This window comes from Papaver somniferum, chromosome 1 (assembly GCF_003573695.1).
Source record: "Papaver somniferum cultivar HN1 chromosome 1, ASM357369v1, whole genome shotgun sequence".
Taxonomy (NCBI): domain Eukaryota; kingdom Viridiplantae; phylum Streptophyta; class Magnoliopsida; order Ranunculales; family Papaveraceae; genus Papaver; species Papaver somniferum.
This window is the reverse complement of record NC_039358.1, coordinates 199,278,169-199,348,061: the sequence shown is the minus strand read 5'-3', so window position 1 is coordinate 199,348,061 and position 69,893 is coordinate 199,278,169. Positions and strand designations below refer to the sequence as shown.

Genomic DNA, 69,893 nt, shown 5'->3' with positions numbered 1-69,893 from the left:
AGAGTGTTTACGTACTAAAAGTAGAAGCCAATTTCAAAAGTCACAAGTAAAAGCAATTTGATTCATAAGTCAAAAAAATATTTTTTGTGAAGCAAAAAAGATTTCAACTTTTGAGAATTACTTTTGCTTCTGTTTTCACTTTCTAGCTGCCGAACAGGCTCTTAAGTATGGACCGTGTAGTCCAGTCCATTTAGATAAGATCTTAGAAAAAGGACCTGCCAAACAAATATTGTGGATCTGAAGGTTTTAGCATTGTCAAAACAGTGGAACCCTTTTCCTCTTCCTCTTCTCAAATCACAATCCCACTATTCCAATTTAAACCTCACCATTCAAAATCTTATCTCCAAACAACAAGATCAGGAAAAATCCTTTCACTTTCATTCCTTTTCAACCTTTTTTGATCCAAAAATGCACAACCTTTACCTGACTAAACTGTTGTTATCTTTTTCAGTAGTTTGTACATTTCATTTGGATTCTCTAGTAACTAATTAACAAACAAACAAAAGGTTAATTTCATGCTTGTTTACCAAGTACAGTCTTAAAAGATAATTCGGTTTATAAGGAACCAAAGAAAAGTAAAGGTATGAAATTTATCAAGTGGGGGTGTCTATTCCTCTATTACACCACTTCTTGTTTCTGTTTAAGTCCATTATTTCTCATGGAATTTGTTTTCTGCAGATGGGTTTTACTTGCATTTCTTCTCTTTTCCAGAGCACACTCAGGTAATCTTCAGAACCCATTACTTATTTTTTTATGTAATTTCTTTCTTTTGATGAGATTCTGAAGAAATGGGTAGCTCTATAAGCATCAATTTGAGTTGGGTTTGTTGTTATTTTGGTTTCAGCTTTGGGTGTGGATGGATTGAATGGTGACACTAAAGTAAGAGGTGTGAACTTAGGTGGATGGTTAGTTCTTGAAGGATGGATTAAACCTTCACTATTTGATGGCATTCCCAATGGAGATATGCTTGTAGGTGTTTGTCAATTTGTGTCCTCTCAATTCTGAATTTTGTGGGTGTTTTATGGGGGGATTTGGAGTGGGGTTCTTGTAGTTTTGGTGGTTAATCCATTCGTGGAATTTGAAATGCAGGATGGAACACAGGTTCAGTTCAAATCGGTGAGCTTAAATAAGTATGTGACTGCACAGGATGGGGGAGGTCAAAGTGTCAGTGTAGATAGAGACGTTCCATCATCTTGGGAAACATTCAGAGTAAGTCTAAGAAATTTTAACTGGATTTACATTTTGTATGGACTGCTGAGCTGTGTAGCATATAATTCCACTTATCTGGGTTACTGAAAATGTAGGGTGCTAGAAGCATAGAGTAAGATTGTGTTGTTTTCTTCTGCATGTTAAAATGCACCCTGCTGAATTTACAATGTAGAGAATTGCGGATTATTTCTCATGAATTTTGCCCCCCGGCTGGTGTTCGATGAAATTTTTAGGAGCTTTGAAGTGTATTGCGATGGAAGACAAAAAATATCTTTTCCCCCAAAATTACCGGGTGTATATGACCACTATGTTTTGCAATCAAGTTAGGGTTGGTTAACATTGTGAGGAAGTGGCTGTCATTACAATCTAATTAAATTATTTTCTTCGTCTATTTGTTCCCGACATTACACAGATGAGCAATAAGAAAAGTATGGCAACACAATGTTCTTCGTCAATTTGTTTATTCATTAGAATATGCATCATTATACTTAGTTATGGATGCAGAAATGTGTATGTTTGATGATTGTGATGAAGATCATTCATGCAGCAGTGTCTGTTGTAGCAGTTATGGAGAGTATCTGAATCGGATTTTCAGTTTCGCACTCTAAAGGGACAGTTTCTATCTTGTGATGGAGTAGGGGCATCTGTCACTGCAACATCAGAGTTACCATCTTCAACAGAAACATTTCACATTGAAAGGAATAACAATAACAGAGTTCATATTAAACTTTCCAGCGGGACATATCTGCAGGTGTGATATTCTCATCCTTTTGATTTATTCTTTTTCCTCTTTGCTTCATTGAAAATATGAGGAACTTCTGTGCTGGCAGTAACTTCATACCAATTCTTCTCTGATATTTTGATTTTGTTAGGTGTCTTCTAAAAATGAGCTCACAGCAGACTATCCAGGGGTCCCAGGATGGGATGATAATGCAGCCACATTTGAAATGACAATTGTGGCTAATATCTTGCACGGGGATTATCAGCTTGCCAATGGATATGGACATGATAAGGCGAAAGAAGTGCTTAGTGTAATTTCCAGTATCTCTTAACTTTTAATGTCTCATATCCATAGTAATCCACATTAAGATCAACTGCATGCGTTAAAATTGCTTTTATATTCCTTAGAAAATTGTGACTTTACTGAGATTAATGACCCTGGTTAGGAAGGAACCTGTTCGATTTTCGACTCACGTGTCACATGTCCTTGGCTTAACACCTGTGTAAAAAGCGACATGGTAGTATATGAACGGTCTCTAACTTTGTCCCTTTCACATGAACTGCAGAAACATAGAAGTAGCTATATCAGACCAGAAGACTTTCAGTTTCTTTACGAACACGGAATAAACACAGTGAGAATTCCTGTTGGCTGGTGGATTGCAGAGGATCCGAATCCACCTGCTCCTTACATTGGGGGAAGTTTGGCATCTCTAGATGATGCATTCTCCTGGGCACAGTGGGTCTCTCTTTCTTGATTTTCTTTCCATTGTTCCAAGTGTTGTCTAACATACAGTTACTATTGTTATCTGAAAAGTGATTGACATGTACTTCCGCAACTTTTCGTGCAGGACGTATAACATGAAATGCATTATTGACCTCCATGCAGCTCCTGGTTCCCAAAATGGGATGGAGCACAGTTCCAGTCGAGATGGTTCTACTGACTGGCCGACATCTCCAGCATACATCTCTCAAAGCCTTGATGTTATTGATTTCCTAGCTTCCAGGTAAAATACATATATCTCTAGATAAAACTACTCTTTTGCCAGTCTATGGGGATTCCGCCCTCAAATACACTCTCATTCAGCCCATTCAAACAAACTACTAAACATCCCCTGAACATTTGAGAATCAGGTTGACTCGTATTTCATTTGCAGGTACGGAAACCATCCTGCTCTATTGGGGATTGAACTTTTGAATGAACCATCTGCTTCTGGCGTTTCTCTTGATATTTTGGTCTCGTACTACTCAAAGGGATACCAAATAGTGAGAAACCATTCATCTACAGCTTATGTAATAGTGTGCCAGAGGATTGGCAATGCAGACCCGCTAGAGCTTTATCATGCCAACATTGGTTTATCAAACGTTGTGGTGGATTTGCACTACTATAATCTTTTTGATAATTTCTTCTCTAATATGAGCACGTCGGAGAATATTCAGTTCGTACATAAAAGCAGGGAAACTCAAGTGGAATCCTTAAATGCTGCTAATGGGCCACTAGTTTTTGTTGGTAAGATTTTGTTCTCATTAAGCTTATTTGTGAAAAATATGATTTATGTTTCTTTGAAATTCTCATTTACACAGGTTTTGCCTGTTTGTTACAAAACAAAAGAAGTAGTATTTGGTTTAGCAATTTGAAATTGGGATAAGTTTTAACGGAAATGGATACAGGGGAGTGGGTGAATGAATGGAGCGTCGCCAATGGGTCTCAGATGGATTATCAAGAATTCGGTAGAGCACAATTGGATGTGTATGATACAGCTTCTTTTGGATGGGCATATTGGACACTCAAGAATGATAGGAATCACTGGGATTTGGAGTGGAACATCAGGAACAATTACTTACAGTTAGGTAAATGCAAATCCTACATCATTTGTTCAGTACTAGTTAGAACCTGTAACTTGTAAGATGTTTTGATTTCTCACCATGCATGTTGGATTGGGTTCTGTGTATTCCTGACAGACTTTTATGGTTCCTCATAGGCCAAAAATCTTTACCGGCATGGGGTTATGGATATCTTGATGCAGGTGGTTTGCCGAATAAGCAGATGCAAAGCTATTTCTTGCTACTTGTATCGGCCTGCAGTTATCTCTACTTGCGGCAGATATTGTAATACACCCTGGCTGGTTTCTGCTTTTTTTCTTTTCTCTTTTCTTTTGTACTTGTTTTATGTTTCTGTTAAAAAAAAGCCTCCCTCGTAGAGGAATACATCTCGTGAGCGTATAATATGCAAGTGGTCAAAATGTTTATGAGCAAGTCATACGGTGGAATCCAACCTATTCCAAGTGTGGAAAATCCATGAAATGTCAAGTCTAATGGCTTCCAAGTTGGAGTCTTCCACAGAAAATCCAAGCAGGGTTCCATGATTTGGTGGAATGGTCCGTGGAATCCATGGAAAACGCTAATAAGAATAGCGTAAAACACTATTAACAATAGCGTACTAAAAGACAAAAAACGCTAATAAGAATGGAGCTTAGCTCCATTAAGAATGACGTTTTTTTTATCCGTATATTTAAACTGAGTTGTTGAGAATCTAACGGCTGAGAAAAAAACGCTATTAAGAATATATTTCTACTATTCCACCATTACACTTGCGCTTCCATCCATAGTTCCAAGTGCTGAGGTGGCGTGAAAGATGGAAGATGGATGGATTCCACCATAAGACTTGCTCTAAGAACGATTTTGTAAGGACCATGGTTTTTTTGGGGGACCATGGTCTTATTAGGCCAACCTCCATATACTTATAAGGGGTGTCCCAAAGTTAGGTAAATACCCATTTACCCTTTACTTTAATTTAAATTAAAACTAACTTAATAACTATATAAATCTAATCATATACATCTAATCTAAATGAATTTATTAACCAAAATCAAAATCAAAATCAAAAGAGCAATCAAAAATTTTTAGTTTTGAAAAAAAGTTTATTTTCTTCTTCTTCTTCTCTCTTTCCTTGACGTTCCTTGTTCGATTGAAAAACCCATCAATCTTTTTAATTCGTTTTTGGATAGGAAAATTGAGTAGAAATCATCAAAACATGGTTTAAATGGATGTTAAAGTGGCATGTTCGGTTAGGAATAGTTTTAAAAAAACTAGTTTTGTAACCGAACATTCTGAAACCAAGAACACGAAGAACACTTCGGTTATCACGAATTTAATTTTTCATAACCGAACTCCGAGTTCGGTTGGTTCGCAAAAAATTCTAAAACTGGTTAGTAACCGAACTCTACCAATAATACCAAAAAAAAAAACAAAAATAATGTAACCGAACTGTGTTATTTTTCCTACTATGTTGAGTTATGATATAACCGAACTTTACCTACCTTGTTCGGTTGGTTCGCAAAAATTTCTAAAACTACCTAGTAACCGAACTCTACTTATATTCCAAAAAGAATTTTTTTTTCCAATGTAACCGAATTGTGTTATTTTGCCTACTATGTTGAGTTTCAATTTAATCGAACTTGTTCCACTATGTTCGGTTTGTTCGCAAAAAATCTTGACAAACCGAACTCTTCACTAAATTGCATACATGTGGAGTTCGGTTAGATATGTTGTTGGGTTAAAGTTTGCGAACCAACCGAACATTACTCTGTAAGTCCTACAAACAAAGTTCGGTAACCTGCGTGTATGGAAAAGGTAACCAAACAACTAAAAACCTCCATTAAAGAACGAGTTCGGTAACCTGCGTATATGGAAAAGGTAACAGAACTACACTTTCATATGAGTTCGGTAACATGTTCTTCACATAAGGTAACCGAACAAGCCCAAATCTACCCTAAAAATTTACAGTTTTTTGAAAATTTTGAGCAATTCAACCAACATTATCTAAGTTTGAAACATACCAGGATACCCAAATACTCTTCCTTCGGTTGTGGTTGGTAAAATCCTTTGTTTTTCATGTTTCCTTCTTCATCTTCTCCAACTTTACTCTCTCAATAATTCTGCTTCTTTTAAAAAAAAAAACCATCTGATTTTTTAATCTCATTAATTATCTTTAACTTAATCATTTTACTAATCACTACACTAACTATTATTAACACAAACTAATCATTACCAAAATATTAATATAAATATCTAGATAAGAGGCGATCTAGATTTACTTCTAATGTCTTTACCCAAAATAAAACTATGGTCCTCAAAATAACCATGGTCCCCAAAAAACCGTTCATGTTTAAACAGTATCGAACAAGTCATCATTAATCAAGAACAGTTGAGGCCCAATGGGTATATATGTTTTCTTTGATATTACCTACACCCATTCTTTACAGTCTCCATTATAGATTTACATATCCTCATTTGGGGAACTAATTTTATTGCAATACCTTTAAATCTGCCTAAATGTTGTTATATTAGTGGAGAGTCAGAGATACAGCCTGTTTTCTGTTCTCTGGTGGAAAGTCGGAGATATGGCGTGTTTTCTGCCTTTCTTTCCCGTGTTAGCCTGCATTCGTCCCTCCGCCTTTAAGTGACTAGGGTATCCACACAGGGGCATGTACTCTACCATGACTATTGGTAATGCTACTTGTTTATGTAGCACTAGTTACGCTTATGAAACTATCTGGTTAAGTGGATTCTCAAAATTCTTACTTGGGTAGTAAACACAACAACGGCTCCGTTTAAGAGCAATTACAAAATGATAAACAACGATTCTACGAGTCCAAATGACTGATGATAATGATACCTGAAAAATCATAGGAGGGATCTCAACCATTAACTTAAAAATCCAGAGCCCCGTAATTCATAACATTCACATACTGGACCAAATTACAAATGATTCGTTTATCAAAAAAACATCACAAAAAGAAAATCTGAGTCATGGTGCTTACAGAACTACTCCATGTCTCAAGGCTTAAACACACTCATTTTTGCGTTAAATATACTTTATGTGCTTTTTAACACGCTTTAGAGGCGTTAAGCATACTTCATGTGTTCCTTTGGTGGTCCTCTTGATTGAGGACTTGCCGTGGAGAAAGAGGACATGCCATAACTAAAAAACAACTGCCCCTGTCTTGGGTTTCACCAGTCAAACCTTTTCTCCAGCGGGTCAAGCAGGGAAGGTATCTATACTTTTATCCTATAGAAAATATAAAATCACTTGGTGAACAGCCACTTGATTGACAGTTTATACCTATCGCCGTGAAGCACACTCCACAAGCCTTAAACCATACTCCATTTGATGGTCCTTTTGATACAAAATTGCCAATTTACCATAGAGAAAAATGACCTACCATAACTAAAAAACAACTGCGTCTGTCTTGACTCACCGGTCAAGTCTTTTCTCTTGCGGGTAAAGCAGGATAGGTATCTAACAGTTGCACAATTAACTACTTTCATCCGATAAAAAACAAATCAGTTGGCAGACAGCCTCTTGATTGCAGATGGTGACGGAGTTTATTTTTATTTTTCTAGTTAACACGTATCCAGTTAGACGGATTTTCTACTCAAAGATGGTGTGCACCAAGGGGCATGCATCCTATCACGACTCTTATAAATAGTCTACTTCAGCTTCTTCTTTCTGCATGTGTCTTGTGTTTACTCAATTATTTATCATGGAATCTGTTTCTTGCAAATGGCTTTTACTTTGGTTCCTTTACCTTTCTTGGGCACACTCCGGTAATCTTCATTCTTTTATTTAATAATTTTTCTTCTTTTGGTTAGATTTTGTTGTTTGAAGAAATGGGTATCTGAGCGAGTTTCATTTATTTGATTTTAGCTTTGGCTCTGGACGAATTAAATGGTGCTGTAGTAAAAGGTGTGAACTTGGGTGGATGGTTGGTTCTTGAAGGATTCATTACGCGTTCACTATTTGAGGGCATTCCCAACAGAGAGATGCTTGTAAGTGTTCTTTATGGGGGTGATTTTGTGGGATTTTTATTTGGGTTCTTGTAAGTTTGGTGGTGGTTAACCTATTTGTTGACGTTCATAATGCAGGACGGGACAAAAGTCCAGTTCAGATCTTTGAGCTTAAATAAGTATGTAAGTGCACAGAAGGGAGGAGATTCCGGCATCGTCACGGTTGACATTGACAAAGCTGATACCTGGGAAACCTTCAGAGTAAGACAAGTCACAGGGAAAGTTAACCAAGATATTCATACTTTTAGTTTTTAGCCTGTTTGTGTGGTCGTCAGTTCCTCTCTTTTTTGGGTCACATTTGTTGGACGCTTACGTGGGAAACCCCTACAGGGATCCCATGTACCCTTTTTCTTCTTTGAAGTTCATAAATTAATGTTGTAATAGAGTAAGCAGGCATGTTCCCTTTCTATGTAACAGATACCAGAATGTATAAATCGAGACGTGTGAGGACCATTAACATGTACTGTGTTTTTGAATCAGTTATGGAGACTATCTGAAAGGGACTTCCAGTTACGCACCCTCCATGGACAATTTCTATCTTGTGATGGAGAAGGAGCCACTGTCCTGGCAAAATCAGTTTCACCGGATTCAAAAGAAACATTTTCCATTGAAAAGAATGACGATGGTAATGTTTATATTAAACATTCGAGCGGTAAATATCTTCAGGTATGATACTCCCAGCCACTGAGAAACACCTAACCTCTGTCAAATATTATATATCTTCATATTTTCTTTATTCTTTTAGGTGTCTGGCAATGAGCTCAGAGCAGACCATGAAGGTATCCCTACAAGGGATGAATATGGAGCCACATTTCATATGATAATAAATGGAAGCATGAAGGGAGATTACCAGCTCGGCAATGGATATGGACTTGAAACTGCAACAGAAGTGCTTAGAGTAATTCACGTCATCTCTTAAATTCCCCATTCATGTGCTTAATTTATAATATTTTTCACTTGAACTACAGAATCACAGAAGCAATTTCGTTACACAAGCAGACTTTCAGTTTCTTAGCAGAAACGGTATAAACACCGTGAGGATTCCTGTTGGGTGGTGGATTGCTCAAGATCCCCCACCAGCTCCTTATGTCGGGGGAAGTTTGGAGTATCTAGACAAAGCATTCGAATGGGCACAGTTGGTGTTTCTTTCTTTTCTCATTTTATTTCGGTTATTATTTGAGTCTTTGAGAGGTGATTAATATTTGTACTTTCATAACATGTGAGTGCAGGCTGTATGAGATGAAATGCATAATCGACCTTCATGCAGCTCCGGGTTCCCAAAATGGTATGGAGCATAGTTCTAGCCGAGATGGTACCATTGACTGGCCCACATCTGAAGAAAACATCAAGGAAAGCCTTCGTGCCATAGATTTCCTAGCTTCCAAGTAAGTTATGTTTATCTCTAAATATAACTACTCTTATAGGTGTCTTGAGGATTTCTTCTAGTTGATTTCTCCCAAAATTTGCCCATAGGGTAATGATAATTACATATAAAGCTCCTAATGAGCATGTCATCCTTCATTTGCAGGTATGGAAACCATGATGCTCTATTGGGGATTGAACTTTTGAATGAACCACATGCTCCTAATGTTTCTCCCGGTATCTTAAAGAAGTACTACAAAGACGGATATGACATTGTGAGGAGACATTCGGACAAAGCTTATGTAATCATGTGTCAGAGGATTGGCGAGGGTTCAAATCTGACGAGACTTTATAATGCCATTGCCGACATGGGTTTATCGAAAGTTGTGTTTGATCTGCACTACTACAATCTCTACATTGATTTGTTCTTTAATAAGAGCCCACAACAGAACATCGATTACATAAAAAACGAAAGAAAATCTGAAATCAAATCCCTAAACGCTGGACCGCTGGTATTTATTGGTAAGGCTTGTCGTTCCCGTTGGATTTTATTGTTAGAAACATAATTTGTGTGTGTTCTACTAGTTTCCCATGTCACCTCAAAACAAGAGAAATAGTTTGTTTACAGCAACATTAAAAACCGAAAGTCAGTTATGAGTTTTGATGGAAATGGTACAGGGGAGTGGACGAACCAATTTGGAAATGGCGGGTACTCTTCAATAGAATATCAAAAGTATGGTAAAGCACAGTTGGCTGTTTATGGTTCAGCTTCTTTTGGATGGGCATATTGGACACTCAAGATTGAAAAAAACCGTCACTGGGATCTCATGTGGAACATCAAGAACAAAACCCTGCAGTTATAGGTAGGAACAACTCCAACATCATTTGCTACTTTATATCACATTTTGTGTAACTCTGCTCAGCTTCTATTCTTTGTGGATAGGTCGAACAACATCGCCCGGGTAATGATTCATTTGATGCTCGCAAGTCACCAAGTAAGCAAATACTAAGCAATTTACAGCTATTCGTATTGGCATGTGACATCTCTACTTCCACCGGATAATAATGTAATACAATAAACCCACTCTAAGAATAAATTTCATGAATCATGAAGTGTATGGTCTAGACTTAGACCGTTTATTAAATAAGAATAAGCTCTATGTTGTAATAAGTTATGTCTCAATGTTTATGACTCAATATATTTTACTTAATGGAGAATATGAATAGTTTTTATCATCACTTTCATATGCTTATCTACTTAATAAACAAACAAATAAAACGCATGGTAAAAATCATAAATAGTCAATACATAGCCAGGATATTCATAGGACACATTCAAAATAACAAATGAATGGAAGATAAACTTTTAAGACTTATGGATAGTGAAAGAAAGAATAGCAAACAAAGTTGATGTGAGTGTAAGAAAAACAAGTATAAGAGCACCCACAAACGAAACGATTGCCCAAGGACTATGGAAGTAATCGCGCTTCAATGTTGCTCTCCACACATGCCAACGAGTCTTATAATACGTGTTTACTTGATCACATAACTCGGAGTAATAGAAGTTTGCAAGAGTTACCTCACAACAAAGCTTATTAAAAAGCGCAGCAACATCTTCATCGTCACCTAGATAGTTTGTCATGATCCCTTCCTTACGAAGAACTCCAACATCTTCACCTGTGTTAATCAAACTATCCATGAAAAATGCATAAGAAGTCATGTAAGTCACATGCCCATCACAACATTGTTCAGAAGCAATCAAATTCCTCAACAATGTGTCAGTCTGATCTTGAACAATTATGGAAGGAATTTCCATAACTCCGTCCCTAAATTTGATATCCAAGAAACTACCAGTTGTAGAACTCTTTGCGAACTTTACTCCTGCGCGTTTCAATTCTGTCACACTGGGTATAAACTTCCATGAACTTTTCTTCGGTTTATTTTTAGGTGCCTGAGGCAAGTCATGGAATGTCTTTCCTAATAAATCAAGCAAATGTTTTCCTTCACTACCCGAGAAACTTGTTTGGATAACTTCTTTACCTCGAGGCATCAATGGATCGAAGAATTTTAAAGAAAGAATGCTTATGGAAACACCATGTAGCTCTTCTTTCAGTGCAGGCACATTGAACAAACAATTAAGAACCACCATAGGCAGCTGGTTTTCAAGTAACACCAAATCACGAACCAAACTCGACAAACCCCAAATGTTGCCAAATATGGGATCATCTCGTTCAATCTTGACCTCCCCCGCACTTTTTCTAAACAATTCAATCATGAACAGACCATCAATAACCATCATTTCTACGAATTCTTCGCTAGTTAGCTCAATAGGCTCAGAGTAACACTTTCGAGCTTCATCTTCAATTCTTCCCATATATGCAACACACTCTTCCAACTTAGTCACTCCTATGGGTGTTGTTCGAGAAAGTAAAGCATGAGCGTAGCGCAACTTATGATCTTCCATTGCTGCTAAACTACCTGCTCCCCGATGAAACGGTCCGATGGAGATCATTTCCGGCGTGTATGCAAATTTGTTTAATTTACGGAACTTTTCATGTACCCGATAAATTGAACATTGGGTTGTAGCAGATGATGATGGAATTGACTTATCTAGCTTTAGTTTAATTGAATTTGCTAACACTTTGTTTTCATTTGTTATTTCTATGGCAACATATTTTTCTGCTTCTCCATTCATAATTAAAAAATTAACTACTTAAGGATTACAAAACCAAAAGAAAGAAACAAATGAAATGAAATGATACGACAAGATATGTAAGACCAAACCTGATAGAGCGGAATTGAGATGGACTTGATGAGCTGCAGCTCTGAAGTGAATTTCTAGAGAGAGAAATGGATGTTTTAGTAATGAAACTCCATGGAAATTGATTGGGGAGTTGAAAGGAAAGAGGAAATGATTGTAAAATGAAAGTCAATAGAAGAAACGAGACTTGGAAACGCGTTTCAATATGTGGACAGCATCGTAACTAAAAATGAAATATGGGCTTTAAACTTAAGGCTTATGATAACTGGATAGATGGGTTGGGTTTACTGCGACTAAGAGCAAGAATGGGTTTTTGGGCACCACTCCTTTGTGGTGGAGGAGTAGGGGGAGCATGGGCCGCTATGGACCAGTTTTCATCTTATCCGCATTCAATCCAATTCATTTTAAATTTGTCATCCGCATCCAATCCAACGTCCAACGGATTTGTATCCAATGAATTCACGGATGGACGGATTGAATGCGGATAATCCAATGAATTTGTTTTACAACTAAAATTTATAATCGAGAAATAGAGGCAACAAGTTTATATATGGATCGTTTTAGAAATAAGACTATATTATTTAAGGGTATAAAATTGGATATAAATATTATGGTTTGAAGTTACTCAAAATTTGAAGAGGAAAAAAACTCGGCCCCTTTAAAATAAATGTTATTGTTGTACTTGGGGATCAAATATGCCCACCTATTCATATATTGGTCTTGTATCTTGTAAGCTCATCAAAGTAAGACATGAAAGGAATACCGAATTTGGCAAAAAAAAAAATGTACTAACTTCATATGTATACCAAGAAGTTTGATAAAAAAAAAGTACTATCGGGTATGGATGTCCAATGGATTTTCAAAATTGCATCAGGGCGCAATCTGTAATCCGTTGGATTTCAAAAATCCCATAACATTCAATCCGTTAGCGAACGATTCAGACCCACCCGCAAAATTACGGATGATCCCGACTAAATCCGCGGATTGCGGGCCAAATGCTTAGCCCCTATGAGGGACCATGATTTTACTCTGGGTAAGATTTTAGAAGTAAATTGAAGCCACCTCTTATCCAAATACTTATGCTAATACCCAAATTTCCCTTTTTAATTAAGTAAATGTAATGATTAGTTAAATTATTAAGTTAAGTAATTAATTATTTGTGAGGAACATACAATTGGGGTATACTAAAACTAATTTGGGGATATAGGAAAAAGACAAAAACAAGATTTAAATAGTAAATCAGAGTCACCCCCTATCCATGTATTTTAACTAATTCCTAGTATACCCCTCACTAATCAGGTTTATTGATTAATAATAATTAAAAAATTTATAAGATTATTTGTTAAATGATTAGTGTAGTATGACTTGGGTGAGGTGAGAGTAGAAGGAGATAAAATTTTGAGAGAAAGGTTTTGAGTGAAAATAATGGATGATAGTGAAGAGAGAAATGCTGCTGAATCTTTAGCTCAATTAAAACAAGAAGTCTATCTTGAATCTTCAAAAAATGATAATGATTCACAATTGCAATTATTAGTGCAACCAACACCATTGAATTATAATTTTTATGAGCATGGAGGCTTTCGTGAAGAACCAACCCATGAAAGTAAACAAGCTTAACATACAAGCATCTCGAATACTCAGGTGCATGGGTTAATAAGTTGAAAATGTGGTTTTTTTATTGAATTCATCATTTTTGCATCTGAAAAAGCTCGATGTCGGCATGTCCGTAGTTTAAATACAATGCCGGCAACAACCTTAGCGGCATAGTATTCATGCTATAGACATGCCGGCCAATAATATCCCTCATTTTGAATTGCATGCCGGAATTGTCTCCCATCAAAAAAACTATGCTGGTACAAAGTTACTTTTTACCTATCACATAATATTTCGTGGAATATTTTACAGGCATGGTATAATATTAAAGCTACCATGCTGGGACCTAAAGAAAACCATACAGGAAGTAGTCACTTCCAAAGTGAAATGTCGACGTGGTTGGTTATTTATCGACCACGCCGGCATGGAGTACCGGTGTTGAACTTTATTTAAAGAGCATGTCGGCACCCAAGGTTCCGGCGTTGATTTCCAATGAAATTATTATGTCTGAAGCGTTTCAAATTTGGTCATGCTTGTTGGTTCATTTCGACATATGTCGACAATGCCGGTAAAAATGTCGAGTAGCATAGTTGTTGTATTATTTCTTTTTGAACTAATTTAATTTTCTTCTCATTCGTTTCTTAGATTGTGATATATATTGGTCCAAAAAATACAAGACCAGTTGGTTGGAATACTATAACATTCCTCCGGTATGTTACCAAAAAATACTTTTCACATAGTATTTTGAACTTACAAGAAGCAATTTATTGGGCTAAAGAGACGGCTCGTAACAATATGTGTGTGCTGGTTAGGAATACCGAAGGTTCAAAGATTTGTTTTGAGATAGCTTGCGAGAGAAGTGGGCCGTATAAAGAGAAGAATATCCACAAGAGAAAGGGTAATATATCTACAAAGAAAACTAATAGCGTATATAAGACTCATACGAGGAAGAAGGATAATTGCCACTTTAAGCTTGTATTCAATTTAAGAGACGGTGAATGAAAATGTTCGCTATGGTTCGGCCGCCATAACCACGTGGACCCGGAAAATTTTATTGGTCAGTCCTTAGTTGCGAAGCTAAAACCTCATTTTTAGAGCATTGGTCTATCGAACTCGCAAGCGATGTTGTCCAAGCTTATTTGTCAAGTTTAGTTAATCAAAACTATAAGTCTTGATTTCTAGTCTACTTATAGCTATGTCTCGGATTAGGATAAAAGGTGTAGTTGAGATTTAGACTTGACGTCGTTCATCGATTGAAGACGAAGATCTACTGAGGAGACCTTGGAGGAACTTCATCAACAAAAGGTATGTGGAGACTAAAACTTATCTATCACTCAGAAGTCTATTCTATTTTATCTCCTAATGAGACTAAGTCGATAGCTATATAGACTTTTATTTTATACACATTTGATATTAGTTTAACTTGGTTATCCATTTCTCGAAATACGTGTTGGAAGCTTTTTTCTTTAGCTACGTTCATCATATTCTTGACGAGTTTAGTTGGAAACAATTTATTTGTTGGAAACTAAATAATAAGTGAAAAGATGATCATGTGAAATTCTCCTTGAAACATCTTACATGATTTGTGGAGACAATCATTTGATGTCGACTCGGAAAGTTTCGTATTGATCATTTAATCAATTGAAATTTACTTATAAGCTAATAGTTTGTGTGAGACAACTACTGTCGTCTTCTAAGGATGTTTCAATGACTGAAATGGGAGTTAATAGCAAATTAACCTTTGTCTGGATACAACATAGTATGCATACCAGTACGCAAATTGTTGTGGTGTGATTCAGGTCCGGAAACCTTCTTTGCATACCAGTATGCGAACGGTTTTAACAGTTAAAATCCGGAACCAAGTTTGCACACCAGTATGCGAACGGTTCTACCTGATTTAAGGTCTGGGAAAGCAGTATGCATACCGGTTTGCAAACTGTTGGACAATACCAAAGTCCGGAAGCTATAGTTTGCGTACCTGTTTGCAAACTTAGTGGTTAAAGTTCTAAAATTAGTTAAGTATGTTTTCATACTCATGAACAAATACATTTATGAATTAAGGAATGCAATCTTTGCAAACCGTGGCTTAATGTTCATGAATTGATTCTCATGAATCAATCCGATTTTGATTCAATTGGTTCATATATATTTCTGTGAAATAGTGAACAATTGAACAACTCTATTCGAAACACAATTAGATTCATTTTATTATCTTTCATGTTTGATTGATCATCATAGTTTATCTAGAAGTGTTAGATGAATGTGGTTAATACAAAAGTATTCGTATGACTAACTTCGATTTACTATTATTGAGCCAACTCAATATACACGTTTAGGTACGGTTACCCATATCTAAATGAAAGTATATTTCATTTGTGTCTAACAAGTTAAGACCATTTGACGGTGGAAAGATATTGCTTTGGTTTTAAGCAGACTGAACTTGAATCTTAAATCAGGTTTTCATCTAACGGTGAATATTGAATGCTTTGTTACTAAGCTATATTAACTTTGATTGAAGGCAAATCCTGATTTGAAAAACTATATAAGGGAGAACTCTAGCAATTGGAAAATCTAATCCCGACACTTTCTTGTGTCCTAGTTGCGACTAGAGTTGATTCTCCTTTAACTTAGGTTTTTCCAAAACCATTATAGGTTAACGACTTGAAGACTTCATTTGGGATTCGTGAAGCCAAACCAAACTATTTTCTCGATAGTTGCGTGATCTGATCTTACTTGTTCTATCATATTGAGTACTATCTTCTCTAAGATTAAATCGATATTTATCTCTGATAGGTATGATATAAAAAGTAATCACAAAGCTCTTCGTCTCATTCTTTGTGATTCCACAATAACTTCTTCTACTACCATAAAGTTAATTTATTTTGAGGTGATTGATATTTCTAGGTTGTTCTTCGGGATTATGAGACCGGATTATCAATTGGTTCATGTTCACCTTGATTTATCAAAAGATGGAACAAAAATCTATCAGAATAGACTTATCTGAGGGAGACAAATTTGTTTATAAGTCTTCAAATTTGGGCCGTAGAAACTCTTAGTTGTGGGTGAGATCAGCTAAGGGAATCAAGTGAGTAAATTCCTGCTGGGTTTCAGAAACGTAAGGAATGCGAATGTACCTTAATCGGTGTGAGACTTGGTTAGGGCTCCACTATATTCCAGTCTGAAGTTAACTTATAGTAGGATACTGTCTGTAACGGCTTAATACAGTGTGGTGTTCAAATCTGGACTAGGTCCCAAGGTTTTTCTGCATTTGCGGTTTCCTTGTTAAAAAAACTTCTAGTGTGTTATTTATTTTTCGCATTATATTTGTTTATATAATTGAAATATCACAGGTTGTGCGTAGTTCAATAAGTTGGTAAATCCGACCTTTGGTTGTTTATATAAATTGATTGACACTTGGGCATTGGCCTTTGGTACCATCCAAGTTTTTTCTCATATCAATTTGGCTCACAAATTTCTATCTGTTCAATTATAGATTGTATTTCGAAATTGAGATATAACTCTTTGGTATATTTCTTGATTGAGCTCGCTTTATAAGCTGGTGCTCTCAGAATTATATGGGAGTTAGTCCATACAGATTGCGGAACGAATTATTGGGTGTGGTTGTTATACCCCCGCTTTTTCACTCATGAGATGGTTGATGTAAAGAGATTGACCAAATCATGTCTTAAACCAAGACAAATTCTCAACGACTTCAAGGAAAAGGATTCGACGAACGTTTCTTCTCTGTGTACAATTTATAATGCACAAACTATTAAAAGGGTGGAATGAGAAGGTATGACAGTTACTAGAATTTGATCAAAACTACAAGCGCATCATTAAAAGAGGGTCGGACAAAAACCCCCTTCAAATACTCCTTGCATATCCCTTTATTGCAAAATTGGCTCATACATGCTTTGGTGTTCTTATGATAGATGAGGAGGGTGCGAACCTTTTTGTTGACTACTTTCTTGTTCTTTTGTTCTTATTCACCTTCACCTTGTCCCAATCCTTCACCTTGTATCGATTGTTGACTTGGCCAACCGTCTTCCTCTAAAACTTCGTTTTGGCTTTCTTGTTAACTTGGCTCAACCTCATCATCTTCCACTTCATCGGTCCCATGATATCATCTGATTCTCCAATACGTTCACGGATTGCTATCTTTGATATGGTACCTACTGTGCCAATCTTTCCCTCTTGCAGAGCCTGCCCCCAAACGCTTATTGCGACCAAATTCTCCCTCGAGGAGGCAGAGACTCAGGAGTGCCAATAGCGTTCTTCTTTCTTTTCTTAACGCCAACATCTTTACTTTTTCCTTTCTTAAGTTCCTTGGTTGTAACCCTTGTTAGAGCACTGCTCGGTCGAACTCGCAAGCGTTGCTATCTCAAGCTTGTTTGTCAGGTTTAGTTAATCAAAACTACATACTTGATTTCTAGTCTACTTATATCTATGTCTCAGATTAGGATAGAATATGTAGTTAAGCTTTAGACTTCACGGCGATCATCGACCGAAGACAAAGATCTACTGAGGAGAGATTGGAGGAACTTCATCGATCAAAAAAAGTTATGTGGAGACTAAAACTTATCTATCACTCAGAAGTCTATTATATTCTATCTTCTAATGAGACTAAGTCGTATAACTATATAGACTTTTACATTATACATATTCGATATTTCAAGCTGAGTTTATCTCGCTTATCTATTTTTCGAAATATGTGTTGGAAACTTTTTGCTTTAACTATGTTCATCATTATTCTTGAAGAGTTTAGTTGGAGACAAATTTATTTGTTGGAAACTAAATATTAAGTCAAAAGATGATCATGTGAAATTTGCCTTGAAACATCTTACATGATTTGTATGAGACAATCATTTGATGTCGACTTGGAAATTTTCGTATTGATCATTCGATCACTTGATAATTACTTGAAGCTAATGGTTTGTATGAGATAGTCATTGTCGTCTTCTAAGGATGTTTCAATGATTGAAATGAGAGTTTAGAACAAGCAACCATGTCTGGATAAAACACAGTATGCATACCTAGCATGCAAACTGTGTTTTTGTAAATCAGGTCCGGGAACCTTGTTTGCGTACCTGGTATGCGAACGGTTTCACCTGAGTTAGGTCCGGGACAACTGTTTGCATACCTGTTTTGCGAACGGCTGGACAAGGCCAAGGTCCGGAGCTGTTGCTTGCATACCTGGTTTGCGAACACAGTGGTTAAGTTCTAAAATCGGTTAAGTATGATTATCATACTCATGAACTAAACATTTATGAATTAAGGAATGCAATCTATGCAAACTGTGGCTTAATGTTCATGAATTGATTCTTGTATAAGTACTTTGTACAATTACGAATCAATTCGATTTTGTTTCAATTTGTTCATATATATTTCTGTGAGATATTGAACAATTGAACAACTCTATTTGAAACATAATTAGATTCATTTGATTATCTTTCATGATTGATTGATCATCATATTTTATCTATAAGTGTTAGATGAATGTGGATAAGAAAAAAGTGTTCATATGGCTAACTTCAGTTAACTGTTATTGAGCCAACTTAGTATACACGTTTAGGTACGGTTACCTATATCTAAGTGAAGGTATATTTCATTTGTGTGCAATAAGATAAGACCATCTAACAGTGGAGATTGATTGCTTTATTTTAAAGCATACTTAGCTTGAATCTTAAATCAGGAGTTCATCTATCAGTGAATATTGAATGCTTTGTTACTAAGCTATCTTAGCTTTTATTTTAAGCAAACTCTGATTTGAAAGACTATATAAGGGAGAACTCTAGCAACTGGAAAACCTAATCCCGACACTCTCATGTGTCCTAGTTGCAAACTAGAGTCGATTTTCCTTTAACATAGGTTTTTCCAACACTATATTAGGTTAACGACTTGAAGACTTCATTTGGGATTCGTGAAGCCAGATCCTACTATTTTCTCCGTAGTTGTGTATTCTGATCTTACTTGTGCTATCGTGTTGAGTACTATCTTCTCTAAGATTTTCTCGAGATTTATCTCCGATAGGTAAGATATAAAAAGTAATCCCAACAGTTCTTCATCTCAGACTCTTGTGATTTCGCAATAACGTTTTATGTTAATCAGTTGGGTTCTTGTGAGGTGATTGTTATTTCTAGGCAGCTCTTCGGGAGTATAAGACCGGATTATCAATTGGTTTCTGTTCACCTTGATTTATCAAAATACGAAACAAAAAACAAATAAAGAATAGACATATATGTGAGAGACAAATTTGTTTATAAGTCTTTGACTTTGTGTCGTAGAACCTCTTTTCTGTGGGTGACATCAGCTAAGGGAATCAAGTCCGCTGAGCGTGGTTCTAGAGGCCTAAGGATCACGACTGTACCTTAATTGGTGTGAGACTTGGTTAGGGATCAACTACATTCCAGTCTGAAGTTAACTTGTAGTAGGATAGTGTCTGCAACGACTTAATATAGTGTGATGTTCATTCTGGACTAGGTCCCGGGGTTTATCTTCATTTGCGGTTTCCTCGTTAACAAATTTTCTGGTTTCTGTGTTATTTCTTTTCCACATTATATTTGTTTTTATAATTGAAATATCACGGGTTGTGCTTATTTCAATCAGTTGATAAATCCGACCTTGTTTGTTGGATATAACTTGATTAACACTTAGGCATTGGTCTTTGGTACCGTCCAAGTTATTTCTCTTATCAATCAGGCTCACAAATTTCTATCTGTTTGGTTTGCTGATTGGATTGAGAAATAAAGATAAAGCTCTTTAATATATCTCTTGATTGAGATTACTTTTAAGTTGGTGCTTTCGGAATTATATTGGAGTTTAGTCCATACAGATTTCCGAACGAATTATTGGTTGTTAGGAATTAAAAGAGAGAGGGAAGAAGATTTTTTTCTTTTTTGAACTTTTGATTATTTCGATGAGTTTTGTTTGTTTCTGTTAATTATTTTGATTAGGGTTAAATTAATGTATTTGATTAGGTTTAGGGAAAGGACTATGGGGATTGAGATTATCTTTCGAAATGCAATACTTGATTAAATATAGTCAAATTTGGTCCTACTACGGGTAGAGTGAAATCCGCTTTCATCTCAAACTCAATCAGCTTCTCTTTCAGTTGAAGGAGTGAGTGAAAGTTGTCACTGCACTAAAAACAGTTTGCTTTATGAAACTAAAATGTAAAAAATGGCAAATAGTTTGCATTGTGAAACTAAAATGACAAACAATTTGCCTTATATAACTAAAATGAAAAAAAAAACGGCAAACAATTTTCCTTATAAAACTATTTTCTTTAAAAAAAAAAAGACAGTTTGTCGTATAGTTCATTATCCCTCTATCACATGGTGGATTTTACATTCCTTCTGGTAGACCGTCTTTCATTTTGAAAGGGATGGACTATTTTAGGGTCTATCTCATAAACCTTGCTTTAAGCATTTTTTAAACCAACCTTCCAACCCGATAAGGCACGATTTCATTTTGGTGGTGGGCACCCAACCCGTTTGTTAATGAATTGGACATATCGACTTGGTTACGGCGTCCACTCTTACATCGAGCCACTCCTACATCGTATGCCACTCAAATAGAGATTGGAAAATGGAATTAAATCCGAAATAAGATACGCAACTTGTGAAATCGTTCATTCTCACCTTCCACGAACGTCCCAATGAACTATATCTAATGTTTTGTAAGAGAGTGAAAGATTTATATTATAACCACACCATGAATTTAAAAAACCGTTGATAGAAAGACTTAGCGTTTCAATTCGCATACATAAAAATTATAATGTGAGAGTATGTTAAAGTTAGAAAAATGATGTACAACCATCATCCACAAGCTCCTCTTGGTGGGAAAATGAGTAATCAGGTATTTTTATACATATGTCATCGTTCAATGTTTGCATACTAACGTGTAATTCATTTAATTGTAGCTAGAACAATTCAACGGCCTATAGAGAATTCGTAACGGAGAAAAGATGTCCATTCACCAAAAGGAATATGTGGTCTTGTTTATGAAAACTATCACATAATCGATTTATGTGTGCATTTATAACATCCGTTTGTAATAATCGGTTTATGTGTACATTAATAAGAACCGGTTTTAGATTTTCTTCGTCAATTGAAAAAAACTCAACCTAGAATCGGTCTACAAGTGCACGAACATCAACCGATTCTGAATTGATTTTTTTTAATAAAATATTTTTTTTTATTGGGTTTTCGCAATGACTTATTAAGCTTAGTTGATTTCTATGTTAATATCATTAAACATCAATTGGTCACTCAAATTAATTAATAATAATTAATCAGAAATAACCTCAAATTTAAAATCAAGTCTAGGGGTTGTATAGCGTTTTTCTCTTTCTTACGGTCTTGTTTGGCCATCGCTCCTCTGACTTCGGTCAAGGTTCTTTCTTCATATTCTTAGATGGTCCACAGAATCTGAATTTTACATTAACAGATTGTAAAAATCATTTTCAGAAAAGGCGTCGAGAAATATACAAAGAAGGTGATGCTCAAGTTGCTCTGAACTACTTTGAAGCTATGAAAAAAGAGAACCCAGCATTTTCTTATGAAGTACAAGTCGGCGCTGATAATAGAGCTTGTAATCTATTTTGGGCAGATGCTAGATCAAAGATAGATTATGGGTTTTTCGGTGATGTTGTTTGTTTCGACACCACATTTCGTACTAACAAGTATGGTATGCCTTGTGCTCCATTTGTAGGTGTGAATCACCACGGGATGTCTGTCTTATTTGGGATGGCCTTACTTGTCGATGAATCCGCTGAATCATTTGTGTGGGCTTTTCAATCATTTTTAAGTGCAATGTCTGGAAAGCATCCAAAGACCATATTTACCGACCAGGCACAAGCGATTGGCAATGCTATAAAAGAGGTAATGCCAGACACACACCATCGTTTATGCATATTTCATATTTATCAGAATGCGGCAAAGCATTTGTCTCATGTTTATGCAGCCAATGAAAACTTTACAAAGGATTTTTCGGAGTGTCTTTATAGTGCTGAAACTGAAGAAGAATTTGAATCCTTGTGGACTTCGATGCTCACAGAATATTCTCTTACTGACAATGATTGGTTGATAAAACTGTATGCCTTACGAGAAAAGTGGGCTCATGTGTACGGAAGAGAACATTTTTGCGCTGGCATGACAACAACTCAAAGGAGTGAAAGTGTGAACAGTTTTGTCAAGGGTTATGTAAATCGCACCCTATGCATTAATTACCTTATATTGCAATATAAGAAAGCGGTGATGGACTGGAGGGAGAAAGAGTTACAAGCTGATTACCAAAGTAAGCACTCTAAACTTGTATATATTTCTCTCTTGCGTTTTGAAAGAGAGGCAGCGAAGATGTATACTCGGAAGGTTTTCAGTATATTTCAAAAACAGTTAAAATTTTTGGTTGTTATCTTGACAAAATTGAAGATGAGAATGATGAGATTGCAGTTCATAAGGTTGAGATTATGAGTCCGTTAAAAAATGACAAAGATCGGAAAGTATGGTTCAATAAAAAAGAGAATACAGTAGAATGCAGTTGCAATGGTTTCAAGTTTACAGGTATTTTATGTGTGCATGCTCTGAGAGTTCTTCTTTCAAGAAGAATTTTGGAAATTCCGTCGCAGTATTTTCTAAAAAGGTGGTCTACGCATGCCAAAGATGGTTTCATAACAGACAGTTCAGGGGCTCCAATACTTTCCGACTGCAATGAATCTTCAAGCGTCCGATATAGTGATTTAGCTCATATTGCTCTTACCGTGGCAATGAATGGTTCTGTAGATGAAGGGTCTAGCTCCATCGTCAAGCATCATCTTGCTTCTTGTGCAGAAGAACTAAATGCCTACAGAATAAGCCTTGAAACAGCAGCACAAGTTGATGACTCTGAAAATCATGAACAACAAGGAAAGGTTAAAAATAATGGAAGGAGAAATATCGAAGGGGAACTGATCACCGTCCAAGATCCACCTATAAAGAAAAAAGTACGAGGGGAACAAAATACAGGGTACAAGAGCGCACTTGATCGAAGCTTCGCTAAAAAGAATGGTAAAAAATCAGCATCATCCTCTAAGAAAAAAACCCAGGTATTTGCTATCTCCTTTCTATTAACATTCGTCTGATAAAAAATTCCGCTTTTGCGGCCAAGAATACAATCATATGTATGTATTAAAATAAGCCTTCTTTTGACCTTTGTTCAGGTGCAACAAGGAACTGTGTAGGCACATTTATGTTTTGGTTGGACCGAAGCCAGAAGCTGGTGGAAGTAGTTTCAGCATTTTGAGTTAGCCAGGAGCGGCAGTGTTCAATGTTTTTTTTTTCCTTCTAAATTTAGATGTTAATTCAGTAAGTTGTTTATTTTTTTAGCTTAGCAGACTTCGATATGTACCAGTTCTTAGCATTTGGACAGCCTTTGCAGACTTCAATATGTGTTCATATCGATTAAGTCTTAGTATAACTTCGCTTCACGGAGTTTATATACACATCTTCCTATTTGTCATACTGCTTTTATTACTGTAGCTTCTGTAACTCTCACAAACCTACCATTGGTTTGGTTTTCTTTTCCTTTAAAACAACATTTCTGTTTATGTTTCAAGTTCCTTTTGCTTTGCTCACCAAAATCAGGAAGGACTAAAACATCACAAGTTTCTTATTTCATTCTCTAGGTATGAGGTTCTGTAGAACAAAATAAATTTGGTAAACAATTTTTAAGCGGATGACAGGAAATTTTTTTAGTTACCCAACTGGAATTCAGTTTCTCATAATCATAATCAAACGAAAACTTTAGTTCCTTAATGCTTAATGCAAGTTTAATACAAACTTAAAACATCTCCTTTGATAATTTCATAAGCCTCCATGAATTTGAATTCGCGCCCTACAGATGCAGCATATGCAAGAATTGCAGCTTCTTGATCCATATTCAAGCCCCTCAATATTTTTTTATATCGTAAACAACAATCACGTATGCCCCCGAACCTTTCTGCTAGACATTCTGGCGCTCTTCCTTGATAATTACCATTTGAGTTGACAAAATAGTGAAGAACACGATCCCAGAATGCTGTTGCGCTCTCTTCCATTGTAGTGTCTTCTAATCCTACAAGATAAGCCCTGCAAAGATCAATATCTTCTGCAATTGTGAAATTCATCTCGCGTTGGTTAGTTAAGCAAACAGTATGACAAATAGGAAGATGTGTATAGAAACCATATATAAAAAGAACATATTTAAGTTTAAAAGTAAACATGCTGGTTTTGGGGATCTATCCTACTTTGGGGGATCTATGCTTAGTTTGAAGATAAAAAACGTTTCTTAGTTTGAATCCCATAAATTGCTACTTTCTCAAATGCTTTATTCACTAAAAACACACAGATTACCACAAATTGTTCCATCAAATTTCACTCAAATCACTTAAAAATCAATACTTTTTTTTTCTTTAATCAACAGAAACTCAAAATTAATAATAAAGATGCAACTTCTACCTATAATGGAAGGAAGGGTTTTTAGGCCACCCCTTACCTGAATTCTCTTCTACGGGGTTTTCATTCCATTTCTCCTCCTCTGCTTCTCTGTAGCTCATCTTTCTTTGAGTTTTCACTCAGGGTGTTGGGAATTTGAGGTTGAAATTCATTCATGCAATATCACAAATTTCTTATAAACATAAAAATCAAAGATTCCAATTTCTGAAAGAAACAAAAATTCTAATTATTAGGTAACAACAAACCCTCTTCTTAGCTATGATAAGAGATGATCCTCCAATTAACTTCAATGTTAGTCACCCTTTTTCGATTCTTTCAACATCACTTGATTAGAAATCAGAAAACAAAATCAATCATAAGTATAGAATTACTTACTTCGAGGGTTGAGCTTTATTTTGTTTCCTGTTGGGAGATTCATCAAGAGTAATCTTCTTCAACTTCTTCAACAATCGATTAGGTTTTAGCCGGATTTATTAAGATCGCAGGGTTCTATAACTTTGCTTCACGGAGTTTTTAGGAGAGAAGAAAAAAAACATGACGACAGAAACTAGTTATTAGTTTTTTGACAAGTGGTTAATATTTTCTTTACCAAAACTGTTTGAAAAAGCGAATCTCGTTGAAACCAGGACGTGTCAAGAAGAGACGAGGGGCCGCATACTCTCACTATGCGGCCCATCCACATCGTAGTCGGGGCGCTCAAAATACCAGGGAGGGTTAGGTATCAGACCTCTCCAGAATTTAAACAAGGCAATGATTGCCAAACTGGTTTGGAAATTTCTCGCAGAATCCGAGTGCCCATGGACAAAACTTATGCAAGCTACATATATGAAGACGGGTACCTTTTGGGAAGCAAAAAAAAACAGCTGTCTGTTCCACTACATGGAGTGCTATGTTGAAATGCAGAGATGAAATGTGAAATGAATGTTGCTGGAAGGTTGGTAATGGAGCAAATATCAACATTTGGGATGATCCCTGGGTCCCTAATCTTCCAATGAAAGCTCATACGCGCAACAATAATGTCCCAACTGATATAAGCAAAGCAGAAGATATGATAATCGTAGATGAACACAGATGGAATGAAGAAAAGTTGCAGCAGCACTACACAGTCTGAAGTCATGAAGATTATGGAGATTCATCTTTCATCAACGGAAACCAACTCAAGGGACAAACTGTTATGGACACCTCATCCCTCAGGTGAGTTTTCGGCCAAATCCTACCTCTGAATGTTAGCTGACAGACAACCATCCACATCTACTAGCTCTGATTTCCCATGGAAGAAGTTATGGAAGCTAAATAAAATTTCCCCTAAAATCCAGATGTTTATTTGGAGAATTCTGAAGAATGGCTTAACTGTTGGAAGTAATATGCAGAAAAACATAAAAGGCATAAACAGTGAGTGCAGACTGTTTAACAATGAAATTGAAACAATCGATCATCTTTTCATTCACTGTCAGGCGACACAAGCGGCTCTATTTGCTTCCCCCATGAATCTCTAAACTGGGATGAGACCAACTGATAGTGTTCAAGAATGCATTTCAAGCTGGCTTAAGGAAGGTGGTGATTACTCTAAAATGAGAATGGGAGCTTGTATGTTCTGGGCAATATGGAAGACCAGAAACAACATCATTTTCAATAAGGGCAAGTTTGATATACATGCCATCATCAAAGAAACAATGTACTGGTATAATTTGGAAGTAACTCGGCTGAGTCCAACTCTATGCTCTCTGAAGCTGTGTTTTTAGAATCGCAAAAGGACGTGTGGGAATCTCCTAAAGCCAACACGATCAAGATCAATTTCGATGGGGCTGCTGGAATTAAAGGCTTTGCGTGTGGAGCTATTGCAAGAGACTACAAGGCAGGGTTCCAAGGCTGTCAGAATCGTGAGCTTATCTTCACTACTGCAATGGAGGCAGAAGCATATGGGGATTTATTAGGTACAAAATTGGCAGTCAGACAGGGATGGCGAGACGTTGTGATCGAAGGCGATGCGTTAAACATAATTAATACGCTAAGTACCCACACCTCCCATACCCATGGCGTATCCAGTACCCAGTTAGCAGAATCAGGGACTGCCTTCACGGGTTTAATTCCATCGAGTTCAGGTTCGTCAAAAAGGAGGCGAACAATGTGGCTCACTCCTTAGCTGCTCACGCAGTTTCAACCCACACCTCATATGTGTGGCTATCTTCCCCTCCTCCTTGTATTGCTTCTCCCATTCAGAGTGAAGCTTCTCCTTCGCCGTAGGTGTTTGGTTTGTTTTTTTCTTTTTTTTTTCTTTTTTGTCTCTCCCTTCAAAAAAAAATAATAATAAAAAAATAATTAATCAGAAATAATTTAGCTATTAAGTAGATAACCGGATAAGGGATTTTTCATTTTACTTTAAAATATCTTTTTTATCTTGTAGTAGTGATCCTAAAAAAAATATCTTTTTTTGTCTTTTCTTTTTTTCTTTGTCAAACTAAGGAGATAATTTTAATACTGTATTTATAGTTTTTATCATAATTTAATGGCTCTCTTTTGAGGATTTTTTTATGAACACAAAATGCCCCCACGGAACTTTTGTTCTAAATTCCCCGCTCCATCTTGACGTAAAGTTCTAAATTCCCCACTGCATCTTGACATACAACTTGCCATAGATGATTCAATCGAGAAAGAGGACCTTCAGTAACTAAAAACCAGCTAATACAGCAGTACTACAGTACTGCTTTTACTACTTCGCGAGAATTCCTAAAATACCCTTAAGCATTTTTATCCAACGAGTTAATTAACCAACTGATGCACACTAGTCAAAAAGTCTTTTTTATCCAACGGGTCAAGCAGGGTAGACAGTTGCACCACTTTTAACATGGACGTATCTTGGCTTTTACTCAATTTTTCTTTTGTTTTGAGTATAACCATTGTACCAGACAGTTGAACGATGATGGTCTATGGTCCTTAAAATATGAATTAATCGGTGTCAAATGCATTACATTGGCCTTAACCAAACTTAGCAGGCGTTAAACACACTCCATTTCCCGTAATCATGCTCCAGTTGATGGTCCCATCTTCACAGAAAAATTGCCATGGTTTCTTGAGGAAGAGGACCTACCATAACTAAATAACAACTGCTACAGCTAATAGTGTTAGTCTTTGATCTACCGGGTCAAGCAGGGCACCTGTTCTCACACTACTTTACACTCGTGACTCCACTTGCACTACTTTTAACTGCTATATAAGTTTTCTTAAGCTTCTTCTTTTAGCATATATCCTGTGTTTCCTCCAATATTTCTCATGGAATCTATTTCTTGCAAATGGCTTTTACTTTCATTTCTTTTAATTTCATTGGCAAACTCTGGTGAGTAATCATCGAAATTTAAATTAGATTTGTTGTTTTCTTTCTTCTTTTTTTTTAAAAGATTTTTTGGCGTGTCTTTTCATTTTCAAGAATGAGTATGTTAGTTTGTTTTTTTGGGTTCAGCTTTGGGCGCTGTGGATGGAGTGAAAGGTGGGAAAGTAAGAGGTGTGAACTTGGGTAATTGGTTGGTTGTTGAAGGGTGGATGAAACCTACACTATTTGATGGCATTCCTGAAGGAGATATGCTTGTAAGTACTGTATTTTACAGGGTGATTTTGCTTGAGTTCTTTTGGTTTTGGTTGTTGTGTTACTCGTGTATTTATCGAAGTTTATATTGCAGGACGGAGCAAAGGTTCAGTTCAAATCACTGAGCTCAAATAAGTTTGTAAGTGCAAAGGATGGAGGAGGTTCAGGTGTCTTTGTTGACCAAGACAATGGCGATACTTGGGAAACCTTTAGAGTAAGACGGACACAGAAATTTTAATACTTTTTTTATTTATTTTTCCTGTTTCTGTATTCCTTAGTTATGGGATACCGACGTAATTTATATGTTCGAGATGGATTGAGATCATGCAACTACTCTCTGTTGCAGTTGTGGAGGGTAACCCAATCGGAATATCAGTTTCGTGCTCTAAAAGGACAGTTTCTATCCTGTACTGGACAAGGAGCCTCTGTCACGGCAACATCTGGATCACCGTCTTTGGCAGAAACATTTACTATTGAAAGAGCGAGCAATGATCGAGTTCGTATTAAACATTCTAGCGGTACATATCTACGGGTGAGATACTCTCATGAATGTAATCTTCTCAGTTGACATGATTCAGGTTGTTGTAATTAATATCTGATATTTGTGACTTTTTTAGGCATCTTCTGGAAATGAGCTCAAGGCAGACTATGTTGGGACCCCAGGATTTGATGATGGTAATGCAGCCATATTTGTAATGACTTTTCATGGTGGCCGTTTACAAGGGGAGTACCAGCTTTCCAATGGGCATGGACCTCAGAAGGCGCAAGAAGTTCTTACTGTAATTTTCTATTTCTTTCTTTTTCTTTTGGCAAGAGAAAGGGTGAATTTGAATTGTCAGATTATCCCATATATCTTGTAATTGGTGTAAATATCAGTCTGCTTGCAATATTTGTAGTTCAAACGTCTGGATGAAAAGGGGACACGGTAACATATATATGAATGATCTTTTATAAAGATAAATTTATTTGAATTGCAGGCACATAGGAACAATTACGTTACACGAGAAGACTTTCAGTTTCTTAGCCAACACGGTATAAACACCGTGAGGATTCCTGTTGGGTGGTGGATTACCAAGGATCCCAATCCACCAGCTCCTTATGTTGGGGGAGGTTTGGCAGCTCTAGATAATGCATTCAGATGGGGAAGGTGAGTCGCTTATTCCTAATTTCCTTGGCATCCTAATCCCTTATTTTTGCAACAATTACTTGCTTAGATTTCTTTGGGATGTATTTTCACAATTTGTTGTGCAGGGAGACTGGCATAAAATGCATAATCGACCTTCATGCAGTTCCTGGTTCCCAAAACGGAATGGATCACAGTTCTAGTCGAGATGGTTCTATTGACTGGATGGAGTCAGACAATATCCCGCGAACCCTTGAAGCTATAGAATTCCTAGCTTCCAAGTAAAATATGTTTATTTATCTCAATATATAAAAGTCTTTTGTATTGAGCTTAAACTGTTTCCTGGACTCTTTGATCGTGTCTCTATATAGTCTGCTCCTCATAAGCATGATCATCTTTCATTTGCAGGTACGGAAAGGATCCTGCTCTATTGGGAATTGAACTTTTGAATGAACCAAATGCTCCTAAAATATCTCCCGATGTCTTAAAGAAGTACTACAAAGACGGATATGACATTGTGAGGAAACATTCGGACACAGCTTATGTAATAATGTGTCAGAGGATTGGCGAGGGTTCAAAACCGAAGGGACTTTATAATGCCATCGCCAACATGGGTTTATCAAACGTTGTGTTTGATCTGCATTACTACAATCTCTTTTATGACCCATTGTTTAAAAATATGAGCCCACAGCAGAACATCAATTACATATACAACGACAGGAAAGCTGACATTGAATACATAAACACTGCTAATGGACCACTGCTGTTTATTGGTAAGGCTTGTTTCAGTGTTTCCGCTATACTTTATTCGCAGAAACGTAATTTATGTTTGTTGGACCTTCTTGTGCTCATGTTAAAAATTAGAAAAGTATCTTGCTCATAGAAACTATGAAAACCGGAAGCCAGTTATAAATGTTGATGTAATTATCCGATACAGGGGAGTGGGTGAATGAATGGGAATTTAAAGGCGGGACGCAGGAGGATTACCAAAAATTCGGTCAAGCACAGTTAGATGTGTATGGCTCAACTTCTTTTGGATGGGCATATTGGTCACTCAAGAATGCTGATAAGGAACATTGGTCTCTCAAGTGGAACATCAATCACAATTACCTGCAGTTATAGGTGCACACTTTGTCGTATAAGCAATTTCCGGCTACTCTGTTGGCGTGTAGTCACATAAGTGTATGGTCGGGACCCTTTTGAATAAGAATAAATAAACTCTACAATGTAATCAGTTAGTTCCCTTAAGGATTTTGCTTCCATGTATTAATAATTGATATTGTATTGAATAATTCAAGTACTCCACATGTAAGCGAGCACAGTTGAGGCTACTAGCTATGATGTTATTCTGTTTTTCTATTCAATCAAATATTGAATTATACTTGTGATTTTGTAGCATTCTATCATCTAAAGACGTTCCTTATAAGTCCTAATTAACCCATATCTTGATCACCTGACTGAGAAAGGAAAAACCAAGTAGGAAACCAAAATAGCATGAAGGCTACAGAGAATTAACGGGAGTTACCAAATCCAAATAAAAAATTATTAAATAATAATTCTCAGTCTCTCACCACTAGATCCTCTGGACCGTTAGCCTCCCATGTTTAGTAACTCCTGGTAGCAGCCTTGCAAAACAGGAAAATGGAAGGTGAGTCATACCCATTTCTTCCTCTATTGGAGCGCACAACAATGCAAACCCTATAGTCGATATCACAACAGTTGAACATATCACAGGCCATGAAGCTACTTTGATGGAAATCAAAGAGAAAGAATAACCAACAGGGGCGGCGCTAGAAAATTTCCTTTGCCGAGAAAAATTTCCCGTATTTTGAGGGTCTACAAAAACAGGCTGGAGAATGGCAGAAATGGGCTTGGGAGTTGGCCCAGCAGGATAAGCAACTTCCTATGGGCTGGCTTCACCCCTAAAAAATAATATTCTCATTGTTCAGACCAACAATTAATTTTGGGTACCGTGACATCCATAATTATTTTCGTGACACCCATAATTATATGAAATTATTAAAAATGTCTGCATGACGGATTATGCATCCGCATAATGGGTTATGCATCAGAGGTATAATTGACAACGCAACTTGGATATAACATATCTAAAAATCCGCGCCTTGGAATTTTTCAAATTTTATATCGTTGGAAATATTTTTAAGAAATCTACGCAACGATTACAAACAAAAATATCAAATTTTTGTTTTTCACGAAAAAATCGAAGGTGATCATCATTTTAGGCACAATTTTCGAAAACTTGATACATAACTATTATGCAGCCACCGGAAAAGATGCATAACACATTCTGCGGACGCATGACGAATTACGCAACCATTTTCTCCACTGCGTAACAAATTATGCATTTGGATAACAAAATTATGCATCTATAACAAGTTATGTAACCATTATTTTGGTTGATTTTAGTGCGTACGTAAAACAATTGATGCATATTGCAGTATGCATACATATTTACGGATGCATATCAGGTTATGCATCTATTTTCTCGATGCATAAAAGATTGTGCAACAATTTTCTCGATGCATAATGCATTATGCAGTCATATTTTCGGATGCATAACCTGTTATGCATCCATTTTCACGACTGCATAACATGTTATGTAGATATTATTGTAGGTGCATGACAAGTTATGCAGCCTTATTTTTTGTTGGTTTCAATACTAAGAAAAAAGTAGCTGCATAACGTGTTATGCAACCGTTTTATGGATTGCATAACAAGTTATGCAGGAAAAAAAAAGCTGCAGAATGTGTTATGTAACCAATTTCGAGAATGCATAATAAGTTATGTAACAAATTTTGTAGATGCATAACCTGTTATGCATCATTACTCACACCTCCATTTTATTTTAAATGCACATCACACATACACCAAACCCATTTGCACTTCCGTCTCCCGTCTACAACATCCTTTTAGCTCAATTTTCTTTTAAATGCATAACCCATTGAAACCAACATCAACACCACCATTCCTAACTCAGTTCACTGATCCATTCATCAATCCATTTGTTCATAGCTCAATCATGACAGCAACCACCATTCCAAATGCACGACTTTATAACATGTTATGCAGTCATAACAACATCTCCATACATTATCTCGGCCACAGCTGGTTGCACCTCCATGTTGTTCACAACACAAACACCAGATCCCATTTAATCACATATTGCACCATCTAGCAGAGAGCTGCTTCCATGAACATCTACAAGAGTTGCTTCTGTAATCCCCATCTTTCTTATCAATTTGAAGGACACCAATCAGCACCGTAACCATCATCTCCATTAACAGAAACCCTTCTATTTATTTCTCCCACCTGATCTTCTAAATTCAAATTCCAGCAACCAAGGAACAAAACCACGAAGTCCTCACTATCTCAAGAAAAACTACCAATAAACTCAATCTTGGATTACAAATAAAACCCCGAAAATGGATCACAACAAACTTCTATAGTTCGCGGTCACAGCCACCACAAGAAACCATGACTGAAATACTAGTTTACTTCAGCTATTCTGCGACTCCATCAATCACTCAAAACATCACTGCTTGCCTTCAATCGACCAACACAAATTGAATCCGAACCCAACAGTCTGTTGCTCCTTCATTTAATTTCAAAACCCACAAAATTCAATTGATGTTGATGCTGTAATCTGCAACTCCAGTTCATACCAAATCAAAAATAAGCTGTCTCGTCTTCATTCTCATCTCCTAGCTTCTCTCATTAACTGAACTTGAGTTCGATCCGACACCAAACCAAATCATCATGAACTGCTGATTAACCCAACAACACCAATTCAGCCTTTCACCATTACCAACTGCAATTCTCTTCACAAATCCAAACCCATCAATTACTAAAGCATCACCAGCTATACCAGATCCGACATCAGCTTCTTTTTTTCCTTCATCAACGCCAATAAGACCCCAGAATTCCCTTGATATTGTTGTGTATTCCTCATTCAAGATTGCACCTCAACCCAAATTTCAGACCACATACAGAAACCCAATTTCAGTCGATGGCAGATGCCAAAATCCCTTGATTTTGTGTTACCAGAAGTCTCAATCAAAACCCATCCTCAGTCCATCAAGATGTCCACTGACGACATAAAATTCATCTCAAAATCTTCACTGATTCAAACCCCCAGATCGGCATTCATACTCATCTTTTTCCATCACCTCAGATCCCCTTTTTATCTTGATAAAGGGGACTCATGAAAGAAAAAACAAAGAAGAATAAGGAAATAAACAATTTTAGAAATTCTAGGTGTGGGAGAAATTTTCACGGAGGAAATGGGTGCGCGCCTGGAGTTTTTTGTCGGTGGGTTTGACAGTGGAAAAATCTGGGAGAATGGGTCTCACTGTAGTTTTCACAAGTATGAATATATGTTTGGTAACTAGAAGCATAAAACAATCTTAGAAGGGTAGAAACAAACTGTTTTTAAGTCATTCTGAAATTTGGATTGGTTTTCCAACAAATGAATATCTAATTTTATAAATTGCTTTGCAGTAAATTTGGTTCATGATATTTGATAGGATAGATAACACAATCTAATTCGATAAGAATAGATAAGGAGATGAAATTAAATTTACAAGTGAATTAGGTTTTGTATGTGAGAGAGTTAATGAATTATAAGTAAATCAAGTTTTGTATGTCAGAGGTTTTTTTCTTAGAAAGCAGGAGAATTTTATTAAATCATTGGTGAATATCTGGCTCAACATGCCTACATATAATCTCATCAATCCAAGGGGTAAAATTGTTATACCGCTCAACGATTAGTTTCTGTCTTCTCACTTTTTTTGGAAATGGCATCTGCTATATGATTACCATCTCGTCTTACATGAGAAATACTACAATAACTAAAAGTAGATAATAAAAGTTTTACTTCTTAAGTATACTCCTTATTCTCCCAACTAATAAATAATGAGTTCATAGTAATGGACTTCACCATCGCTTCTGCGCTACTTGGGTTTCTTCAATGTTTTGAGCTTTAACCCAATTCAGTGCCTCAAGAATAACCACGTATTCCCCTGTTTATGGGTCCCATCACTCTATTTGCATAAGAATTCTTTGATGCCTCCATATCACTTGTAGAATTATGAAGCACCATACAGTGCCACAACCATTAGTTAAATGATCAAAAGAAGCATCAACAAATATTTTATTTACTGCTGAATTGGTAAGTTCTAATATTATTTAAATTTACTACTTTTGAATACTAGTTGTTGTTATACTAGCATTATCCTGCATTGTCCGACTAAAACTTAACATGTGGAAATTTATTCTAGATGTAGTATTAGAGGGATTAAAGGTTTATCCTGAAATATGCATTCACATATTGCTTTCCATATAATCTAGCATCCCACTGTAAGCGTGGACCTCCAGTTGTTAAGCTCAACCACCCCTACATTTTTAAGATCCAAGAACCAAGACAGAATCCAGTCTTTGACTGACTATAAATGATAGATAACTTGATCCATATTGCTATTAACAGTCTCCCACATTGCTCTGGCATGACTGCATATACTGCAATGAGTCTCTATAGTTCTATTAAACTGAGACAATATCTGTCTAGTATGAACAATGTCTTTAGCACACTTCCTTATAAATCGCTTCACTCTATGTGGAATCTTCATTTTCCATAATGCTTTCCATACTGACTTTGAGATAGTATACTAACAACCAACTGATTCTGAACTCTTCTTTTTGTCAATTTATTATACGTTTTGTTAGATCAGAAAACACCATTTTTGGCAGGCTTCTATCTTATTATATCTTCTTCATGGATAGATATTTTCATTCTTTTGATTTTGTCCACTACATCAGGACAAAAAAGAGTGTCTAGCAAGGGAATATTTCGTCTATTAATGTTATAACGTATCATCTCACTAACAAAAACATACCCAAGATGTTAAGGTAAGAGAAGTTCAACTTTGACATCAAACCCAATTATCCAGATATCTACCCAGTTTTGAGTCTTCTTGACATTATTAACCTTCATACAACAGTGTTGTTCAAATATAGATAACCCCAATTCAATACCCTCCAAACCCATGAAGTATTACTCATTTCAGAGTTAATATGAAGAGTCTCTAAAATAAATCCATCCAAGATCTTTAGATAAAAAAGATTGCGCCTAAAAATAAAATTAACTCTCTATTAGTTTTATAGACCCGTCAGAACTGTCTGTCTAATGTATTCAGCTTTTTGATAACTTATTTGGCATTTTGAAAGTGTATGGAAAATTGGTCCGCTCCAGGACCTAAGGGGTTTTAAGTAGGTTTTTATAAATCACAATGGAGTATTATTGTTCATGATGTATGTGAGACTGTCAAAAAATTATTTTCCTCTTAAATAGATGAACAAGACTTATATATCATACCCCAAAAGAGTAAGCCTTCAACTTCATCTGAATTCAAACCAATTAAGACTTTATAATTTCTAATATCATAGTTAGTAATATGAATCCACTAATAGAAAGAATTGTCTCGCCTTATCAAGCTGCTTATATCTCAGGTTCATTGGTTAATGATGATATATGCCATCATAACTCATGAGTTAATTCATTCCATGAAAAAAAAAGTGCAGATGGTTTGTTAGCTTTCAAATTGGATATGTCAAAGCCTTTGAAAAGCTTGAATGAGATTTTCTCATTTAAGTTCTTAGGAGTTTGGTTTCTCTGATGATTGATGTCAGTTAGTACATCAATATATAAGCACTACTTCTCAATGGGTTCCTTGTCAAGACCCACTAGAAGCATTAGACAAGGGGACCCTTTGTCCCTTATCTCTTCATACTAGCTATGCAATAATGGTTCTCTAGAACTTTAACATAAGCTCATAATAATAAGAATATTGAAGGTATTACAACTACAAGAGGAGCTCCTCCTATTAATCAATCTTCACTCAAGATATTTTAACCAGCGTGAATAATCTTCTTCAAGTGTTGCAATAGTTTAGCTTATAATCTGGTCAGGTTATTAATTTCGATAAGTCTTTTATGCTTTTCAGTAACAATAAATACCCAAATGTTTGCAGTACTTTAATTCATATTCTAGGGTTAATTCTATGGGAAAAATGGACAAATATTCTTGGTTCTAATCTTCTTTTGAGGAAGCTCAAACTGCTTTTGAGAAAAGGTTAGCTGGATGGAAAGGTATTGTTACTCTTAAATGAAGAAGGAAGGATTACAATGGTGAAATCAGTGCCTCATTCAGTTTCGATGTACCAAATGAGTCCACTCTTTGAATATGCCATCTTCTTAGGAAATGTTACTTTCGTGCTTTGGGGGGTCGTTGGAGTTTCTCCTGACGATATGTGTTGTTATAAGGGATAGGGTTAAGCAACAGATGGGTGGATGCGAATATGGTATCACCCACATCCTGTCTGTCTAAATAGTAGATTTGAAATTTTCACCCATGTCTAGCCCACTACTAACACGAGCATATGAGCGTAATGGATGTGGTTGGGTTTGCAGACTGTTTAAGTAAAATAGATAAAAGTTTAACGAGTGTAATATAACTTAGTTTTAAAGTTATATTAAAGTAAATGCAACATAATAAGAGTAATACAACGTCTTCCAACAATTAAAAGTGAAATATTTATCGATACGAAGGCCTCCAATCAAACCATGATTGAGCTTCTGGAATGTCTTCGAGGAGTTCCGATGCATCTATAAGATGGGAAGTTATTAGGTATATGTGCAAAAAGAACTAAAATTTGGTAAGCACTAATCAATTGGAAATTATATATAACACCTACAAAACCTTCGTATACATGTATAATACCAATATTATTCCCCGGATCAGACGTCCAACAAATGGGTGATATTTGACCCGCACCTAATCCGTGAGAATAATAGGTCCCAAAAGTCCACCCGCATCCAATCTTCCAAGAGATGGGTTGGCATCCACCAGCCAAAATAAAGATTGGATCAGGTAAAATTCGCGCATATGGGTGTTTTGCTCACTCCTAATTTAAGGGATAATGTAAAGCTAATAATGTACAAACTTCATCGACTTCTTTGGACTGGGCTTTAATGCTATTGATAGCTGGGCTGCCGAAACTTTTACTTAGGTGAGCCCATAAAATAATTCCGTCCCTGGTAGACTTTTAATACGACAAATAACGACTTACCAGTCAACGACGTTAATCACACTCTCTATATGCGTGTTAGTCATACTCCCTGGGCCTTAAACGCACTCAATGATCCTTTCCTTTAATCGTACTCCATCATGACAGAGGACTTGCCCTTGGTGATACTTCATCATGACAGGACTTGCCGTGGTTATACTGAGAAAGAGGACTTACCATAACTAAAAACCAACTGCCACTTCTAGTACTACCAAAACTAGTAGAGAGTACTTGAGTTGCATGTGTGTTTGTCCCTTGGTTTTATTGAGAATGATGACCTACCATAACTAAATAAAAACTGATACAGCTAATAGCATTAGCTAATAGACTTGTCACAGTCTTTTATCTAACGGGTCAAGCAGGGCATCTGTGACTGTTCTTACGTACACTACCACTTGCACTTGCACTGCTCTTAACTTTTATATAAGTCTTCTACAGCTTCTGCTTTTACCATGTATCTTGTGTTTCCTCCAATATTTATCATGGAATCTGTATCTTGCAAATGGTTTTTACTTTCATTTCTTCTCATTTCTTGGGCACACTCTGGAATGTAATCGTCGCCAAACTATTTCTGTTCTTTTTTCCCCCTCCAACTTTTTGTTGTTTTTTTAGTGTGAAGTATGGGCGTGTTAGTAAGTTTGTTCTTTGGTTTCAGCTTTGTGCGTCGTGAATGGAGTGACTGGTGGGAGAGTAAGAGGTGTGAACTTGGGTAATTGGTTAGTTATTGAAGGATGGATGAGTAAACCTTCACTATTTGATGGTATTCTTGCAGGAGATATGCTTGTAAGCATTCTTTATGGTGTGGTTATGTGAGATTTTTCTTAAATTCTTTTAGTTTTGGTTGAAGTGTATTTATCAAAGTTTACAATGCAGGACGGAGCAAAGGTTCGGTTTCAATCTCTGAGCTTAAATAAGTATGTAAGTTCAAAGTATGGAGGAGATACTGGAGTTGTCACCGTTGACCAAAACAACGCCAGTACTTGGGAAACCTTCAGAGTAAGACAATACATTTTTTTTAAACTGTTTGTGCAGCCCTTAGTTAAGGCATACCGGCTGAAAGTATATATTGGAGATGTGTGAGATCATTAAATTACTCTCACATGTAACTACTCTTTTTTTGCAGTTATGGAGGGTAAATGAGTCGGATTATCAGTTTCGTACTCTAAATGGACAGTTTCTATCCTGTCCTGGGAAAGGGGCCTCTGTCACCACAACATCAAAATTACCATCTTTGAATGAAACATTTACTATTGTAAGATCGAGCGAAGATAGAGTGATTATTAAACATTCTAGTGGAACATATCTGCAGGTATTATACTCTCAGGCCATTAAACTTCTCACCTGATGTTCGGCTTGTTAAGTCATATCTGGTATTCTTGACTTTTTTAGGCATCGCCTGGAAATAAGATCACAGCAGACTATGTTGGGACCCCAGGATTTAATGATGGTAACGCAGCTGTATTCAGAATGACTTTTGATGGTGACCATATGCAAGGAGAGTACCAGCTATGCAATGGGCATGGACTGAAAAATGCAACAAAAGTGCTGACTGTAATTTTCTATGTCTCTTATCCTTACATGTCAATGTCAACTGCTTGCATTGCTTGTGTATGGAAACTTATAACTTACCTCCAGATGAAAAGGGGACACACGCCCCGTAGAATATGAATGATCCTTAAGAAATGTTATTTCAATTGCAGGAACATAGGAACAGCTACATTACAAGAGAAGACTTTCAGTATCTTAGCCAACACAGTATAAACACCGTGAGGATTCCTGTTGGGTGGTGGATTGCCCAAGATCCCAACCCACCAGCTCCTTATGTAGGGGGAAGTTTGGCAGCTCTAGACAGTGCATTCAAATGGGGACAGTGGGTCATTCTTTCCTAATTATATTGCCATCCTAGTACCTAGTTTCTTGGATATTGACTAACCAAAACTTGTTGTGCAGGGAGTTCGAAATAAAATGCATAATCGACCTTCACGCAGCTCCGGGTTCCCAAAATGGAAAGGATCACAGTTCTAGTCGCGATGGTTTTATTGAATGGACAAAATCAGATAATATTCGGCAAAGCCTTAATGTTATAGAATTCCTAGCTTCCAGGTAAGATATGTTTATCTCTTACATATTAACAATAACTTGAACACTTACCTGCACGGACACTTTTATTGTGTTCCTATCTGCAGCTTCTAATGAGCATGTCATCTTTCATTTGCAGGTATGGAAGCGATCCAGCTCTATTGGGGATTGAGCTTTTGAGTGGACCAAGTTATCCTGATGTTCCTTTCGATACCTTACAGAAGTACTACAAGGACGGATATGACATTGTGAGGAAACATTCACCCACAGCTTATGTAATAATGTGTCAGTTGTCAGGCAATAATGGTGCTGACCCAGATCCAGCAGCACTTTATCAAGCCAACACTGGTAATGGCAAATCAAACGTTGTGGTGGACTTGCACTACTATAATGTCCACAATTCACTATTCGATAATATGAGCGCACCGCAGCATATTAATTATTTACATGATACCCGGAAAACTCAAATGGATTCCCTAAACGCTGCTGATGGACCATTGGTGTTTATTGGTAAGGATTAATTTGCGTAACATACTTGTCTGATTACTTATAAACTAGTTGGCAGGTAAATTCAAAACAAGAAAAGTAGTTTGTTCATAAATACATTAAAAACCAAATTAGTCACTTAAGTGTTTTGTTGGAAATGAATACAGGTGAATGGGTGAACCAATTTGGCAAAGGCGAGTGGTCTCAGAGGGAATATCAAAACTATGGTAGTGCACAGCTACGTGTGTATGGTTCAGCTTCTTTTGGATGGGCATATTGGTCACTCAAGAATGATGCTGATAATCATTGGTCTTTCAAGTGGAACATCGACAACAATTACCTCCAGTTAAATCCAGGTAATGAATGACTCACCCCTTTATGGAAACCTAGTTCCGCCACTGAACTTGAGGCTCAATGGCTCAAATAGATGTATCTGGCTCCGCCACTGCACATAGGGTTACAAAATTTGGTTTGACTGATTTTTGTTTGCATAATGAAGGGACACAATAAGAAACAAATTCATGCTTATCTTTTAGGTTTAGATTTTGTCATGTGTAACCCACAATAACTAATTTAACCAACTAGAACTAAAATTATCTTCCTCTAAGGCTGACACATAGAGCTGCATGTGAGGTGATCCCACCCTAACTCAAAATATTATAATGTAATTTTTGCTTACTACGTCTAGAAATTTTCAGGCAGCAAGGCTGTTTGGAAGATCGTCGTACCTGTTTTCCTTGTGATGGCAACTATCATGTGCGTCTTAACCTATATATATCTGATCAAGAGAAATAAATATTATAAAAGAGGTAGATATACCTTTTTCTTAACTGATGATACTGCATCATATCAAACAACACCATTAAACTCACTTTTTCTCTTCGTTCGTGAGTATTCAGAAAGACTGAAAGGACTCCAAGGGGTGTTGACAGATTTGATGAAATCCAAGGCTACCTACAACGATACTCCAGATAATTCGTTTGATGATGGTAACACAGAAGGAGAAACACAGGAATTGCAAATATTTAACTATAGTTGTTTATCCAACGCTACAAATAACTTCTGCTTGGAAAATAAATTGGGAGAAGGAGGGTTTGGGCCAGTTTATAAGGTAAGTTTACATGTGCTTGATTATTATAACAATAGGGGTCAACTTATTGTGATATTAACTCTAATCACTATATGGAGGATGGATTTTAGGGTAAATTGCAAAACGAGAAGGAAATAGCAGTGAAACGACTGTCTAAACACTCTGGACAAGGTATTGAAGAGTTCAAGAACGAGGTTGTATTGATCTCCAAACTTCAACATCGTAACCTTGTGAGACTGTTGGGTTGCTGCATTCGAGGAGAAGAATACATGTTAATTTATGAATACATGCCCAAGGGTAGCCTGGATACGTTTCTATTTGGTTTGTTTCTTTTCTACTTTGCCATCAAATCTGCAAGCTACATTATCAAAATGCCTTTCAAGTTTGTTCCATCTTTCGTACATGCTACTTTCATTACGAATCAATTTTCCACCAACAGCTAATTCAAGAATGTGTGTATTGGCGACAGTTCCAAGTAAGAAAGCACAAGTGGATTGGGATAAGCGCTTCAATATTATTGGAGGGATTGCTCGGGGTCTTCTTTACCTTCACCGTGATTCTCGTTTAAGAGTTATTCATAGAGATCTTAAAGTCAGTAACATTTTATTGGATGAAAACATGACCCCAAAAATTTCAGACTTTGGTATGGCACGGATATTTGGTGGTAATCAGATTATTGCGGAAACTAACCGGGTTGTTGGTACATTGTAAGCTCCATGTTTCTTTGATCGCCCTCTTAAAATTTCAAATGTCTCGTGTTATTTACCAATATATTATATAACATGCCTTCATGATCAAATGCAGTGGTTACATGTCTCCAGAGTATATAATGGGAGGCACATTTTCGGAAAAGTCGGATGTCTTTAGTTTCGGAGTGTTGATACTAGAAATTATCAGCAGTAAGAGAAATAACAGCTTTTACAATCCTGAACAACCTTCAAACCTTCTACTTCATGTAAGTACTTATATCAGTCAACTCTTCGGTACATTAACGGGTTATGGAGTATTAACTTACATAATTTAAAATTTTTGTTCCAGACTTGGAAGCTTTGGAACGAAGGGAAATGGTCAGAGGTTGTGGACGAGGCTTTGGGTGATTTATATTCTGCATTAGAGGTGGAAAAATGTGTACACATCGGTCTATTATGTGTTCAAAATAGAGCAATAGACAGGCCAACCATGGCTGAAGTAGATCTCATGCTTATCAGTGAAACTGATCGTCCATCTCCAAAAGAACCTCCATATACTTTTCCAGCATCATCAGATCGGTCGGGGTCGGATCCCATTTGCTGCTCAAGTAATAATATCACTTTCACTGCACTTGAAGGTCGATAGGAGGCCATGTATATATTTCAATCATTGGAAATTTGGAACATATTATAAACTAGGTAATGCCGCCAGAATGGTTACTTTGGAATTGCATATATGAAATATATAATCATATTACAATTATGTTCGGAAAAACATTAAGATTAGATCAATTATGAATTTGTAAAGTTAGATCAACAAAAAAAAGAACGGAACAAGAAAACCGAAGTGGCATGAAGGTTACATGGGGTTACCAAATTTCACATGTAACAAAATCCATATAACTGGATCCACTAAACTAGTAGCCTCTCATATAATCTGGTAACTCTTTATAACATTCATGCCAATTGAGACAATGGAAGGCCCCTAAATTGCAAATTGCAGTCTTTTAAGCAGATATCCAGAATAGGAGACCAGGTCGGCCATGATGCCACTACCATGGAAATCCAAAAAAAGGAATAAATGAAGTCAACTAAAAGGAACAAAATAATAGTTACAGCCTATTTGGCAAGCAGAAGTATAAGTGCTTCTTCTCTGGTATTGGAAACAAAAGTCAGTCTAAAAAATTCGTAGAAATTGTTGGAACATCTAATTTGTAATTGTCTAGAATGATCTAGAAAAATATAGAGAAATGTAGAAAACAAGTATTCTAGAATGTACTAGAGGAGCCAAAGTCCTTCGAGACTTGGCTAAGTTACAAATGTTAGTCAAAAAGATGTCCTAGTCTAAATGTCTACTAGGATATTATAAAGAAAGTCAAGTAGGTCAAATTAGTTTACATTTAGAAAACTCTAGATACAACTAGAGTGAAGTAATATGAAGCCTATAAATAGGCATGTTGTACACCATTTGTAAGCAAGCAAGATTAAATTCAATAGAAGATAAAGTTCAAATTTACAAAGTCCTTGCTTCCACCTTCACCACTAGAGTTCCTGGAGCTCTATACGAGCAACACCACTATGCTCATATATCTCCGTAAATATTAGTTCAACGTCAAAAGTATAAGAATTTCTAACATGGTATCAGAGCGGGTTCGATCCAAATGGGCGCTAAAGTTTCCGCTACAAGCTGAAGGTGATAATTCCGCACAATAGAAGACGCAAGGTACGTCTCAACTATCCAAGTTCACTACTTACTTTATAACCCCCAATAGAATCTAGTTATCACCCAATTCTAAGTTTAGAAAAATATGAAAAGAACATAGCAGCTCGTGAAGTTGAAGTAGTTCCTAGAAATGATAAGTCTCCATATAACATAAAATACAAGTAAGAAATGTATAAGTTTCACCTCCTTCCATTAAAGAAAAATAAATAACAAAAATAAGAAGAGAAGTTTCCATCCTCGCAGGATATGCACTAAAGAGTGCATTTCTAAAGAAAATTTGAGGGAAGAGCATCAAAGAAATTCCTCCTCAAATAACAGAGATGGCAAAAATGAGAGTCATCCTGTAAAAATATTCTACTCATAAAGTTGAGTGGGCAGAACCTTTGAACCTACGATGGTCAAGTTTCGTGAAAGGCGAGGAATATCAACAGAAGGCAAAGCCTTTGAATTTAAGACTGTCAAGTTCGGTCTAAATCGTGAAGGAGAAGGAGATAATTTGCACAAGACAGAGGCTCTGAATCTACAAGGAACAGGCTGCGAAAATGCCAGGTCAACAAAGAAGATCTAAAACAAGATATGGAGACACTACGAAGGCGATCTGGTTTCAATGTGACGAGAAGTCCGAAATAAATACACTACGAGCAAGAGAAGCCAAGAGCTATCAAGAGATTGGGTGAAGAACAAATTGGACGCTAAGCCAATTACAAATTAAGAGGGGGTGTTGGAACATCTAATTTGTAATTGTCTAGAATGATCTAGAAAAATATAGAGAAATGTAGAAAACAAGTATTCTACAATGTACTAGAGGAGCCAAAGTCCTTCGAGACTTGGCTAAGTTACAAATGTTAGTCAAAAAGATGTCCTAGTCTAAATGTCTACTAGGATATTCTAAAGAAAGTCAAGTAGGTCAAATTAGTTTACATTTAGAAAATTCTAGATACAACTAGAGTGAAGTAATATGAAGCCTATAAATAGGCATGTTGTACACCATTTGTAAGCAAGCAAGATTAAATTCAATAGAAGATAATGTTCAAATTTACAAAGTCCTTGCTTCCACCTTCACCACTAGAGTTCCTGGAGCTCTATACGAGCAGCACCACTATGCTCGTATATCTCCGTAAATATTAGTTCAACGTCAAAATTATAAGAATTTCTAACAGAAATGAGTCTGAATATTCTAAGAAATTCAAAGTAAAGAGTCAGACTTAGCCCCGGAGGCTGCTGCTGGTAGTGCTGCGGTCCATCTTCATAGTGGGAATTGTCGGGGAGAAACTCAAAATATGAGGCTTGGGCATATTTGAGTTACTAGTCAAAAGTCTTTTATCTAACGGGTCAACCAGTGCTGATTCATTAATGCATTCGCACCAGATTTGCTCTCAATATAAGTCTACTGCTTCAGCTTCTTCTTCTTTAAACTCTTTCTTTGTGTTCACTGAACTATTATTATTTCTCATGGAATCTGTTTCCTGCAAATGGCTGCTCCTTTCGTTTCTTTTCCTTTTTTCGGCACACTCTGGTAATCTCCGAAACATCCCTTAGTTTTGTTTTTTTTTTTGTTTTTCCAAAATATTGTTATTTCTCCGGGTTGTTATGTTGAAGAATCAAGGAAAACAGAAAAGAAAATAACTGATCGGAATAGCGAAACTGATCAAGAAATTAATGACTAAAGTTTGCAACATGGTCATAAAAAATGAACACAATGACTTCTTGACGGTTCGAAAAAGCTGTGCAATTATTAGAAAACCCAATAATTCATTACACCGTGCACTAGCTCTTACGCACCATCTTCAGCTTCTTCTTTTACCATGTATCTTGCGTTCCCACGAGTATTTCTAATGACACATGTTTCTTGCAAACGGCTTCCACTTATATTTCTTTTCATTTCTTGGGCATATTCTGATATGTAATCCTCAAAAGGCGCGCACTGTTTTATTTTTCTTCCAATTCTTTGTTGTTTTTGCTGTTTCAAGAATGGGTATACTAGGAGGGAGTTAATTTGTTATTTTGTTTCAGCTTTGTGTGCCGTGGATGGAGTGAACGGTGGGAAAGTACTAGGTGTGAACTTGGGTAATTGGTTGGTTATCGAAGGATGGATGAAACCTTCTTTATTTGATGGCATTGTCAATGGAGATATGCTTGTAAGCACTATTCGTTATGGCGGTGATTTTGTGTGATTTTTCTTCAGTTCTTTTAGTTTGGTGGCTGTCTATTTATCGAAGTTTATAATGCAGGACGGAGCAAAGGTTCAGTTTAAATCTCTGAGCTCAAATAAATATGTATGTGCAGAGGAGGGAGGGGATTCTGGAGTTGTCACCGTAGACAGGGAAAAGGCCAGTGGTTGGGAAACCTTCAGAGTAAGACAATCACAGAAATTAAACTAGAATTTCCATATTTCTTTTTTGAACTGTTATGGGATACTGGCTGTACGTATTATATGTTCGAGATGTGTAAGATCATGCAACTACTCTCTAATGCAGTTATGGAGGGTATCTCCATCGGAATATCAGCTTCGTTCTTTTAAAGGACAGTTTCTATCCTGTGCTGGACAAGGGGCCTCTGTCACCGCAACATCAGGATCACCGTCTTTTAAGGAAACATTTACTATTGAAAGAGCTAGCAATGATCGAGTTCGTATTAGACATTCTAGTGGTAGATATCTACAGGTGAGACACTCTCAGGAATTTAAACTTCTCACTTGACATTGACGTCATTGTAATGCATATATATATGATACTTTTGACATTTTTAGGCATCTTCTGGAAATGAGCTAAAAGCAGATTATGTTGGGACCCCAGGATTTGATGATGGTAATGCCGCCATATTCGAGATGACTTTTGATGGTGCCCGTTTGCAAGGAGAGTACCAGCTCTCTAATGGGCATGGACCTGAAAAAGCAAGAAAAGTGCTCACTGTAATTTTCTGTTTCTTTTACTCTTTCTTTTATCTTTTTCTTTTTATCTTTTTCCTTATAATCTTTCAAAGGAAAATTTTGTAAAACAGACTATCAGTTTTACAAAAGAGGATATGATAACATGTAAACAATCAGATCTTTAAAAAGAAAAAAATTCATTTGAATTGCAGGAACATATGAACAGCTATATTACACGAGAAGACTTTCAGTATCTTAGCCAACACGGTATAAACACCGTGAGGATTCCTGTTGGGTGGTGGATTACCAAAGATCCCAATCCACCAGCTCCTTATGTTGGGGGAAGTTTGGCAACTCTAGATAATGCATTCAAATGGGCACAGTGGGTCTCTCTTTCCTTATTTTCTTGTAAATCATCCTGGTTCCTAGTTTTTTGAACATTGACTTACTTAAACTTGCTGTTCAGAGAGTTTGGCATGAAATGCATAATCGACCTTCACGCAGCTCCAGGCTCCCAAAATGGAATGGATCACAGTTCCAGTCGTGATGGTTTTATTGACTGGATGAAATCGGATAATATCCAGCAAAGCCTTGATGCTATAGAATTCATAGCTTCCAAGTAAAATACGTTTATCTCTTACGTATTAATTAGCAATAACTTAAACAGTTACCTAGACACCTTTATTGTGTTTTTATGTCCTCCAAATGAGCATGTTATCTTACATTTGCAGGTATGGAAGTGATCCAGCTTTGTTGGGGATTCAGCTTTTCAACGAACCACATTCTCCTGAAGTTCCTTTGGATACGGTACTGAATTACTACAAAGACGGATATAACGTTGTGAGAAAACATTCATCCACAGCTTATGTTATAATGAGTCAGTTGATTGGCCCTGGAGACCCAGCTGACATTTATAAGGCCAACACTGGTAAAAGAAATGTAGTATTGGACTTGCACTACTATAATCTCTTCGATGATAAATTCAATAATATGAGCACACAGGAGGATATCGATTTCTTATATAATACCAGGAAAACTCAAATGGATTCCCTAAACGCTGCTGATGGACCATTGGTGTTTATTGGTAAGGCTTTTTTTTTGCAGAAATATAATTTGTGTTTATTAAGTAGTTTCCTTTGTTCATAGCAACATTAAAATTCTAAGTCACTTGGCTACTTCGTTGGAAATGAATTCAGGGGAATGGGTGAACGAATTTGGCAGAGGCGGGTTACAAGAGGATTATCAGAACTTCGGTAGATCACAGTTAGATGTGTATGGATCAGCTTCTTTTGGATGGGCATATTGGTCATTCAAGAATGTTCAGCAACACTGGTCTCTCCAGTGGAACATCAACAACAATTACCTGCAGTTTTAGGTGCACACTTTGTCATTTCGGTTATTAGAATCTGAAATATATACCCATCCGTCCCACTATTAGTTGACCTAGTTACTTTTAAATTTGGTTCCATAATAGATGACATATATCACTAAACAATGAGATACCGTATTTTTAAAATTATCTTTTTAATTGATTATTGTTAGTTTAAGAATTATACATAATTTGATAGGCATGTTTATATTCGTTACGTAGGTGTTTTAAAATGTTTTTCAATGGTATGAAGTTTGCGAACATCCGTGATGTAGTTTGAGAGATAAATTATTTCGAAATTTCACTAATTATTATTCATAAGAATATAATTGTAAAAAAATACTTAAAAGAAAAATACTTTTTTTACCTTTTACCTTAAAAATTGTGCAAACTTAAACTAGGTCATCTAATAGTGGAACGCAGGGAGTAAGAGATTTTAATGTCCGGTCACGTAAGATCGGCTTTTGTCTTACAGTTTCAATGATTAAATTTATGGGTTGCATTATCTGGTACAGGAAACTTCACCAAAAAAGCAACGTACGAAGCCAGTTTCGGCTACTCTGCATGGTTGGCCTGTAGTCACTTAAGTGTATGGTCCTGACTTGGGACAGTAATGAATAAGAATAAATAAACTCTACATTGTAATCACTTCCCTTACAGGATTTTGTTTCCATGTACTTTTTTTTTTTTTTTTTTTTTGAGAATAAGTGAGATATATTAACCAAACCAAAACAGGATACAAACAAAAAACATAAAACAAATTGGGGTCAAACTATCAGATTAGGACATGCCCTATTCTGAGACGTAGACAACAATCTATTGGTAGTACTACTACCTTCTTTTTGATTACTTAATTTATCTAAAATAAAAAACATATTTAGGTAGGCTGAAAAAACATCCTTCCAATTGTTAAAAATGGAAGATTTTCTTGCCTCCGCCGCAAGCTTATCAGCCACAGAGTTGCCAGATCTGTGGATGAATTTGAAACCCAAAAAGTTGTTGCAGTCTTCTAAGATTTGTACCGCTTCCTTCACCTATTGAATGATGTAAGTACTCGAAATGTAACTAAGAAAAGTTGAGGCTTTATGGATATGATTTTATTATGATTTTTTATTATTAAATCACATATTGAACTTTACCTATGATTTTGTGGCGTTCTATCATCTAACACCGTTTTTCATACAAGTCCTACGGTAAACTCTCTTGATAACTTTACTCAGAAAGAAATAACCAAGAAAAAATCAGAGGTAGGAAACCAAAATAGCATGAAGGCTAAGAGGAGTTACCGGTTCTACAGAACTCACGAAATCTTACCCTCCAATATTTAGTACTAGTGGAAACAGAAGTTCCGCGACCGTCAGGACACGTCATATATACGAGTTAAACGACCTGTTCTAACGGTCTCTGATGGGGTCGCTGATAAAGCGTATTTTTTTATAACGACCCTTTGTCGTGGGTTTCAGAATAACAAATGATTTTAAGGGTACAGACCCTAAGCCGTGGGTCGTAGATTTAAATTATAATAATAAAAAAAATAGATTCAGATTTGATGAAATGCCTGAATCTGAAACAATCTGATTGCATCAAAGTCAAGTCAAACTAAAGTCAAATGGAACTCAAATAAAGTCAAGTCGAAATCAAGTCAATTAAATTCAAATGGAACCTTAACTGACATTCAAATTTAACTCAAATTTAAACTCAAACTGAGAATTCAACATTCTATCATTCATTCATTTTATCCATTGGGTTTGAAATTACACAAAAAATGATGAAATTCTAAATTCAGAACAATATACAGTAGAGCATCCATGTGTTGTGTCCCTTGTTCACATACGACAAAGAATGTTGTTTCTGCAAAGCAAATCAACAAAAGTACAATGACTTCGTTCAGTTCATAATACACGGTAGAAAAAAATAAGTTACTAGAGTATACTTCATCTTCTTTCTTTTAAGCAAATCAACAACATCACAATGACTTCCAGTGTGCAAGCAGCAAAAAAAAAATGAAATTAATCAAGTTTCGCAGCAAATTACCTTTGAAACCTAAAAGTGTCTGAATCCAGTGCATCCCTCAAATCTCCATAACCATGTTCCATCCTGAATGCAGCAACTCCAGGCTTGTTGTATTGAATCAAAGCTGAAAGACATCCATAGCAAATACATAAGAGGTCAGTAGTATTTCAAGTGACCCCAATTAACATCAACCAGCCTCAACATAGATAATAAATCTACATATCCAAACCGATGATATGAATACAGAATAAATGACATATATTACTTGCATGATATTGCACAAGTGCGGTTTGAGAAGTAACATCTGGATCTAAGGTGAGATTAGACAGCAGGGGTTCTAGTTTCGAAACCACCTTTTTTCCATCAGCACCTGCAATCAATTTCAGAAAATGTTCAACAATAACGTAGTTATCGATTCATACTAGAAACTGATTAATAGCTTATATGCTCTTATGAAATTACTAGCTTCACTAAACGACATCTAGTGATCCTGAATTCTGCACTAAAAGCTAAAGGAAAACATAGTTTAATAACATGTTTCAGTCCAAAACTTTCGAAAAGTTGTACCAGTTTTGATAATGGAACAAAAATAATGGTGCCAAGCTGATAACGCATATAAGAGCTAAAGGTAATTCTTTATAAGGTATATGTTAAAGAATGGAAAAAAAACAGAGAGTATATGGAATCATGGATGTTGTTTTAAAAACATGGGCATTAGCATCCCTACTGCATTGTGTATCCTATTAAATACAATCCAGACCATATATTTATACTTTATCTTGGTCACCAAATGTCAGGAATTTAGTTACTCTATGTAAGCAACACAATTAAAATCTTTGGTGGCCTTCAAATAGACTGAAATAAAATGGTCAAAGAAGAATTTCAATCCAAGGTAGAATAAGAGGACTATTTTCAATTTTCCTAATTCAACTTGTTCGCCAAATATTGGGTTGATGATCTACCAAATTACTACGAAATAGATGATAAAAAGTATCGCATGTCGACATAAGAAAAATTTTAATTTTTCATGGAGAGTTCTGAAAACTTAATAAAATCTATTAACAAAAAAACATCTCTTATGATCTTCTGAAAAGAAATTCACCTTTGCAAACTCCGGTGGAGAAACTTTATCTCCATTGCCTAACCAACCTTCATCTAGCTTCTTGTAAGAAACATATTGCTAAACTGAAAATAAGAGAAACATAAGAAATGCAAAAAAAAGTTGAAGCACAGTGTAAGCACCTATCAATAGACCATTCGACAATTGGATCATCCATTTTGTTGACAAAAATATGTAACTTAAGGACACCAAATGTTTTGGATAGGACTAAGAGGACATGCTCACGTGAATAGACCATTCGACAATTGGATCATCCATTTTGTTGACAAAAATATGTAACTTAAGGACACCTCCCTTTGATATGGCCTGCCAATCACACTACGTACTTGGTATATCTCATCCGCTTAACTACATAATAAGCAACATTCCAAACAAACACTGAAGTAAGGAATACTTCACTTACTTCCATCATCTTAGTTTATCACTACAACCTTTCCTTGCTTCAGTTCCGCTAATGAAAGTCGTTTAGCATTTTCAGCTGCTCGCATGTAATAGCACAATCTCCCAAAGTGTTCCATTATCCTTCATAAGCAAACCACAAAACTAATTAACATATAGCAGCAAGAAAATGACCTAGAGAGTTATTTTGTCCTTCTCATTTGTTACCTTCTTTATCCAGACCAATGTTCAGCTCGTAGAACGATTGTCCACCTTTTGGTAGCTTTCTACATTTGATAGTTTTTACAACTCGATCTTGATTTTTTGGGGACAGAGTCTGAATCAGATTCCGAAGTTGTTGCTTCTGGGCAACGTTCATTTGTCTGCAAATTCAAGTTTCATGAACACACCTGCACTTGGACACAACAATATCAAGAAGTTCTTCAAGCTTCTGCTCCATGTGTTCTAGCTGAAAAAAGAGAAACACTTAACTTCAGATAGGCTACAACTCTTTTTTTAAAGTATCGCAAGGATCCGTAAGGACCATAATCATGAATACCTATATTCAATGGAATAATAATCTTCATAAAAAACTTCTCAAGATAAAATTCTTTTTACCTGTTTAGCTAATTCATCATTATGTTTATATAAGTCCGCCTTAGCTTGCATTCCACCATCCTCTAGAAGAGTAAATAAATAGTCATTCACCTTGGAAACATGCAAGGTCATTAACCTATTTAGCCATAAACAAAAATGAACAACTTTGTACACATTAAAACAGGAGTGCCTTCTTGTAAGGTCTTACTTTATAAATGATCCTAACGAATTTCCAAAATATTGACTACACATTAAAAAAGAAGAACAAATTATTGCTGCAGGTCATTTCACTTGATTCCAAAATAGTAAAATACAAAGATATCATGGTATATTAAGCATCCAATGTGAGCAATCCATGTACAATTTTGAAACAAGCCAACACCAATCAAGACCTTATAGAGACATGACAAATCTTAATCTACAAACACAAATGAAGTTATAACCATGCTTGGACATATAAATTAAATGACCAGCAACCCTTACCAAAACAAACGTAAACCTTGTAGATTATACTAAATTCACAAAAGAATCAGATCATTACCTTCATGATTATCTCAACATAATTGGCAATAAGATGAGCCTTCAGTCAAAAACCACCATTCAGATGCTTGTACATGAATCCTACATCAAGATATAAAAGAACACAAACCTCAATAATCAACAATAACATCAAAACGAAAACCTACAGATCTAATAGATAATCTCAGTATTTATCAACAATCCACGCCGCAAACTACACCAACAACCTGGAAAATCATCAAATCCAGCGACAAAAATCCCCAAAATCTTAAAACAAAAGACACCCTGAGAGACAAATGACATACCGAAGAAAATCTTGAGTATGGGTTGATCTAATAATAATCTCGGTACCCATATGAGTAAATCTGACTTCAAAAGAAAACCAAAAATCAGATTTCAACTCATCATAAAAAAAATTGAAGAAACAAAAACATAAATAGATGGAGTATTACAATAAAGAGATATTTTTTAAAAGGGTCATAAGTTTATTGCCTAATTAGGGTCTGGGTCGTAGAAGTTGCAGTTGTTGTATTAGGTTCATTGACTGACGAAGACTGTGAGAAAGTTGTCAGCTGACGATTTTTATTTTGCCACAACTGGCCCGGACCTTCAATTGACTGATATTGACTCTTCCATCTTTCTTCTATATAACCTAGAACTACTCCATCTTCTTCCCTGACTAATATACATTCTACTTACCCTATGAAATTAGTGTTTATTTCAAACCCTTGATCAATTTTTATCATCACATTCATATTCTTGAATTATTAAAGTGAGACAATCTATACAATAACAAATGCCTCTAACAATCGACTCAAATTTAAGGAGTGGGTGAACCGATCTACAACTGCAAGGTTCTTATTACAGATTTCACCTGCTCGTGTTGTTCAGCGACTAGATATGACGGTGTATGCTTGGGTTCGTATGGATAATCATGATGCTTAGAAGATATATTCAAGGATAGGAAATGCGTCAGAGTTTTGAGAAATATGGTAAGAATTTGTGTACCGTTGTCGTTGATTTAGGTGATTAATGGTCATGAATTGATGAGTTATATATTAGGAAACTTGGGTTGGTGTCGAATTTGGTAGTGATACAGGGAAAGATCTATAATAGGGAAGAAAAACACAAGAACCCAACTCACCTATCAATCACCAGGTTCTCGCACATCAAGTGATCGTTAAATTTCCTCAACGAATTTAGATGTCCATAAGATATTTAGAAGATCTCAGACACCTCTGTTTTGTTTGTAATAATGATTATAATCATGATTAAAGAAAATGATGTTAGTTTTGAATATGGCAATGGCGAAGGTGGTTAATGTGGAGTAGATATTTCTGTGGTGTTGGCGGAAAGGAAGGAGCTAAGATAGAATTAAGGATATGAGGTTTTTAACGGGTGTATTTTAAATGTTTCTTACAGGTACTTTGGTAAAATATTTAATCATTCAAAGTTAGTCTACGACCCTTACGCAACAACTTCAATTTCTAAGACCCAGACCCTAATTAGGCAATAAACTTACGACCCTTTTACAAAATAACTCTATAATAAATTAACCTTATGAATCAGAGAAAAATAGTTGTAATGAGTAATTCTTTTGGAAAATAAATTTCATAGTAAGAACCCTAAATTTCTTCATGACTCAATTGAGAAGAATTTATACCCTAGTTTCTTCATGAATCAATTGAGAAAATCTATACCCTAGTTTCTTCATGATTCAATTGAAAAGAATCTCTCCCCTCAATGATTTTGATTGAGAAAAAAATCGAGAGAAAGATAGATATTTCGATCAGCTGCGAAAGAAGTTGTGAGAGAAAACTAAATGACCCACATCAGAGACCCTCATTGACCGTAACCACTAATGGAAATTCTCGCCTCTTTTTTGGGCATTTACATAATGGATGCCACATCAGAGGGTAGAGATTCTTAGATCCATTAGTAACATCATCGATTAACAGTTTGAAAATACTTCCATATTGAGTCCATATTAAATCGGTGAGTTGACACTATATTTGTCAGTAACTTAGAAAAGTTATACTTAGATTTCTCAATGGTGAGAGTACTATCAAGGGCAGAGCACATGATAGCCACACATAGGAGCAAACGAGTTGTAGAAAGGAGAAGGATGGAAAACGAAGACAAACATGTTGCAGGAGCGAGACGTAATCAACCACAAGGAATCCCAACACAAAGCAATGATCGAGAAAAGGAAGGAAGGGAATGATTCACTGGAGAGGACGAAGAAGAGGATTAACCTACATGTGATAACCAGGAGGAACCTACTGATGAAGAAAACATGACCATCGATCAGCTGAGGTAAAAACTCGAACAAGAAAGAGAACGAGAAAGAGATTTGCTAGAAAAACGAATAGGACTTGTTATACAGATGCGATCTTGATGAACGAAAACAACAGACTTCAAGACGAGAGATCTTACACCACTTCTAGAACAAAGACTGGAGATTCAGAATCACGAACTAGTAGAAGTTCTTCAAGCATAAGAAAATCGTTTCCACATAGGAAAGAGAATACTGAATATGAGGAACATCGGAGGAAAAGTCGCCCAAGGGAGTAAAGCGAAGATGAGGAATATTGAGGGCGAGATCTTACCAGAGACAATGATGAAGGCGGGTGAAAAAGCGGGGGTCTAACAACCACACCCAATATTTCTTTTAGGCAATATGTATGGACTAACTCAAATATAATTTCCAAGAGAATCAACTAAACAGTCAGAGTATATCAAAGAAAATATATCCAAGAGTTATATCTCAGTTTCTCAAATAAATCTGCAATCGAACAGATAGAAATCTGTGAGCCGGACTAATATGAGAAACAACTTGAACGATACCAAATACCAATGTTCAAGTGCTAATCAATTTATATCAACAATCAAAGGTTGGATTATCTAATTGATTGAACTACGCACAACCTGTGATATTTCAATTATTTAAAAACATAATGCGAAAAAGAAATAACACAGACACCAGAAGTTTTGTTAACGAGGAAACCGCAAATGCAGAAAAACCCCGGGACCTAGTCCAGTTTTGAACACCACGTTGTATTAAGCCGTTACAGACTCCAGCCTACTACAAATTAACTTCGTACTGTAATGTAGTTGAACCTATCCAATGTCACACTGATTAAGGTACAGTTGCATTCCTTACGTCTCTGAATCCCAACAGGACTATACGCACCTGATTACCTTAGTTGATCTCACCCAAAACCAAGATTTGATACGTCCCAAAGTCGAAGATTTGATAAACAAATATGTCTCACACAAAAAAAGTCTATTGAATAGATAAATCTGTCTCCCACAGAAATACCTACGAGTTTTTATTCCGTCTTTTGATAAATCAATTTGAATATGAACCAATTGATACACCAGACTTATATTCCCGAAGAATATCCTAGCAATATCAATCACCTCGCAATAATCTTAATCGTATGGAAGCGAAACAAGATATTGTGGAATCACAAAGAATGAGACGAAGAGCTTTTGATTACTTTTTATATCTTACGTAAAGGAGATAGATCTCGAGCAAATATTAGAGAAGATAGTACTCGAATACGATAGAATAAAGTAAGATCAGAATATCCAACTACAAAGAAAATAGTTGGATCTGACTTTAGAATCCCAATGAAGTCTTTAAATCGTATAATGGTTTTAGAAAAACCTAGGTTAAAGGAGAATCGACTCTACTCCCAACTAATACACAGGAGGTGTGGGTATTAGGTTTCCCAGTTTCTAGAGTTCTCCCTTATATAGTCTTTAAATCAGGGTTTGCAACCAATGTTACCTTGGTAACAAATCATTCAATATTCACCGTTAGATGAAAACCTGATTAGATTCAAGCTAATATCTTTCAACCGTTAGATTGTCTTAGCTTGTTACACATATGTGAAATGTACCTTCATTTAGATATGTGTAACCATACATAAAAGTGTAAACTTGATTGGCTCAACAATATGTAATCGAAGAAACCCCATTAGGCTGAACATCATTACTCAGAACTGTTGCGCCAAAGCCTGCGGAAGCGTTAGGTTTGCACAAGAATAAAAAGTATTTAAAGAGGTTGAATCCTCGGGAAGGAATAAGAAATTTTATATATCACCGTATAGGTTGGAATATACAAAGCCTTAGACGATAAGAAGAGAACTCTTACTTAGTTCTGGTATATTTTATCTAGTTCTCTCTATGGCTATTTATACATATCAATAGGGTTGTACACATTCCTTAATAAGGATCAATATCCTAAAAGTATAGGGTTTCCTAAATTAACTCTAATAGGCAAACCTCTTAAGTTGCTATACTTAGGACACTAGTAATTGGTTTCCCAAACCAACTAGATTTCCTAATCTAGTCCTTGACCATCCTACCAACAATTCTCCACCTGGGATCATGCATTCATGCATGATACGATCAATGGAAAAATCACCTCGATCTTCCAACGTCGATTGAACCATCACTGGTTTCCTACGTAACCTCAATAGGAATCAAACCCGACCGTAGTTCTATCAAATGACCTTGCTAGAAGACCTACGCCAGTTTTCTAAGAACATCTACCCCAAAAGGGCCTTTCACAAAACAGGAAGGATGTGCATCAATTTCAAACTATGCTGAAACTTGATCCCAGATACTACTTTAGTCAACATATCAGCTGGATTGTCTTTGGTATCGATCTTCACAAGTACAATGTCTTTTTCTTCCAGAATTTCTCTCACAAAGTGAAATCGTATGTTTATATGTTTGGTTCTAGCATGATGAACTTTATTCTTAGCCAAATAAATTGCACTTAGACTATCAAAATGCACCGGCAGTTGCTCTTGCACAACTCCTAAGTCATCTAGCAAACCTTGTAACCATATAGCCTCTTTAAATGCCTCAGTCACTGCCATATATTCTCCTCCGTAGTTGAAAGCGCCACAGTAGACTGCAAGATTGATCTTCCAACTTGTTGGTGCCCCTGTTATGGTAAATACCACTACAGGAAAAATATACATCCGCAACTGGAGTTTCGCAACTCTTTGCAAAATGTCGTAGAACATCATATGTTTTGCAACTTTTTTCAAAGAAAGTGTCGTAGAAGGGCATCAATACTAACCTCCAAGACCAAATGGTTGCGACAAAAAAACAAAAAACAACCCTTTAAGCCAAACAGTTGTGACGCCATTTAGCTTCACAACTGTTTTCTAGATACGTAGTTCATAATCCTATCACAACCAGTCGCAAGAGTCGTTGAATATAAATAAAATATGAAAAAAAAGGATAGTGTTGAGGGGATTCGAACTTGAAAGAACATGAAACCTATTTTGTGTTATTTAAAAAGTGAGGTTGCGGGGATTTGATCCTGAGCCTCATGCGTGCAAGTCCAAACCATCAACCATGCCTACACTGTCACAACACTGTCAGGTTTGTGGTTTTTGTATATACTTAATTCATGACAACCTCTGTAGAGTTGCAAAAACAAAATATGATGTTTACAAAATAAGGCTCAGTCACCTGAGCCGCAAACAGTGCAAAGCCTTCCCTGTAAAGAATCCTTCCATGTAAACAATCACATACATTCTACAATGATAATGCATCTCATTTCATATCTACTAGTTCCCTGACACTTCATTTCACAGTTTAAGACTTCAAGTAACAAATTTCTTCCAAAAAGCATAAAAAGAATGGATATTTTTCAGAAACAATGACAACCCATAGCACCAAATGGTAACTAAACACAAAAAAAAAAAAAGAGACAATTACTGTGCATATCTAGTTCTCTGACTGTAAATGACTGTACCGTCACAAATTCTCTTTTTCTCTCCTTTTTTTTCCGGGCTTGAGACCGGCAATGAAAAGATAAATCACAGTAATAAGATCAAACATCACAATCTGTATTCACCCTGTCTCAGATTGCAGCTGCAACATCAAAATATAATGAACATCTGCATCACTCCTTGCTCTAAGCAATTCCGCTTCCCACACTCTGCTCATGCAACTGCGACTCAACCTACTCAAACACTGTCAATTTCTTCCTACAATCATCTAGACTTAGCACTTCCAACCCATGGGCATCGTCACAGCTCACCTGCAAACCATCTGCAGCTTCAGCTCAAAACCACCAGCAATAGTATCAACACCTCCAAATTCTCCAACTTCTCTTTCTCCATTTTCTGAAGCATCATAACATAATCACATTAGTACAAGTGAGATAAAAACAGGAAACATGTAAGCACAAATTGCAACATAGATTGATAAACTAGTGTATAGTTGAACAAATGGTCAAAATTGTGTATCCTATTATTAATTGTATTACTTATTAAGCATATGTTCTACCCATAAAAAACCCCCACGTTCAATGGCTCGAATTATCTGAAGTTGCATCATCAACATTACAAAACTGGCATATGTATACACTTAAGTTTCAGTATACATAACAAAACTATCATACTAACATATGCAACAACAGAGTACTACTTACATCTAAGCACACAGACCCTCAAACTTATAACCCCATCCTAGGGCTAATACTTGTAAAAACAGAAGAAAATAAAACAAAAACAGAAGAAATTTATACCTTAATGTAGATATTTTCAGCTACTCTTCCCTCCTCGCCTAAACCACCAGCAAGAGTATCAACACCTCCGGATTCGCCTAAACTTTCTCTTTTCTGCCAACCACCAACTCCAAGTAACAACATCTAAAATTCGCCTAAACTTTCTCTTTCCCGAACTTGGCGAAACTTTGTGTGTTTGAGGTTTTTGGAGAATATTCCAAGGGAATCTTACCTGTAAAAGGTCGTTCTTACCAAGTTGCGTACTTATAGGAGTCCGCTCCTGTCCAGGTTTCGACGTCGAAGCCAGTTTCTTTCCCGAACTTGGCGAAACTATGTGTGTTTGAGGTTTTTGGAGAATATTCCAAGGGAATCTTACCTAGAAAAGGTCGTTCTTACCAAGTTTCGTACTTATAGGAGTCCACTCCTGGCCAGGTTTCCACCTCGAAGCCAGTTTATTTCCCGAACTTGGGGAAACTGTGTGTGTTTGAGGTTTTTAGAGAATATTCAAAGGGAATCTTACTTGTAAAAGGTCGTTCTTACCAAGTTTCATACTTATAAGCGTCCGCTCCTGTCTAGGTTTCGACCTCGAAGCCAGTTTCTTTCCCGAACTTGGGAAACTGTGTATGTTTGAGGTTTGTGGAGAATATTCCAAGGGAATCTTACCTGTAAAAGGTCGTTCTTACCAAGTAGTCCACTGATGATAATTCTATTATAGTAAGGGAGAGGATCTACTATAAGTCGGAATCTAACCTGGTTTTGGAGAATTTCGGAAACGAAGTAGTTCACCCATCTACAAGGTTTCCACTTATAGGAGCCATGTTCGATATCGAAGTTGACGAAAGGGGCGTGTTTAAGGTTTTGGGGAATATTCCGATGGAATCTTACCCGTAGGTTGGTGAATTCATTGTTCTTACGAAGTTTCCGACTTATAATAGAACACTTGCGTCCAGGTTTCGAGCTCGGAGCCAGGTTCATTGTCGAATTTGACGAAATTTTGTGGAGTGTTTAAGGTTTCGGGGAATATTCCGATGGAATCTTACATATAGATTGGTGGATTCATCGTTCTTATGAAATTTCCGACTTATAATAGTCAACTCGTGTCCAGTTTTCGAGCTCAGAGCCAGGTTCAATATCGAAGGTTCTGAATTTACGGTGTGTTTAAGGTTTCGGGGAATATTCCGATGGAATCTTAGCTACAGATGGGTAAATTCATCGTTCTTACGAAGATTCCGTCTTATAATAGTCCACTCGCGTCCGGGTTTCACTTTCAGATCCAGGCTTAGTGTCGAAGTTAACAAATTTATGGTGTTATTAATGTTTCGGGAAATATTCCGATGGAATCTTATCTATAAATGGGTGAATTCATCGTTTTTATGAAGTTTCCGACTTATAATAGTCCAATCGCGGCCATGTTTAGAGCTTGAAGCATGGTCCAGTATCGAATTTGTGGTGCGTTTAAGGTTTCGGGGAATATTTCGATGGAATCTTACTTATAAATGTATAGATTTATCGTTCTTACAAAGCTTCCAAGTTATAATAGTTCACTGGCGACAAGGTTTCGAGCTCAAAGTCAGGTTCAACATCGAAGTTGATGAAAAATGGTCTGTTTAAAGGTTCGAGGAATATTCCGATGGAATCTAACCTGTAGATGGGTGAATTCATCGTTCTTACGAAATATTTCTTGGTCGAGAACTTCCGCCAGTTCGCGGACTAAGCACACAAACGAGTTTTGGAAAATCCAGAAGAAATTCTCGGTCGAGAACTTCCGACAGTTCGCGGACTGAGTCTGTGGACTGGGTTCACGGACTTGGCAAGCCAATTCCACAATCCTCCTGATTTCTCTTGATCAACAAAGTTCGACAACTTAGGTTCAAGGAATACATGGTTATGTAATATAAACTCTCATTTAAATCATTGAGAAATTCTCAGAGGACGCTATGTAGTCGTTATTCACAGACCGATTCACGTCAGAGCAATTCTCAAAGCGATTGAAACTTTCATGACTTTCGTCACTAGGTGAAGATAAACCTGATCAAAGCGAAACGCTTTACCAACACACGATTTCGAGATAAAATATAAGCAATTAATACTCAACTCAGAATATCAAGTGTATATGATCTAGTCTATATAGCATACGAATTTTGTCTCATAAGAAGTAGGAGATAGAATAAATAGACTTTTGAGTGATAGATAAGTTCAAGTCTCCACATACCTTTTTGTTGATGAAGTTCCACGGTTCCTTGTATAGATCTTCGTCGTTGTATGATGAATCCCCATGAAGTCCTTGAGCTTAACTACACTTTTCCAATCCTAGTTCGAGACTTAGCTATGTAGGCTAGAAATCAAGACTCATAGTTTTGATCACTAACATTGACAAACATGCTTGAGATAGCAACGCATGCGTTGTTGACCGAGCTATGCTCTAACAATTCCCCCTTTGTCAATTTTAGTTACAAATCCATTAATACATATGAAATAAAAAAAAGATAAACTTTAGCGGTGAAAAAGACGGGGTCTAACACCACCGCCCAATATTTCGCTTAGCAATATGTATGGACAAACTCCAATATATTTTTTATGAGAATAAACTAGACAGTCAGACTCAATCAATAAAAAGATATATCAAAGAGTCTATAGCTCAATCTTTCGATTTGATTTCTAGTCAAGCTAAAATCAATAGCGAGTCTTTATCAAAGAGAGATAACTTAGACGGTACCAAAGACCAACGTCCAAGGATCAATCAACTGGAATCAACAACCAAAAGTTGGATTAGAGAAGCTGATGATCTTAACGCACAACCTGTATTATTTCTATTATATAAAATATAACGCGCAAAAGAAATAACACAGACACCAGAAACTTTGTAAACGAAGAAACCGCAAATGCAGAAAAACCCCGGGACCTAGTCCAGATTGAATACACACTGTATTAAGCCGCTACAGACACTAGACTACTGCAAACTAACTTCGTACTGATCTATAGTTGAACCCCTACAATTCTCCCACTGATACAAGGTACAGTTGTACTCCTACGCCTTTGATCCCAGCAGGACACTACGTACTTGATTCCCTTAGCTGATCCCAACATACCTCGTTAGTGAGTCATACATATGTGGGTCGTGGACCGGGTCAACGGGTCGGGTCATGGGTTGACCTGATGTGTTAGAAATGGGCTAGCGTGTCGGTTCAGTCGGTCGGGCCGGATCGGGCCTAATGGGCTTGGGCTTAGGGACAGAAACCTTATTTTGAGGTTTTGGACCACTTATGGTCTGAACTAGCTTTCGGTTCCTTTTGCGAAGTTGTAGGGTTTTTCGAAGGCTTTCCGATGATACCTAATTTGACCCTATTTGGATAAGTAGATATTGTTTTATACCAAAATTACATAGTACTAAGTTATTTGACCATTAGTAAAACTAGAACCATTAGATATTTGACTTAGACTATAACTAGATAATTGTATGATATTATGTTATGTGCCTTGTGTGAGACATTTGTCTAATTTCTTAGACTTCTTATGTGATTAACAGTTAGTCTATATTTAACAACGATCGATTCAAAGGATGAACCAGTGGATCGTGGATCTCGAGGTAGGCATGGATTGTCATCAAAAGAGGTGGGAATACATTTAGCTCTTTTGTGATTATTGTTGTTTTCTTTTACCAAAGTTTATGCTTAACAAGCTCATGCATTATCTGATTGTGCATTATATGCATTGTTTATTTTAAACTCTGAAAGTTCTTTTATTTCTTTCAATCTTTCCATTGTTTGGAAAGAAATTGTAATGCTTTGTTTGTCTTAATAAATTGTTTGGGAAATGAGAATTTCCATTTGTAGTATATAGGATGTGTTCCTTCACCCCTTCTTTATATTTACGAGAGAATTATTAGGCGGGGAACGAGCTTGCATTATTACCATATTAGGCGTGGAATGGGCGTCAATATTAGTGAAGGAATTTGTCCGTATACATGATTGTTTTTTTCATTGTGTTGGTCGTCTTTCAGTGTTTGGGAATACATGTAATGTTTTTCAAACCATTTCAGTGATTACTTGAAAGTTAAATGTTATTCCTACTGGGCACTCTGTGCTCACTCTTTTCCACTTTCAGTTTCAGAGACAGATTAGAGTGGCGCAGCGGAAGCTTCAGATGTTCAATTCCTTAATTGGTTAACTTCTGCAATGTTTATTATATTTTATATTCTATTTGTAAACCAAAGGACTATTATATATGTATCATTTGAGAGAAGTTCTTGTATATATATATTTCTGAGCGGGGCTAGTTCTGGGTTAAGTTTTGTAGGAGATTTATCTTTTTAATGTTCAAGTGGATGATTCAGATTCTTCGTACCTCTTTATTTAGTTAATCTCTTGGATTAGTCAGTTGTTAGCTTAGGAGGCGTACAATGTTGGTATCAGAGCTCACTATTAGATCTTAAATGGGAAACAATAAATAATAGCCAGTGCCAAATATACTAATAGAATAGTCTAGAACTGGGTTAGGTTTGTGAGATAAATTTTATTCATTAAAAGCTATCAATAATGAAAAGAATTGTTTGATTGTTTGATTTGTTTGTTTGTTTGTATATGTAATGAAATAAAAATTGTAAGGAACACAATTAACTTTAGCTAATCAGGATTTGAGAAGAATCAATTTAAAAAGTACAAACATGTAAACAATCCAATACACTAATAATAGTGAGATTATTATTGTTGATTGAACTTGTAAATCACATAGAAAATTACTAAACACCTTGACTTATACATAAAGTAAATAATTTATAATTACATAAATGGTAATAACACTTTTGGGATTCAAAAATATATCTAAAAGTAGTTAGATTCATATTCGACCATCAATGTTAATAACAAAAATATTATAATAACCTCTTGAATATACTCTACCATGGTTGTGTTGATTTGGGTAGTTGATAGTTACTTATTTAGACATGATTCAATCAAGTTTTTTTCCATGGAAATCATGATTGCATGTGAAACCCTTGTTTCTCTTCCCTTAATATAGAGACTCGGTTAGTTATCTTAGGTTGAGATTTGAACTTTGCTCTATAAATATGAATTATAGTATATACCGTTGAGATTCTGTGAATATAAAGTTCATTAAATTTGGTTAAGAATCGAGTGAGATATCATCGATACAAAAGTACCCGTCACGGATGAATCTGTGTGTAAACAGTCACGAGTTGATATAAGTTGGAGCCTTTCTTGATAAGTTAGAGAGATAATTAGAAAATATTAAGTACGCCAAATTTGTATATGGTGACCCCGGATTCTTAAGAACCTGAGTTTGATACTTTTGGATCTGTATAGATTGATATAGAGACCTTAGAAGTTAACCCCATGCACTGTTTTCACTATTGCAACACTTGGAATATTTCAGAGAATTAGTGAAGAAGATGACCGAGTCAGACCTCGTTAGTGAGTCATACCTATGTGGGTCGTGGACCGGGTTAACAGGTCGGATCATGGGTTGACCCGATGTGTTAGAAATGGGCTAGCGTGTAGGTTCAGTGGGTCGGGCCTAATGGTCTTGGGCTTAGGGATAAAAAACTTATTTTGAGGTTTTGGACCACTTATGGTCCGAACTAGCTTTCGGTTCCTTTTGCAAAGTTGTAGGATTTTTCGAAGGCTTTCCGATGATACCTAATTTGATCCTATTTGGATAAGTAGATATTGTTTTATACCAAAATTACATAGTACTAAGTTATTTGACCATTAGTAAAACTAGAACCATTAGATATTTGACTTAGCCTATAACTAGAGAATTGTATGATATTACGTTATGTGCCTTGTGTGAGCCTTTCGGGTAATTTCTTAGACTTCTTATGTGATTAACAGTTAGTCTATATTTAACAGCGATCGATTCAAAGGATGAACCAGTGGATCGTTGATCTCGAGGTAGGCATGGCTTGTCATCAAAAGAGGTGGGAATACATTTAGCTCTTTTGTGATTATTGTTGTTTTCTTTTACTAAAGTTTATGTTTAACAAGATCATGCATTATCTGATTGTGCATTACATGCATTGTTTATTTTAAATTCCGAAAGGTCTTTTATTTCTTTCAATCTTTCCATTGTTTGGAAAGAAATTGTAATGCTTTTTTTGTCTTAATAAATTGTTTGGGAAATGAGAATTTCCATCTGTGGTATATAGGATTTGTTCCTTCACCCCTTCTTTATATTTACGAGAGAATTATTAGGCGTGGAACAGGCGTGCATTATTACCATATTAGGCGTGGAATGGTTGTCAATATTAGTGAAGGAATTTGTCCGTATACATGATTGTTTAGTTCATTGTGTTGGTCGTCTTTCAGTGTTGGGGAAAACATGTAATGTTTTTCAAACCATTTCAGTGATTACTTGAAAGTTAGATGTTATTCCTACTGGGCACTCTGTGCTCACTCTTTTCCACTTTCAGTTTCAGAGACAGATTAGAGTGGCGCAGCGGAAGCTTCATATGTTGAATTCGTTAATTGGTTAACTTCTGCAGTGTTTATTATATTTTATATTCTATTTGTAAACCAAATGACTATTATATATGTATCATTTGAGAGAAGTTCTTGTATATATATATTTCTGAGCGGGGCTAGTTCTGGGTCAAGTTTTGTAGCAGATTTCTCTTTTTAATGTTCAAGTAGATGATTCAGATTCTTAGTACCTCTTTATTTAGTAAATCTCTTGGATTAGTCAGCTGTTAGCTTAGGAGGCGCTACAATGTAGGTATCAGAGCTCACTATTAGATCTTAAATGGGAAACAATAAATAATAGTCAGTGCCAAATATACTAATAGAATAGTCTAGAACTGGGTTAGGTTTGTGAGATAAATTTTATTCATTAAAAGCTATCAATAATGAAAAGAATTGTTTGATTGTTTGATTTGTTTGTTTGTTTGTATATGTAATGAAATAAAAATTGTAAGGAACACAATTAACTTTAGCTAATCAGGATTTGAGAAGAATCAATTTAAAAAGTACAAACATGTAAACAATCCAATACACTAATAATAGTGAGATTATTATTGTTGATTGAACTTGTAAATCACATAGAAAATTACTAAACACCTTGACTTATACATAAAGTAAATAATTTATAATTACATAAATGGTAATAACACTTTTGGGATTCAAAAATATATCTAAAAGTAGTTAGATTCATATTCGACCATCAATGTTAATAACAAAAATATTATAATAACCTCTTGAATATACTCTACCATGGTTGTGTTGATTTGGGTAGTTGATAGTTACTTATTTAGACATGATTCAATCAAGTTTTTTCCATGGAAATCATGATTGCATGTGAAACCCTTGTTTCTCTTCCCTTAATATAGAGACTCGGTTAGTTATCTTAGGTTGAGATTTGAACTTTGCTCTATAAATATGAATTATAGTATTACCGTTGAGATTCTGTGAATATAAAGTTCATTAAATTTGGTTAAGAATCGAGTGAGATATCATCGATACAAAAGTACCCGTCACGATGAATCTGTGTGTAAACAGTCACGAGTTGATATAAGTTGGAGCCTTTCTTGATAAGTTAGAGAGATAATTAGAAAATATTAAGTACGCCAAATTTGTATATGGTGACCCCGGATTCTTAAGAACCTGAGTTTGATACTTTTGGATCTGTATAGATTGATATAGAGACCTTAGAAGTTAACCCCATGCACTGTTTTCACTATTGCAACACTTGGAATATTTCAGAGAATTAGTGAAGAAGATGACCGAGTCAGACCTCGTTAGTGAGTCATACCTATGTGGGTCGTGGACCGGGTTAACAGGTCGGATCATGGGTTGACCCGATGTGTTAGAAATGGGCTAGCGTGTAGGTTCAGTGGGTCGGGCCTAAGGTCTTGGGCTTAGGGATAAAAAACTTATTTTGAGGTTTTGGACCACTTATGGTCCGAACTAGCTTTCGGTTCCTTTTGCAAAGTTGTAGGATTTTTCGAAGGCTTTCCGATGATACCTAATTTGATCCTATTTGGATAAGTAGATATTGTTTTATACCAAAATTACATAGTACTAAGTTATTTGACCATTAGTAAAACTAGAACCATTAGATATTTGACTTAGCCTATAACTAGAGAATTGTATGATATTACGTTATGTGCCTTGTGTGAGCCTTTCGGGTAATTTCTTAGACTTCTTATGTGATTAACAGTTAGTCTATATTTAACAGCGATCGATTCAAAGGATGAACCAGTGGATCGTTGATCTCGAGGTAGGCATGGCTTGTCATCAAAAGAGGTGGGAATACATTTAGCTCTTTTGTGATTATTGTTGTTTTCTTTTACTAAAGTTTATGTTTAACAAGATCATGCATTATCTGATTGTGCATTACATGCATTGTTTATTTTAAATTCCGAAAGGTCTTTTATTTCTTTCAATCTTTCCATTGTTTGGAAAGAAATTGTAATGCTTTTTTTGTCTTAATAAATTGTTTGGGAAATGAGAATTTCCATCTGTGGTATATAGGATTTGTTCCTTCACCCCTTCTTTATATTTACGAGAGAATTCTTAGGCGTGGAACAGGCGTGCATTATTACCATATTAGGCGTGGAATGGTTGTCAATATTAGTGAAGGAATTTGTCCGTATACATGATTGTTTAGTTCATTGTGTTGGTCGTCTTTCAGTGTTGGGGAAAACATGTAATGTTTTTCAAACCATTTCAGTGATCACTTGAAAGTTAGATGTTATTCCTACCGGGCACTCTGTGCTCACTCTTTTCCACTTTCAGTTTCAGAGACAGATTAGAGTGGCGCAGCGGAAGCTTCATATGTTGAATTCGTTAATTGGTTAACTTCTGCAGTGTTTATTATATTTTATATTCTATTTGTAAACCAAATGACTATTATATATGTATCATTTGAGAGAAGTTCTTGTATATATATATTTCTGAGTGGGGCTAGTTCTGGGTCAAGTTTTGTAGCAGATTTCTCTTTTTAATGTTCAAGTAGATGATTCAGATTCTTAGTACCTCTTTATTTAGTAAATCTCTTGGATTAGTCAGCTGTTAGCTTAGGAGGCGCTACAATGTAGGTATCAGAGCTCACTATTAGATCTTAAATGGGAAACAATAAATAATAGTCAGTGCCAAATATACTAATAAAATAGTCTAGAACTGGGTTAGGTTTGTGAGATAAATTTTAATCATTAAAAGCTATCAATAATGAAAAGAATTGTTTGATTGTTTGATTTGTTTGTTTGTTTGGATATGTAATGAAATAAAAATTGTAGGGAACACCAATAACTTTAGCTAATCAGGAGTTGAGAAGAATCAATTTAAAAAGTACAAACATGTAAACAATCCAATACTATAATAATAGTGAGATTATTATTGTTGATTGAACTTGTAAATCACATAGCAAGTTACTAAACACCTTGATTTATACATAAAGTAAATAATTTATAATTACATAAATGATAATAACACTTTTGGGATTCAAAAATATATCTAAAAGTAGTTGGATTCATATTCGATCATCAATGTTAATAACAAAAATATTATAATAAACTCTTGAATATACTCTACTATGGTTGTGTTGATTTGGGTAGTTGATAGTTACTTATTTAGACATGATTCAATCAAGTTCTTTTACATGGAAATCATGATTGCATGTGAAACCCTTGTTTCTCTTCCCTTAATATAGAGACTCGGTTAGTTATCTTAGGGTGAGATTTGAACTTAGCTCTATAAACATGAATGGTAGTATATACCGTTGTGATTCTGTGCATATAAAGTTCATTAAATTTTGTCAAGAATCGAGTGAGATATCATCGATAGAAAAGTACCCGTCACAGCTGAATATGTGTGTAAACAATCACGAGTTGATATAAGTTGGAGCCTTTCTTGATAAGTTAGAGCGAGAGTTGGAAAATATTCAGTACGCCAAATTTGTATATGGTGACCCCGTGATTCTTAAGAACCTGAGGTTGATACTTTTGGATCTTTATATATTGATTTAGATCCCTTAGAATTTAACCCCATGCACTGTTTTCACTATTGCAACACTTGGAATATTTCAGAGACTTAGTGAAGAAGATGACCGAGTCAGACCTCGTTAGTGAGTCATACCTATGTGGGTCGTGGACCGGGTTAACAGGTCGGATCATGGGTTGACCCGATGTGTTAGAAATGGGCTAGCGTGTCGGTTCAGTGGGTCGGGCCTAATGGGCTTGGGCTTAGGGATAAAAAACTTATTTTGAGGTTTTGGACCACTTATAGTCCGAACTAGCTTTCGGTTCCTTTTGCAACGTTGTAGGGTTTTTCGAAGGCTTTCCGATGATACCTAATTTGACCCTATTTGGATAAGTAGATATTGTTTTATACCAAAATTACATAGTACTAAGTTATTTGACCATTAATAAAACTAGAACCATTAGATATTTGACTTGGCCTATAACTAGAGAATTGTATGATATTATGTTATGTGCCTTGTGTGAGCCTTTCGGGTAATTTCTTAGAATTCTTATGTGATTAACAGTTAGTCTATATTTTACAACGATCGATATAAAGGATGAACCAGTGGATCGTGGATCTTGTGGTAGGCATGGCTTGTCATCAAAAGAGGTGGGATTACATTAAGCTCTTTTTTGATTATTG

General features: G+C 36.1%; 8 protein-coding genes across 15 annotated transcripts; 6 read left to right on the top strand and 2 right to left on the bottom strand.

The window, feature by feature from the left end:
* The first annotated feature begins 230 nt into the window (after positions 1-230).
* On the top strand, positions 231-4,230 carry LOC113311753 (glucan 1,3-beta-glucosidase A-like). Of its 3 annotated transcripts, XM_026560565.1 has the most exons (11): positions 231-581; positions 679-722; positions 845-969; positions 1,090-1,209; positions 1,775-1,960; positions 2,082-2,240; positions 2,496-2,665; positions 2,778-2,933; positions 3,084-3,436; positions 3,598-3,777; positions 3,909-4,230. In XM_026560565.1, exons 3-11 carry the CDS (start codon positions 964-966, stop codon positions 4,037-4,039), a joined length of 1,461 nt encoding a protein of 486 aa, XP_026416350.1. In that variant the 5' UTR covers positions 231-581; positions 679-722; positions 845-963; the 3' UTR covers positions 4,040-4,230. The 3 variants fall into 3 exon arrangements, with proteins under 3 accessions (XP_026416350.1, XP_026416346.1, XP_026416338.1); XM_026560561.1 differs by lacking the exon at positions 231-581 and having other exon boundaries at positions 604-722; positions 3,598-3,772; XM_026560553.1 differs by lacking the exon at positions 231-581 and having other exon boundaries at positions 604-722.
* Positions 4,231-7,398: 3,168 nt separating this feature from the next.
* Positions 7,399-10,369, top strand: LOC113311740 (glucan 1,3-beta-glucosidase A-like). Its single transcript, XM_026560542.1, has 10 exons — positions 7,399-7,536; positions 7,637-7,758; positions 7,855-7,977; positions 8,257-8,442; positions 8,522-8,674; positions 8,745-8,911; positions 9,006-9,161; positions 9,305-9,660; positions 9,817-10,001; positions 10,082-10,369. The coding sequence occupies exons 1-9, from the start codon at positions 7,443-7,445 to the stop codon at positions 9,999-10,001; spliced, it is 1,542 nt and encodes a 513-aa protein (XP_026416327.1). The 5' UTR covers positions 7,399-7,442; the 3' UTR covers positions 10,082-10,369.
* Positions 10,370-10,419: 50 nt separating this feature from the next.
* On the bottom strand, positions 10,420-12,079 carry LOC113311748 (UPF0481 protein At3g47200-like). Its single transcript, XM_026560548.1, has one exon. The coding sequence runs from the start codon at positions 11,831-11,833 to the stop codon at positions 10,505-10,507; it is 1,329 nt and encodes a 442-aa protein (XP_026416333.1). The 5' UTR covers positions 11,834-12,079; the 3' UTR covers positions 10,420-10,504.
* Positions 12,080-21,295: 9,216 nt separating this feature from the next.
* LOC113357672 (protein FAR1-RELATED SEQUENCE 5-like) lies at positions 21,296-23,711 on the top strand. The gene is made up of 4 exons (XM_026601114.1): positions 21,296-21,349; positions 21,961-22,789; positions 22,888-23,576; positions 23,691-23,711. Exons 1-4 carry the CDS (start codon positions 21,296-21,298, stop codon positions 23,709-23,711), a joined length of 1,593 nt encoding a protein of 530 aa, XP_026456899.1.
* A 497-nt stretch (positions 23,712-24,208) lies between these two features.
* On the bottom strand, positions 24,209-25,590 carry LOC113335064. Of its 3 annotated transcripts, none has more exons than XM_026581260.1 (3): positions 25,339-25,545; positions 25,004-25,167; positions 24,209-24,616 (listed from the first exon to the last, which is right to left on the bottom strand). In XM_026581260.1, the coding sequence occupies exons 2-3, from the start codon at positions 25,062-25,064 to the stop codon at positions 24,300-24,302; spliced, it is 378 nt and encodes a 125-aa protein (XP_026437045.1). In that variant the 5' UTR covers positions 25,065-25,167; positions 25,339-25,545; the 3' UTR covers positions 24,209-24,299. The 3 variants fall into 3 exon arrangements, 2 of the variants coding, with proteins under 2 accessions (XP_026437045.1, XP_026437046.1); XM_026581261.1 differs by having other exon boundaries at positions 24,209-24,583; positions 25,339-25,542; XR_003353153.1 differs by having other exon boundaries at positions 24,209-24,597; positions 25,004-25,590.
* Positions 25,591-28,178: 2,588 nt separating this feature from the next.
* LOC113311734 (probable glucan 1,3-beta-glucosidase A) lies at positions 28,179-31,057 on the top strand. Its single transcript, XM_026560536.1, has 9 exons — positions 28,179-28,297; positions 28,421-28,545; positions 28,638-28,757; positions 28,890-29,075; positions 29,161-29,322; positions 29,521-29,690; positions 29,795-29,947; positions 30,075-30,439; positions 30,604-31,057. Exons 1-9 carry the CDS (start codon positions 28,234-28,236, stop codon positions 30,786-30,788), a joined length of 1,530 nt encoding a protein of 509 aa, XP_026416321.1. The 5' UTR covers positions 28,179-28,233; the 3' UTR covers positions 30,789-31,057.
* Positions 31,058-38,283: 7,226 nt separating this feature from the next.
* On the top strand, positions 38,284-42,951 carry LOC113311714 (G-type lectin S-receptor-like serine/threonine-protein kinase CES101). Of its 4 annotated transcripts, none has more exons than XM_026560518.1 (15): positions 38,284-38,353; positions 38,463-38,590; positions 38,681-38,803; positions 38,931-39,116; positions 39,197-39,358; positions 39,508-39,677; positions 39,758-39,910; positions 40,026-40,396; positions 40,540-40,728; positions 41,071-41,181; positions 41,272-41,483; positions 41,573-41,783; positions 41,932-42,169; positions 42,267-42,417; positions 42,501-42,951. In XM_026560518.1, exons 1-15 carry the CDS (start codon positions 38,290-38,292, stop codon positions 42,795-42,797), a joined length of 2,766 nt encoding a protein of 921 aa, XP_026416303.1. In that variant the 5' UTR covers positions 38,284-38,289; the 3' UTR covers positions 42,798-42,951. The 4 variants fall into 4 exon arrangements, with proteins under 4 accessions (XP_026416303.1, XP_026416308.1, XP_026416317.1 ...); XM_026560527.1 differs by having other exon boundaries at positions 38,288-38,357; XM_026560523.1 differs by lacking the exon at positions 41,071-41,181.
* A 2,334-nt stretch (positions 42,952-45,285) lies between these two features.
* On the top strand, positions 45,286-48,780 carry LOC113335048 (glucan 1,3-beta-glucosidase A-like). Its single transcript, XM_026581259.1, has 10 exons — positions 45,286-45,390; positions 45,888-46,012; positions 46,106-46,228; positions 46,352-46,537; positions 46,624-46,785; positions 46,956-47,125; positions 47,210-47,362; positions 47,475-47,827; positions 47,940-48,118; positions 48,628-48,780. Exons 1-9 carry the CDS (start codon positions 45,327-45,329, stop codon positions 48,116-48,118), a joined length of 1,515 nt encoding a protein of 504 aa, XP_026437044.1. The 5' UTR covers positions 45,286-45,326; the 3' UTR covers positions 48,628-48,780.
* The last annotated feature ends 21,113 nt before the right edge of the window (positions 48,781-69,893 follow it).

Excerpts from the sequence above, each read along its gene's own strand:
- LOC113311740 (XM_026560542.1), top strand. The coding sequence starts at position 7,443 with ATGTGTCTTGTGTTTACTCAATTATTTATCATGGAATCTGTTTCTTGC. Across the intron at positions 7,537-7,636 it reads CCTTTCTTGGGCACACTCCG|CTTTGGCTCTGGACGAATTA; the intron begins GTAATCTTCATT and ends ATTTGATTTTAG. Across the intron at positions 9,162-9,304 it reads ATAGATTTCCTAGCTTCCAA|GTATGGAAACCATGATGCTC; the intron begins GTAAGTTATGTT and ends CTTCATTTGCAG.
- LOC113335048 (XM_026581259.1), top strand. The coding sequence starts at position 45,327 with ATGGAATCTGTTTCCTGCAAATGGCTGCTCCTTTCGTTTCTTTTCCTT. Across the intron at positions 46,786-46,955 it reads AAGCAAGAAAAGTGCTCACT|GAACATATGAACAGCTATAT; the intron begins GTAATTTTCTGT and ends TTTGAATTGCAG. Across the intron at positions 47,126-47,209 it reads AATGCATTCAAATGGGCACA|AGAGTTTGGCATGAAATGCA; the intron begins GTGGGTCTCTCT and ends CTTGCTGTTCAG.
- LOC113311753 (XM_026560553.1), top strand. The coding sequence starts at position 659 with ATGGAATTTGTTTTCTGCAGATGGGTTTTACTTGCATTTCTTCTCTTT. Across the intron at positions 1,210-1,774 it reads CATCTTGGGAAACATTCAGA|TTATGGAGAGTATCTGAATC; the intron begins GTAAGTCTAAGA and ends CTGTTGTAGCAG. Across the intron at positions 3,437-3,597 it reads TGGGCCACTAGTTTTTGTTG|GGGAGTGGGTGAATGAATGG; the intron begins GTAAGATTTTGT and ends AAATGGATACAG.
- LOC113311748 (XM_026560548.1), bottom strand. The coding sequence starts at position 11,833 with ATGAATGGAGAAGCAGAAAAATATGTTGCCATAGAAATAACAAATGAA.
- LOC113335064 (XM_026581260.1), bottom strand. The coding sequence starts at position 25,064 with ATGAGCTACAGAGAAGCAGAGGAGGAGAAATGGAATGAAAACCCCGTA. Across the intron at positions 24,617-25,003 it reads CCCCGTAGAAGAGAATTCAG|AAGATATTGATCTTTGCAGG; the intron begins GTAAGGGGTGGC and ends TCACAATTGCAG.
- LOC113311734 (XM_026560536.1), top strand. The coding sequence starts at position 28,234 with ATGGAATCTATTTCTTGCAAATGGCTTTTACTTTCATTTCTTTTAATT. Across the intron at positions 29,691-29,794 it reads AATGCATTCAGATGGGGAAG|GGAGACTGGCATAAAATGCA; the intron begins GTGAGTCGCTTA and ends TTTGTTGTGCAG. Across the intron at positions 30,440-30,603 it reads TGGACCACTGCTGTTTATTG|GGGAGTGGGTGAATGAATGG; the intron begins GTAAGGCTTGTT and ends TATCCGATACAG.
- LOC113357672 (XM_026601114.1), top strand. The coding sequence starts at position 21,296 with ATGATGTACAACCATCATCCACAAGCTCCTCTTGGTGGGAAAATGAGT. Across the intron at positions 21,350-21,960 it reads GTGGGAAAATGAGTAATCAG|AAAAGGCGTCGAGAAATATA; the intron begins GTATTTTTATAC and ends AATCATTTTCAG. Across the intron at positions 23,577-23,690 it reads CCTCTAAGAAAAAAACCCAG|GTGCAACAAGGAACTGTGTA; the intron begins GTATTTGCTATC and ends ACCTTTGTTCAG.
- LOC113311714 (XM_026560518.1), top strand. The coding sequence starts at position 38,290 with ATGGAATCTGTATCTTGCAAATGGTTTTTACTTTCATTTCTTCTCATT. Across the intron at positions 40,397-40,539 it reads TGGACCATTGGTGTTTATTG|GTGAATGGGTGAACCAATTT; the intron begins GTAAGGATTAAT and ends AAATGAATACAG. Across the intron at positions 41,784-41,931 it reads CCTGGATACGTTTCTATTTG|TTCCAAGTAAGAAAGCACAA; the intron begins GTTTGTTTCTTT and ends TATTGGCGACAG.